Here is a 64,809-nt window from a genome sequence, read left to right as displayed (position 1 = left end):
TGGTGGTGGAGCATCGTGGTGTGGAGGTGCTGTTCCTCAGTTCTCTTTGATTCTTCGCTCTATCTCCAGGTCTCTCACTCTGTCAGTTCTCTATCACCATCCTCACACACACACCTGTCCTCACACACACACACCATCCTCACACACACACACACACACACACGCACACACACACACACACCTGTCCCCACACACACACCTGTCCTCACACACACACACCATCCTCACACACACACACACACACACACACACACACACACACACACACACACCTGTCCCCACACACACACCTGTCCTCACACACACACCATCCTCACACACACACACACACACACACCTGTCCTCACACACACACACCTGTCCTCACACACACACCTGTCCTCACACACACACACCTGTCCTCACACACACACCATCCTCACACACACACACACCTGTTCTCACACACCTGTCCTCACACACACACACCATTCTCACACACACACCATCCTCACACACACCCGTCCTCACACACACACCCGTCCTCACACACACACACCTGTCCTCACACACACACACTGTCCTCACACACACACACCTGTCCTCACACACACACACTGTCCTCACACACACACACTGTCCTCACACACACAGCTGTCCTCACACACACACACACCGTCCTCACACACACACCCGTCCTCACACACACACACTGTCCTCACACACACAGCTGTCCTCACACACACAGCTGTCCTCACACACACACACACCGTCCTCACACACACACCCGTCCTCACACACACACCGTCCTCACACACAGTTGTAATGAAGTTTTCTTTAATCAAACCTTTGGGAGATAAGGAAGATGTGAGGAGTTGCAGCTGTACTGTGTGTGTGTGTGTGTGTGTGTATGTCTGTGTGTGTGTGCGTATGTGTGTGTGTGTGTATGTGTGTGCGTATGTGTGTGTGTGTATGTGTGTGCGTTTTCTTACTTAATTTTCTTACTTCTTTTATTTCTATATTTCTATATTTATAAATATATCTATATATTTTATTTTTAATTTAAATTTAACTTAAATGTAACTTTTTAAATTTTTTTTTTATTATTATTATTTTTGCACTTTTGCACTTTATTTCATTAAGTTAAGGTTTAGTTTAAGTTTAAATTTAGATCTTTATTGTATAGCTTTGATGTGGGCAGACTGTCTAAAAAGCATTTCACTGCAAGTTATACTGTGTATTACTATGTATGTGACAAATAAATTTGAATTTGATAAAAAACAAAAGAATTAGAATTTTGTGTCTGTGTATGTGTGTGTGTGTGTGAGTGTATGTGTGTGTATGTCTGTGTGTGTGTGTATGTGTGTGCGTATGTGTGTGTGTGTATCTGTGTTTATGTCTGTGTTTGTGTGTGTGTATGTGTGCGTGTCTGTGTGTGTGCGTATGTGTGTGTGTGTATGTGTGTGCGTGTCTGTGTGTGTGTGTGTGCGTGTCTGTGTGTGTGTATGTGTGTGTGTGTATGTGTGTGTGTGTGTGTATATGTGTGTGTATGTCTGTGTGTGTATATGTGTGTGCGTATGTGTGTGCGTATATGTGTGTGTGTGTATCTGTGTGTATGTCTGTGTGTGTGTGTGTGTGTGTGTATCTGTGTGTATGTCTGTGTGTGTGTGTGTGCATGTCTGTGTGTGTGTGTGTATGTGTGTGTATTTCTGTTTGTGTGTGTGTGTGTATGTGTGTGTATGTCTGTGTGTGTGTGTGTGTGCGTGTCTGTGTGTGTGTGTATGTGTGTGTGTGTGTATGTGTGTGTATGTCTGTGTGTGTGTGTGTGCGTGTCTGTGTGTGTGTATGTGTGTGTGTATGTGTGTGTGTATGTGTATATGTGTGTGTATGTCTGTGTGTGTATATGTGTGTGTGTGTGTATCTGTGTGTATGTCTGTCTGTGTGTGTGTGTGTGTGTGTATCTGTGTGTATGTCTGTGTGTGTGTGTGTGCGTGTCTGTGTATGTGTGTATGTGTGTGTATTTCTGTTTGTGTGTGTGTGTGTGTGTATGTGTGTGTATGTGTGTGTGTGTGTATGTGTGTGTATGTCTGTGTGTGTGTGTGCGTGTCTGTGTGTGTGTGTGTATGTGTGTGTATGTCTGTGTGTGTGTGTGCGTGTCTGTGTGTGTGTATGTGTGCACACACACACACAGCAAGACAGAGCTGCTGTACATCCCGGGAACTGCTGGACCAAAAAACGATCTTGCCATCTCCTTTGATAACTGACTGGTCACTCCTTCTACAGAAGCTGGAAGCCTTGGTGTCGTCATGGGTGATCAGTTATGGTTCTCAGGCCATGTTGCAGTTCTGACTTGGTCCTGCAGATTTCTCCTGTATAACATCCGGAGAAATCCACCCTTCCTCTCTAGAGAGTCGCCCAGGTGCTTGTTCAGTCTCTCGTCACTTCAAGACTTGACCACTGCAGCTCTCTTCTGACTAGTCTCCCTCTGCGCACCATCAGACCCCTGCAACTCATCCAGAATGCAGCGGCACGGGTCGTCTTCAATGTTCCAAAATTCAGCCATGTCACTCCACTGCTGCGTTCTCTCCACTGGCTTCCAGTAGCTGCTGCCCTCATCAGATTCAGACCCTGACTCTGGTCTACAAAGCCAAGACTGGACCAGCCAGCCCCTCCGCACTTGATGGTGATGGTCAAAAGCCGGTCTGCACCAAGAGCCCTTCGAGCTTCAAGTACGGCTCGGCTCGACCCGCCATCCTTTAAGATCCACGGAAGACGAGCGTCCAGACTTTTTACTGTCCTGCCCCGAAGTGGTGGAACGAGCTTCCCCTGGGTGTCTGAACGGCAGAGTCCAACGCTCACTGTCCTCAAACCCAGACTGAAGACCCTCCTCTTCTGAGAGTACTTGGACGAATAGTTCTATGGTCACCGTATTGTATTGTGTTTAGTAATGTCTAAGATTAGAGGTATCTTTGAACTATTAGTCTATTCTAACTAGCTGAGGCTTTTCTTGAGTAAATAGCAAAGCACTTTGTAAGTCGCTCTGGAGAAGCGCGTCTGCTAAATGCCGTAAATGTAAGTGTGTGTGTGTGTGTCCTACCTGAAAGACAGAGCTTAAAACGTATTACAGTTTTGTAATATTTGATGTAATTGGTGCTATGAAATCAACAAGGACAAGGGGACCAGAAGACTGGACAGTCGGGGCATGGGAGGACAAGGGGACTAAGCAGATCCATTCCAGCAGGACTAGAAGTTGGAACTAAGAATTTCAGACCAATCAGTACAACAAGGCGGGGCTGCAAATATCTAACCAATCAGAACAAGGAGGGAAAAGCAACAAGACAAGAGAGCAGGACAACAATTCAGATCAATCAGAGATTGACAAAAAAGACAGGCCATTAATGTCCAACCGATCGGGACAAAGAGGACAAAAAAGATACAAATTCAAAAGTAAAAAACAGGTCATGGAGACAGAACTCTACCGAGGAAATGAGGAGAAGAAGATGAGACTACATATTCAGTCAATAAGGACAAGACAAAGGGACAGGGAACATCCGACCAGTGAGGACAGGAGGCGAGGGGGACAAGCAGTCAGAGTTGAGTAATAAATGATGGTCAGCGGTGGTTAATGGAGGGGGACGCTGGGAGTGTTATCAGTGCTGGTCCTGCTCCGCTGGCTCCCAGTGGGAAAATGACAGCTGGGTAATTACTGCTTATTGTTTTTGCTCTGTAGAGCTGGCCTCCAGGTTCCAGTCCAGATCTCTGAGGTGCCCTCCTCCTCCTCTCCTCCTCTCCTCCTCCTCCTCATCTCCTTCTCCTCATCTCCTCCTCCACATCTCCTCCTCTCCTCCTCCTCATCTCCTCCTCTACTCCTCATCTCCTCCTCCACATCTCCTCCTCTCCTCCTCATCTCCTCCTCCCCTTCTCCTCCTCTCATCTCCTCCTCCTCTCCTCCTCATCTCCTCCTCCACATCTCCTTCTCCTCTCCTCCTCATTTCCTCTTCTCTCTCCTCCTCATCTCCTCCCCTTCTCCTCCTCTCATCTCCTCCTCTCCTCCTCATCTCCTCCTCCACATCTCCTTCTCCTCTCCTCCTCATTTCCTCTCCTCTCTCCTCCTCATCTCCTCCCCTCCTCCTCCCCTTCTCCTCCTCTCATCTCCTTCTCCTCTCCTCCTCATTTCCTCTCCTCTCTCCTCCTCATCTCCTCCCCTTCTCCTCCTCTCATCTCCTCCTCCTCTCCTCCTCATCTCCTTCTCCTCATCTTTTCCTCCTCTCCTCCTCATCTCCTTCTTTCCTCCTCCTCATCTCCTCCTCTTCTCTTCTTCTCCTCCTCTCCCCCTCCCCTCCTCCTATTCTCCTCTTCCTCTTCTCCTCCTCTTCTCTTCTTCTCCTCCTCTCCCCCTCCCCTCCTCCTATTCTCCTCTTCCTCTTCTCCTCCTCTCCTCCTTCTCATCTCCTCCTCCTCTCCTCCACCTCATTTCCTTCTCCTAATCTCCTTTTACTCTTTTCCTGCTCATCTCCTCTTTTTTTCTTCCCCATATCTCATCCTCCTTTTTCCCTCCATATCTCCTTCTCCATCTTTCCTCATCTGCTCTTTTCCTCCTTATCTCCTCCTCCTCTTTTCTTCCTCCTCTCCTCCTCCTCTTTTCTTTTTCATCTCCTCCTCCTCTTTTTCTACTTATCTCCTCCTCCTCTTTTTCTCCTTATCTCCTCCTCCTCTTTTCTTCCTCCTCTCCTCCTTCTCTTTTCTTTTTCATCTCCTCCTCCTTTCTTCCTCCTCTCCTCCTCCTCCTCTTTTTTTCCTCCTCTCCTCCTCCTCATTTCTTTTTCATCTCCTCCTCCTCTTTTCTTCCTCCTCTCCTCCTCTTCTTTTCTTTTTCATCTCCTCCTCTTTTGCTCTTAATCTCCTCCTCTTTCTCCTGTTTTCACTTCTCTTATTTTCTTCCTTGCCGTTTCTCAGCTTTTCAATTTTCGCTCTGCTCCACTCATATCCTCCTCTCCTCCTCCTCATCTCCTCCTCCTCCTCTATTCCATCCTCTCCTCTTTCTTCTCTGATCACTTCCCTTTCCTCCTCATATTCTCATCTCCTCATCTCCTCCTCATCTCCTCCCCCTCTCCCTCCCCTCCTCTCCTCCTCTCCTCCTCTTCATCTTCTCCTCCTCACCTCCTCTCCTCCTCCTCATCTCCTTCTGCTCATCTTCTCCTCCTCATCTCCTCCTCATCTTCTTCTTCTCTCCTCATCTTCTTCTTCTCTCTTCCTTATCTCCTCCCCCTCATCTCTTCCTCTCCTCCTCATCTCTTCCTCCTCATCTCCTTCTCCTCATTTTTTCCTCCTCTCCTCCTTATCTCCTCTCTGTCTTCTCCCCCTCCCGTCCTCCTCTTCTCCTCTTCTCCTTTTCCTCTTCTCCTCCTCCTCATTTCCTCTTCTCCTCCTCCTCCTCTCCTCCACCTCATCTTCTTCTACTCTTTTCCTGCTCATCTCCTCTTCTTTTCTTCCCCATATCTTCTTCTTTTCCTTCATATTTCATCCTCCTTTTTTCCTCCATATCTCCTTCTCCATCTTTCATCATCTCCTCTTTTCTTCCTCATCTCCTCCTCCTCTTTCTTCCTCATCCCCCCGTCCTCTTTTCTTTTTCATCTCCTCCTCCTCATTTCTTCTTCATCTTCTCCTCCTCTTTTCTTCCACCTCTCCTCCTCTTTTTTTCTTTTTCATCTCCTCCTCTTTTGCTCTTAATCTCCTCTTCTTTCTCATGTTTTCACATCTCTTATTTTCTTCCTCGCTGTTTCTCAGCTCTTCAGTTTTTGCTCTGCTCCACTCATATCCTCCTCTCCTCCTCTTCTTCTTCTCCTCCTCCTCCTCTCCTCCTCTTCTTCTTCTCCTCCTCATCTCCTTCTACTCTTTTCCTGCTTCTTTTCTTTCCCATATCTTCCTCTTTTCCTCCATATCTCCTTCTCTATCTTTCCTCATCTCCTCTTTCTTCCTCATCTCCTCCTCTTTCTCATGTTTTCACATCTCTTATTTTCTTCCTCGCCATCTCTCAGCTCTTCAGTTTTCGCTCTGCTCCACTCTCAGCCTTCCCTCATTTTCCACTCTTCTCCCTTCTCCTCTATTCCATCCTCTCCTCTTTCTCCTCTGATCTCTTCTCTTTTCTTTCCTCTTCTCCTCCCCTCTGCGCCCTCATCATTGTCCACACACATCACGTGTCTCTCTCTCTCTCTCTCTCTGTCTCTCTGTCTCTCTGTCTCTCTCTCTCTCTGTCTCTCTCTCTCTCTCTCTGTCTCTCTGTCTCTCTCTCTCTCTCTCTCTCTCTCTCTCTCTCTCTCTCTCTCTCTCTCTGTCTCTCTCTCTCTCTCTCTCTCTCTCTCTGTGATGTTCTCTGTGTGGAATGATAGCGTGCTGACAGTCCGGCGCTGTGGTCACGGCGGAGTGAGTGTATGTGTGTGTGTGAGAGAGTGTGTGTATAGGGGGGAGAGACGATGAGCGGCACGCCGGCGCTGCTGCCATTCTGGAGGATGCTGGTGTGTGTGAGCCTACTGGTGCTGTTTCTGGGAGCAGGTGAGTGGAGATGATGATGATGATGATGATGATGATGATGTTGATGATAGAGGCGGCGGTGGTGGTAATGATGCTGATAATGATGGTGATGATGATGATGGTGGTGATGATGGTGACTGATTCCTCAGTGTTTAAGTTGATCAGTAAAGTGGCCGTGGTTCTGATGATGGGGAACCTGTTACGCCTGAGAGGAACTGTAGATGAACAGATGAAAAGTGTCGGTGTGGTGTTGCTGTCCATGTGCAGAAGATAAAAGAAGACAGGGAGGCTGACGAGTGTGAGGAGTGAGTGATGCACTGGCTGGTGTTTCTTTGATCCTGGTAGATTAATTGCTTGCTCTTCTGTGTGTCTTGGTCACCCGGCGCATGTCGTTGCTGCCGCTCGTTGACTGTTAGAGGCTTCAGTATTGACGTTAGCCCCCCAGCGGTCTCTGCAGTGTTGAGTCTGCAGGTCAATGCTGTAGCGTGTTCAGCTCCTCTCTCAGGGCTTCGCTCCCGGCTCCTCTAAACTAAAATCACTTCATTAGTGAGGTACAGCAGCTTCATCTCCCGAGTGCGCTTAGGGGTTCAGTCCCAGCCTGGGAGGAATCTCCTGATCTCCCCCGTCTGCAAGTTTGTGCACTTTGATCTGTTCCTTCTGACCATACGTCTGCTCGAGATGTGAGCAGAGGTTCGTGTATTAACATTAGTAAAGGAGGCATTTAGTGGATAGTCAGTTTATAACCAAGTCGGTTAATATTTTTTAAAAAGCTGATAATGAAACCTACAACTTTGCCGTAAAAAAGGTAGCACGGCCCTTTTTCTATGGTGTCCTTGAGAGCCCCAAGGCCGAATCTTTAGCAGTAGCTAGAACAGTCCCTACGTTACCCTGGTTATATATAGCAGCTATAACAGATGCCGTTCGGCCGGAAGCACAGGAGTTTATTTTACACGGGAACTTTTTTCTTTCTTGGTGTCCAATAAAAAATCAGTAGGTGTATCAGCATTAGCAGTATCGGCTACTGAACGCTATGTGCAATGGTTGTCTGAAATCCAAAATGTACCACAAACTGAACAGATGAGTGATTCTATTAATGATGACGATATTGAATGAAGGAAGATATTAATAATGAAGGCCCTTTGCCCATCAGAAACCCAAACCTCTAGTCTCAGCCCTTAATCCCAGCTCTTTAATACCAAGCTCACCCCATCTGCAGCCCTCTAACCGTACCCTGAGCCCTGTATTATTAACGACAACTCTCGGGCCACACCCTAAACTCTTTAATCCCAACCACTCTAACACCACTCAGATCCCTCTAATCCTAACCTTTCAACCCCAACCTGAGTCCTCTATGCTAAACCCTCTAACCCCAACCTTCTAACCCCAGCCTGAACCTCTAACCCCAACCTTCTAACCCCAGCCTGAACCCTCTAACCCCAACCTTCTAACCCCAGCCTGAACCTCTAACCCCAACCTTCTAACCCCAACCTTCTAACCCCAGCCTGAGCCTCTAACCCCAACCTTCTAACCCCAGCCTGAACCTCTAACCCCAACCTTCTAACCCCAGCCTGAGCCTCTAACCCCAACCTTCTAACCCCAGCCTGAGCCTCTAACCCCAACCTTCTAACCCCAGCCTGAACCTCTAACCCCAACCTTCTAACACCATCCTGAACCTCTAACCCCAACCTTCTAACCCCATCCTGAACCTCTAACCCCAACCTTCTAACCCCAGTCAGAACCTCTAACCCAAACTCCAGCCACGACTTTTTAACACAACCCCCCCATCTCAGTCCTCAAACTCCATCCTGAACTCTGTAACCCCAAGACTCCAACCATCCATCTGCTGTGTCCCTAACCTCAAAACGAACCCCCCAAACCCTCAAACCCAATCCAATGCTCCTAAATAAGGGTGTTTCTTTGTAGTTGTGCCATTACAGAACCAAGAACCAAGTTTGGGTCTTTAAAGAACCCCTTAATGGAATGTTCTTTATGAGATATTGTACCCACCCCTCAACCTTAACCAAGACTAGAGCTTTCTCTCTCTCTCTCTCTCAAAAAAAAAAACCCTAAACCCTAACCCTAATCTTAATCCTAAACTCTAAACCCAGTCCTACAGTGCGTGTACTGTTAGTGGACCCTCACTAATGAATCCTTGAGTTTAATTATGAAAGCAAAAGCGATGCCCAGCTGAGCAGTAATCACTCCTGCAGGACGTGCCCAGAGACGCCAAGCGCAGTTTAATTATCCACATTTAGAGCGAAAACAAGACTTGCTGGAGGACTGGTGGAGGACTGGTGGAGGACTGGTGGAGGATGGGGGCACACATCTGAATGAGAAGTCTCCACTGACAGCTACGGAAGTGGTGGTGGGAGCACAGTAGGTTATGGCTGTCGGACTCGGTGTCAGGGAGCGTATGCTGCATGCTTTTCTGAGCTCTATATCCAGCTCCATATATATGTACTTCAGAACGGCCCAGTGTCTCGGCTGTAATACTTCTCTGTGTGTGTGTGTGTGTGTGTGTGTGTGTGTGTGTGTGAGGCTGAAGAGAAAGGTCAGTGCTTCTGTAGCGTTCACCATGAGAAGCTTTATAACAGTGTTAAATCCTTCAGCTGGCCTCGCTCTCCATTATAAAGCCTCATTATTCATTAAGCAGCCTGTGTTTATTACACATTACTCAGGCCGACCCGCGGCTGATCAGCAGCCGTTTACACATTAATATCCCGCTCTGATGCTTTATGACTGGGTTATGTTTATTAATATAGGTTAGTAAATCACCCTCATCCATGCTTTGCGCTAGCAGCTCCATTACACACTGAGGATCCCGCTGCGAGTGTGTGTGTGTGTCATCACGAGGGTCGCATCGGTGCCACATGAAATGGGCCCATTACGATGATGATGATGATGGTGATGATGGTGTTGGTGATGATATCTCGTTGTCGTGGCCTTTTAGAGTGGTTCTTTAGTGCACGGCCGCTGATGAACACTTCAGATGATTGTCATACTGATGTTCTGAATACGAGTGTGTGTGTGTGTGTGTGTGTGTGTTCGGGTGGACGTATTTTTTCTATGTGCAAAAACTAGTTTCTTTGCAAGTCAAACACATTTAACTGCAGTAATAACATTGTGTATCGTTACGGGGTTGTTGAAAGAATAGTGTACGTCTGTAAGAGTGTTTAGGTCGTGAAGTTGCTGCTTTGGCCCGTGCTGGCCGATATGGACAAAAATGTCGTTGTTAAAATGATCCAGTATAATATTTCAGCAAATTAAATTTTAAATAAAAAGAATAAAAGATAATAATAAAAATAGAAATATCTGCTGCTTCTAATTTTGAAATTGTTTTATGAATATTATAAAATTATTTCTTGAACCTTTTTTACATTTTTAATTTAAAACAAAATGCTTGTTTTTATTCCACTGGCAGAATAATAAAAAATCTTAACACGAATGAAATAAACCAGTAGAATCAACAGTAAGTGTGTGAGTTCTCAGATGTGGTGAAAAATTCTCATATGTGGTTTAACAAGCCTATTTACCACCCTGTTATTTTATCTCAGAATGAAACACTCTGATTGTCCTTTTACTGAGATAAGCTCTGCTCTGATTGGCTGGTTTACAGAACCTAGACGGGTCACAGTAGTTGCGTAGCCTGGCCTAGCCTAGCCAATTAGCCTTCAAGAACTATGAAGTTGAGTAATTAGTAATTTACCTTCATAAAATTCAAAATTTGTCTTTACACAGTGGCATGCAAAAGTTTGGGCACCCCTGATCTAAATGTCTGTTAGCGTGAATAGTTAAGAGAGTTGCAGATCACCTGAACTCTAAACATTATGAAGTTAAATAGGAAACATTTCTGTAAATTATATTCAATAGTAACCTTTTTATCATCTGTTACAGTTAAAAAATAAATAAATTAAATAAAAGGACCTGAAGCACGGTTGGGCACCCTGCATGGTCAGTACTCAGTGGCGCCCCCTGGACAAGTATAATCGCTTGTAAACGTTTAGCTCTTGTTTGTTTCAGCTTATCGTTCAGTGCTTCAGAAACACCCTGTTTTATCTTCATCAGTTCACAGGACTGTTTACTAAACACATCAGACTTGCTTAGATGTTCTTCTGGAGCTTCCAGTGCTGAGTTGAATGGTGAGGACTCTTCCATGAAGGTCATATTAGAGCAGTCCTCCTGAGGGTCTGTTTTACCGGTCCCTCTGACGGTCCTTGCTCTTCCACCGTTCAGGTTTATAAATCTGATCGTTGTGCTTGTTTCCAGGAATACTGTGGATACCGTCGGTTTAAAGCTCCTCTAGACTTGAGGCAGTTCCACTGGGGAAGGCTTTTCCTGCCCAGGCCGAGCGTTTCTGTCCAGCAGATCGAATGACCACAGAGATGTGATGAAGCAGGATTTACTACCGTCTTTCTTCCTGCATTATACATTATAACTGCTCTTAGCATGGTGTGCTAGGCTGCATTAGAATCCATGTCTTATCCTGCAGTCCAGTTCTTCCCCTGAGCTCCTCTTCTAGCGTCTGAGTTTATAAACCAAAAACACCCACAATTCCTTTCTTTACCAGCCTCTCTTCATCCCGTAGATGATGTGCATTATTAAAAACGTTCATTTCAATTCTTAACTATATATTTATCAACACACTAAAATACCTCATAAAAATAATGCAATAATTGTTTACTTTTTTGTTTTTCATTAATTATAATTGATAAATTTTACAAAGAATGTTTCAGCTTTGCTTTTATAAGTAATAATGCAGTAATGCATTTTCTAGTTTTAAGTAATTGAGTGGTTAATTTGGCTTGTTATTATAAAACAATAATGTAGTTCTTTTTTATTGTTTTAAAAATAATAATAAAAAAAATAAAAAATATACTACTACTACTACTACTACTAATAATAATAATAATAAAGATAATATTTCACATTTAATATTCCATACTGACTTCTGTGTTTAGTAGTATCTATGTTTGGAGGGATCTGTTGGGCTCTCTGTACAAACTAGCAAAGGCTATTTTCCAGTGAAGCATTTCTGTGGCTCTGGAGAAGAACTTCTGCTAAATGTCTTCAGTGTAAATGTAAATGTCTTCAAAATAATAAGTTCATTTAATAATAAAATAAGTGACTACAGTGTTTAAGAAAAAGGTTTAGGCACATGACTGCACCCTGCATCCAGTAGAAAGTATAAAAAATTATTCTGATTCTGATAAAAAAAAACCCTCAAAGCTGATAAATCAAGTTTTTTTCTTCCTGGTGAAAACCCACGCAGTTCCTTCTCCTGTTTCAGAAATAATTCAGATAAAAACGACAGCAGGATTTTATTATCGCCGACGGCAACCGAGAAAGAGGGGGTTAATAAACACCAGCTCAGAGTGACCTCCACTGTGGTCAGCTCACTGAAATTCCCCAGCCTGCACTTCATTTCCTGTTAGTCTCCCAAAAACACACACACACACACACACACACACTCATACACTTTTGCGTGCAGTCTCCCTGTTGTGATAAATAACACCCCAGTGCTCTTATTAATGTTTGATTCAGTTGCAACTTTTGTAATTTCTCACCTAATTAACCAGCATTAGGGCTTGAAAAGGTCACACTCACACACTCTCACACACACACACACACACACACACACACACACACACACACACAGACTGTGGTATATGAGTGTATACAGAGGGAGAATGTTAGAATGGAGAAATCGTTTAGAAGATATAATCAGGACAGATTTCTGTTGATGATTTAATATATATATATATATATATACATAATATTATTATCAAATTATACTTATTATTAAATCAGGTCCAGAAAGTAACTTTTTTTAAACAAATTCCTGGGTGATTTTTTCCTTTCTGGAGCTGAATCTTTCATTTATAGTAAAATGTATGTTTGTTTTTCAGGATGAAGACTTTAGCTGTTCCTCGTGTTTATCGTACTCTTACTCTGTATTGCACATTTGCAGCAGCACCAGAATTACCATTATATAAAACCAGTGTTAAATGTGTACGCACAGATCAGAACCGATCATTAGCCGAGTACAGTACCTTCACTGAATCAGTTTTCAGCTTTAGTTTTATTGTATATTCTATTAGTACTGTTTTAGACTGTGATTTTTTCAGTGTAACATACTCTGATCATTTGTGAGAAATGTAATAATAATAATAATAATAATAATAATAATAATAATAATAATATAATTAAACTATAATACATTTATAGTTCATAATATAAACCTTGCATTTAAGATATATATATATATATATATATATATATATATATATATATATATATATATATATATATATATATATATATATATATCAATGTATATAAATGTATAAATGTATATATACTATGTATGTATATATGTATACTATTACAATAATTAATAACGTGATTGTTTTTCTAGAAAAATTATAACTATATCTTTGTGTGTGTGTGTGTGTGTGTGTGTGTTTGTAGGTGCTGCTCTGCAGATTCAGTGTTATCAGTGTGAGGAGGTCCAGCAGGATGACTGCTCTTCTCCTGAGTTTATCGTTAACTGCACCGTGAACGTTCAGGACATGTGCCAGAAAGAAGTTCTCGTCATGGAGGACGGTAAGATCAATTACTGCACCACCAGGAGGATGCTGGGTAATTGCATTACATCACTGTACTTTACAATCTTACATCATACATAATTTAACACTCTGCACTGCACTGTAAATTACACTATATATATACTACCAACTTTACACAGATACTCTACACAGCTTTACACTTTACACAGCTATTCTACCCAACTTTACACTTTACACTGCTATTCTACCCAACTTTACGCTTTACACTGCTATTCTACACAGCTTTACACAGCTATTCTACACAATATTACACTTTACACAGCTATTCTACACAGCTTTACACAGCTATTCTACACAATATTACACTTTACACAGCTATTCTACACAGCTTTACACAGCTATTCTACACAACATTACACTTTACACTGCTATTCTACACAGCTTTACACAGCTATTCTACACAACTTTACGCTTTACACTGCTATTCTACACAGCTTTACACTTTACACAGCTATTCTACACAACTTTATGCTTTACACAGCTATTCTACACAGCTTTACACAGCTATTCTACACAACATTACATTTTACACTGCTATTCTACACAGCTTTACACTTTACACAGCTATTCTACACAACTTTACGCTTTACACAGCTATTCTACACAGCTTTGCACTTTACACAGCTATTCTACACAACTTTACACTTTACAGTGTAACAGTGTGTTACATTAGTACAAGTCTGCTTCCAGTGATCTGAAGGGCATGATTACACTCCCCCTTGAAAGGTCTGTATGATATAATAATCTGTGTGTGGTGTAAAAATACTGTCAGAATAATAAAATAACAGAAACAGAAAGGTTCTTAGTCATGGGTTATACAGTGAATCCATGAATCTACTGTCTGTAGTGAATCAGTGGTGAATTTACTTTCTGTAGTGAATCAGTGAATTTACAGTCTGTAGTGAATCAGTGGTGAATTTACTTTCTGTAGTGAATCATTGAATTTACTTTCTGTAGTGAATCAGTGAATTTACTATCTGTAGTGAATCATTGAATTTACTTTCTGTAGTGAATCAGTGAATTTACTTTCTGTAGTGAATCATTGAATTTACTTTCTGTAGTGAATCAGTGAATTTACTGTCTGTAGTGAAACAGTGGTAAATTTACTGTCTGTAGTGAATCAGTGGTGAATTTACTGTCTGTAGTGAAACAGTGGTAAATTTACTGTCTATAGTGAATCAGTGGTGAAATTACTGTCTGTAGTGAATCATTGAATTTACTATCTGTAGTGAATCATTGAATTTACTATCTGTAGTGAATCATTGAATTTGCTTTCTGTAGTGAATCAGTGAATTTACTTTCTGTAGTGAATCATTGAATTTACTATCTGTAGTGAATCATTGAATTTACTTTCTGTAGTGAATCAGTGAATTTACTTTCTGTAGTGAATTATTGAATTTACTTTCTGTAGTGAATCAGTGAATTTACTGTCTGTAGTGAAACAGTGGTAAATTTACTGTCTGTAGTGAATCAGTGGTGAATTTACTGTCTGTAGTGAAACAGTGGTAAATTTACTGTCTGTAGTGAATCAGTGAATTTACTGTCTGTAGTGAAACAGTGGTAAATTTACTGTCTGTAGTGAATCAGTGGTGAATTTACTGTCTGTAGTGAAACAGTGGTAAATTTACTGTCTGTAGTGAATCAGTGAATTTACTGTCTGTAGTGAAACAGTGGTAAATTTACTGTCTGTAGTGAATCAGTGGTGAATTTACTGTCTGTAGTGAATCAGTGGTAAATTTACTGTCTGTAGTGAATCAGTGGTGAATTTACTTTCTGTAGTGAATCATTGAATTTACTATCTGTAGTGAATCATTGAATTTACTATCTGTAGTGAATCATTGAATTTACTTTCTGTAGTGAATCAGTGAATTTACTTTCTGTAGTGAATCATTGAATTTACTTTCTGTAGTGAATCAGTGAATTTACTGTCTGTAGTGAAACAGTGGTAAATTTACTGTCTGTAGTGAATCAGTGGTGAATTTACTGTCTGTAGTGAAACAGTGGTAAATTTACTGTCTGTAGTGAATCAGTGGTGAAATTACTGTCTGTAGTGAATCAGTGGTGAAATTACTGTCTGTAGTGAATCAGTGGTGAAATTACTGTCTGTAGTGAATCAGTGGTGAAATTACTGTCTGTAGTGAAACAGTGGTGAATTTACTGTCTGAATGGAGCTCAGCCTGAAAGGCCATTTACCCCTAACACACACACACACACACACACACACACACACACACACACACACACACACATACACACACACACACACACACACACACACACTGCACACATCATCTGCAGATCAGATTTACACACTAGAGTCAGTGATTATTATGTAGATCAGTGTGTTGTTCTGTGTGTGTGTGTGTGTGTGTGTGTGTGTGTGATCAATAAATGTGGAATTTAAATGAACTCTGTGGAAGTGAGTCTGTGCTAAATATTTGATTTCTTGTGTTTAAACAGTGGTGAATTTACTGTCTGTAGTGAATCAGTGGTGAATTTACTGTCTGTAGTGAATCTGTGGTGAATTTACAAATTGTGAAAATGATTTATGATTATGATGAATGATTTCATTTAGGATTTTTCCCAAAGTTATTTTTTAATGTTACAAAAACATTATATATATATATATATATATATTTTTTTTTTTTTACTGCAGTTTCCAATAGTGAATAGTGGTGTTAGTGTGTGTGTGTGTGTGTGTGTGTGTTTGTGTGTGAGTGAAATTACTCAGTTCCTCAGTGTACTGACCTTTAGCTGAGTCATAGTCCAGAACTTCTTCTTTTTCCGTTCTGTCGATCCGTTCATCCTGTCATTCCCTGATATGGTCATCTCTTGCCCTGTTTGAGTGGAGTGTGTGTGTGTGTGTTAGTGTGTGTGTGTGTGTGTGTGTGTGTGTGTGTATGTTTATGCCTCGGGCTACAGGTGACCGAATACTGGAGCTCAGCCTGAAAGGCCATTTACCCCTAACACACACACACACACACACACACACACACACACACACACACACACACACACTGCACACATCATCTGCAGATCAGATTTACACACAGTGATTATTATGCAGATCAGTGTGTTGTTCTGTGTGTGTGTGTGTGTGTGTGATCAATAAATGTGGAATTTAAATGAAATGTGGAAGTGAGTCTGTGCTGAATATTTAATTTCTTGTGTTTTAATGTGGGTTGTTTTTTGATTGATTTGTGTGCTTTATTTTAGTTCTCTTTTTCTCAGATTTATTTAATTTTTCATTTGTTTACTATCTGTTAATACTGTTTTGTTGTGTTTCATTTCATTATATTAATATTTCCCCAATTGTTGTATTATTTACTGTATGTATGTTATAGTTTTTATTTGTTATTTTAATTAATTTGATTAGGAATCATTGTACTCATTGTTGTTTGTCTTATTTTATTTATTTTGGTCTGTTTTTAATAGTTTTTTTTTTCTGTTTGTTCTTTATTGCTTGTTATGAGCAGGCTATAGCCTGTAGGGGGAGCTGTACAGGATAAAGGTGATTGTAACTCTTTAAATCAGAGCACAAGTGCAGAACCAGCTGGAGATGACAACATACAAACAACCCAATCAATCAATCAATCAATAAAGTAATCAATCAATAAATAAACTATGGACTGTTTAGTTCTCACAGCCTTTATACAGTAAATGTTTTCTTTCTCTCTCTGTGTGTGTGTGTGTGTGTGTGTGTGTGTGTGTGTGTGTGTGCAGGGATCCACTACAGAAAGTCATGTGCATCATCGGGGGCGTGTCTTATAGCATCTTCGGGGTATCAGCAGTTCTGCACAGGGAAGCTGAACTCTGTGTGTATCACCTGCTGTAACACTCCGCTGTGTAACGGCCCACGGACCAAACGCCGGCCAGCGGGGTCCAGCTCTGCACTCCTCCATCACCCCTCCATCCTCCTCTCCTCCTTACTGCTCTCTCTCTCTGTCTGTCTACACCACTCTCCCTCGCTCTGAGCCCTCTGGTCCCGCCTCCCTCTGAATCTCTACTCACAACCATAAATCAACAGCTCTGTTACACTGTATTACCCCACTTTACACCTTCACTGTCTGTCCAAATGTCTGTGGACACCCCTTTTAACAAATGCATTCAGCTACTTTAAGCTGCACCCATTGCTGACACAGGTGTGCAAATGCACACACACAGCTTGTCTAGTCCCTGTAGAGAAGAAGCACTGCCAATAGAATAGGACTCTCTGGAGCAGATCAACATCATGATCCTATTGGCTCCATGCTGCCTAATAATGCCAGGCGTGGGCTAGAGGGGTATAAAGACCCCCAGCATTGAGGAGCTGTGGAGCAGTGGAGGAACTGTGTTCTCTGGAATGGAGGAGGAGCTCCATCCAGTACTTTTGGATGGGATGAATTGGGGAGTTGAGGATGATGAGGTGGGGTAATGATCATCATCCAACATTCTAACAACTTAATGACCTTACTAAAGAGCTTGTTGCTGAATGCAATCAAACCCCTTACAGCAAGGATCCACCAAAATCTAGTAAATCTAGTCTTCTTCTCTGGGCAGTAGAGACAGTTACTCCAACAAAAGCAGAAGCTCTTTAATACCCTTGATTTCAGAAGAAGTAATGAATGAGCAGGTGTCCCAATACTTTTGTCCCTATAGTGTATGTTGCAATGTGTGACGTTACACTCTACACTGCAGTAACCTTTACTGTTGTGATTTGCTGTGTGATACTCTGGGTTTGTTAGCTTTAGTGACGCGTCTGTTTATACTCAGTTCAGCTTCATTATCATCTGCAGGCTTCATAACTCTGCACTCTGCTTCACAAAGCTTCCTACGCTCCACAGCGGGTCTCTCAGCCCTGCATTACACCATCCCCTCCCTTCCTCTGTTCTGCTGATTTTCTCTCTCTGACTGATGCTAATCACTAACAGAAGAACAGTTATCACCCCCCTTCTCTCTCTCTCTATGAGTGAGTGTCCCGCTCTCTCTCTATCTTCCTTTATCTAGCCGTGTAGAATTCTGGGTAGCAGCAGGTTTCATATCACAGGTTCACCAGTACTAAGGGCGGTAGAGGAGGAAAACCTTGAACATCAGCTGTTTTGTGTGATTCTGTGTGGTTCTGTTCTGGTTCTAGCTCTCTGCTTTAGCTCTTTATTTACTTCTGAAAAAATCAATCAGTTCATCCTACTAAAAATATCCTTCCAGTAAGAATCCACAGTTCTGCTGGAGATCAGAAGAAAGCCAGAGCTTCATTAGCTTACATACATCACACTGTATCTCCATACACTACTGTTATATATACACACACACACACACACACCGTACATTACCATTATACAAAAACACAAACCATACATTACTATTATACACACACTGTACATTACCATTATATACACACATGCAGATTACTATTATACACACACTCTGTACATTACCATTATATACACACATGCAGATTACTATTATACACACACTCTGTACATTACCATTATATACACATATGTAGATTACTATTATACACACACTGAACATTACCATTATATACACACATGCAGATTACTATTATACACACACTCTGTACATTACCATTATATACACATATGTAGATTACTATTATACACACACACTGTACATTACCATTATATACACATATGTAGATTACTATTATACACACACTGAACATTACCATTATATACACACATGTAGATTACTACAATATTATCACACTCTCCACATTTGCGTTATACACACACCATACAATACCATTATACTTTACATTATACATTATGCAATACCATTATTCACACACACACACACACACACACCATACATTACTGTTATACATACTGTAGATTACCACTGAACACACACTATACATTACCATTACACAAACACACACACTCACACTGTACATAACCATTATACAAACTGTACATTACCTTTATAACTCACATTATATTCATTACTATTAGACACACTGTATGTTACCATTACACTGTTCAGAAGCCTCACACTGTACATTACTACTACACAGGCTGTACTTTACTCATGACTACAGACCATCAGTATACAGTAGTATGAGAACATCTAGCTGACTCTCTCTCTCTCTCTCTCTCTCTCTCTCTCTCTCTCTCTCTCTCTCTCTGACTGTATTAATTGTAAATAAAGGGATTTTATTAATGAACTGTATTAATGATGATCTGATGATGATCTGATGATCTCTGTATTTTCAGGTTTATACTTTAATGTTCAGAACAGGTTGTGTTTCGACTGCTTATGGTTTGTTGGTTGTTTTGTTTTTCCTATCCCTTTCGACGTGTACATGTATTTGATTACTTTTTGTTTATTTGAAATAAATAAACAATTAAATCCATTAATAAATAAAGTGAAGCCTGACCTTTTTATAAATCTGTTAGCTGTGTGTAAACGGTCACATTAACAGAAACAGTGTTTTTGTTCATCATCCACATCTCAGATTTACTGCTGAGATGTGGAGGATATAGATAAGTGTGTGTGTGTGTGTGTGTGTGCTGAGGCGTGTATCTCTCAGACAGAAGCTCTACTGGGGGCCCTGAGGGTTTCATTAGGACTGGCTGTGGACTGTGTGTGTGTGTGTTGTATGAGGGTGGGCTTATAGAAGAAAGTTATGGTGAGAGAAAATTGCTCTGTGTGTTTGTATGTGGGTGTGTGTGTGTTTGTGTGTGTGTGTGTGTTTATGTGTTTGTTTGTGTGTGTGTGTATGTGTGTGTGTGTGTGTGTGGTATCTGTACAAAAATGATGTTCATTAACATTTATTAAACTATACTGTTATTAAAATAACAATGAACGCACCTCCAGAGCTACACTGCTGTAGGCTGAGTGGGTGGAGCTGAACTGCTGTAGGCTCTTTCTCTTTGATGTCAGCTCTTTAATGATGACAGGTGTGTAATTGTTTTGCAGTGTGGAGAGAAATGGCTCGGTGTCATCACCAGTCTAACGGCACTGCCCACCACAGGAGTGGCTCGTAAACACACTTATTGACCTGAAGACCCATGTCTGATTGCTGGTGTAAATTTCTGAGAGTGTGTGTGAGTATGTGTGTCTGAGTGTGTGTGTGTGTGTTCCAGCAGAAGAAGATACACTCTGCGTCTGAAATCGATACAGCAGCTCCGGCCGCTTTAATTGGCCGTAATTGGGCAGATCAATGCTAATCTGAGGCCGCTGTGATTCACAACACACAAAGCAAACTTCATCAGTCTGAGTGTCGATCAATGCATGGGCTCCACCCCCTGCCCTGCCCACAATCAATAGCTGCTATCTCTTTTACAGCCCGGTCACACTTATACAAGATCTGCATCATGAAATACTCAGGTACTGAATAAAAAACCTCGACCAGATGGGTTTTGTATCCTTCAGCACGCTTTTGGTTGGATATTTGACTCCTGTTGGCAGAATTAGTTGAGCTCAAATCAAATCCGTTGGTGTATTGGCACTGATCCAACCTTAAGCACAGTCCAATTATTTTCAGTAGGGTTCAGGTCAGGACTTGGAAGCCCATTCCACACCACCACTGTGTCCAAGTTTCAACCAAGTAGCAGATGATCTGAGGTTCTGGTGAAGATATCTAAATTAGTTCTTCTTTATTTTTGTGGAGTGTAGAACAGCCCTAGAGCATGATGCAATCACCACCATGCTTAACAGCTGCTACAGTGTTTTTAAAGGTTTTTCACTTTTACTCACAATGGTCACATAAATAACTTGAATCTGACAAAAGTAATATTAAATACAATTTTTTATGAAAATTTACCAATGAAAGTCAGACATTGTTTTTCAACCATGCTTCAACAGAATTATTTAAAATAACAAACTCATGAAATAGGCCTGGACAGAAATGATGGTACCCTTAACTTAATATTTTGTTGCACAACATTTTGAGGCAATCACTGCAATCAAATGATTCCTGTAACTGTCAACAAGACTTCTGCACCTCTCAGCAGGTATTTTGGCCCACTCCTCATGAGCAAACTGCTCCAGTTGTCTCAGGTTTGAAGGGTGCCTTTTCCATACAGCATGTTTCAGCTCCTTCCAAAGATGTTCAATAGGATTTAGGTCAGGGCTCATAGAAGGCCTCTTTAGAATAGTCCAATGTTTCCCTCTTAGCCATTCTTGGGTATTTTAGCTGTGTTTTGGGTCATTATCCTGTTGCAAGACCCATGACCTGCGACTGAGACCAAGCTTTCTGACACTGGGCAGCACATTTCTCTCTAGAATCTCTTGATAGTCTTGAGATTTCATTGTACCCTGAACAGATTCAAGACACCCTGTGCCAGATGCAGCAAAGCAGCCCCAGAACATAACAGAGCCTCCTCCATGTTTCACAGTAGGGACAGTGTTCTTTTCCTGATATGCTTTATTTTTCTGTGAACATAGAGCTGATGTGTCTTGGCAAAAAGTTCCATTTTTGTCTCATCTGTCCATAGGACATTCTCCCAGAAGCTTTGGGGCTTGTCACCATGTAGTTTGGCAAATTCCAGTCTGGCTTTTTTAGAATTTGTTTTCAACAATGGTGTCCTCCTTGATCATCTTCCATGAAGTCCACTTTGGCTCAAACAACGATGGATGGTATGAGCTGACACAGATGTTCCTTGAGCTTGAAGGTAACCTTTAATCTCTTCAGAAGTTTTTCTGGCCTCTTTCTGTCCAGGCCTGTTTAATGAGTTTACTTTTTAAAATAATTCTGTTGAAGCATGGTTCAAAATCAGTGTTATATTTTCATTTGTTCATTTTCATAGAATTTGTATTTATTATTAAATAAATTTTGTCAGATTGAAGTTATTTCTGTGACCGTTTTCTTTCATTAACCAAGAAGGGGTTAATAATTTTGTCTAATTTTGTCCATGTGTATATAAAGTTTAACTTTACTTTAAAGGGTTAAACTTTAGGCTTATTCCACCTTCTGGGTTTTAAGCAATTGGTTACTGCAGCCACAGCGAGCCTCATTCTGCACTGCCTCTTCTCACACGTCTGTCTGATCCTGGGAGCTGAAACAAAGTTTCTGTGCTGCTAAATATATTATTTAAGTGTGTGTTGGAGCCTCATGTCTCTGACTAGCTGTTGCTAAAGGAAGTCTCTCATCAACGCGCCTTCAAGACCCTGCCGACATGTCCAGAGCGAGTCCTGTTGCTGGCTGTGTGCCATTCACCAAAGCACACCCACCCTCCTTCCTACCTGAACTGCTGTCTTTCTGTACTTGAGTCATTCCATTAGGAGTGCTATTTAAATAAACAGCAAAAATCTGGACACTCTGCATGGTCAGCACTTAGTAACACCCCTCTGTTGACGAGTATAACTTCAAATATCAATATGATATTTCAGTTCTTGTTTTCACCCATTCTTCCCACAGAAGGTTCTAGCTTTCTTAGGTTCTTGGGTTGCATTGCTGCTCTGCTCTTTTCTTGAGGTCTATCCACAGATGCTTGATGATATTACGGCTGTGAAAGCCATGGCAGAACCTTCTTAAGGTAGTCTATTGTAGATGTTGAGGTGTGTTTAGGATCATTATCCTGCTGTAGAAGCTCCTCCTCTTTATCTTGATCTTTTTTTTTTACAGTTGGTGAGATGTTTGAGGTTTTACCTGATTTGCAGGTATTTAAATAAATCCAGTCTTCTCACCACCACAGATTTTTTCTCTGTGTCACAATCTGCAATACAAGCCCAAAGCATGATCCACCCCCCCTCACCCCCATGTTGAACACTCGGAGAAGTGTCCTTTTAATTAAGTCATTTAGTCATTTAGCCTTAGTCATTTTAGTGCAGAACAGTGATCTACCACACCCAGATCAATCTTCCTGGAGTTTTTAGAACAGAGGTTCTGATTCATCTTTCTGTCAATCCTACGAGCAGTTCTCTCTGAAAGTTGTCTTGGTCTTCCACTGTTCCAGACGTCAGTCTGACCCCCACCGTTCCTGTTAACTGCCCTTTACTCATTACATTTTGAATTTAAGAAACGGCTCCTGAAATGCTCTGATCTTCTCCTGCTTTGTGGGCAACAGTTATATTCATTTTTAGATGCTCTTTTGGTCATTTCTTTACTATTACTATTTCTAAATTTGGTTTACTGAGTAACCAACGATGCTTGAACTCGGGGGGGCTGACTGTAAGACAGCTCTGTCCTCATTACAGCAATATCTTCAGTGTGATTTATAACAATAGTGGAACTATGTTTCTATATTAAATATAAAACCATCCTCAAGAGGTTTTCCCCAAACACAGAACCTGTACCCCAGGCAAAGAGCTATTTACACCTCCTTTTGGTTCTTTGCTTCATTATGATGCAGAACCTTTTCTGAAGTATTGTTTTACGTAGCAGCGTTTTCAGTGTTATTTGGGGCTGTTTTGCTGAAGGTGTAGTTATTTCCTCTTTTTAATACCATCTATGTGTACAAACAGGAACGATAAGGAACTCAGAGACAGAAACAGCTACTGATTTTCTGAATACCTTCAATAAACCACAGGAGTGCACCATAACGCTTATATTTTAACTCAAGGTTAAGATCAATTTTAGATATAGTCACGCAAGAAAAAATACAAAAGGTTTCTCTGCCTACAAAAGTGCTGCAGACCAACTGAAAGCACAGTGGTGCACAGTAAAAAGAGTGAGGAGGAAAACAAAATTAATAGTCCACAAAGGATGTCTGAAAACACTGAAGACAGTGTGGAGGGGAAGGCAATTACGCTTACTAAAGATTCTACATGAAAATAACAACCCAGAGTTTTGTTTTCCAGCACTGACTGCCTTTCAAATACTGTTCCAATAAAGACCCAGTTCTCTGTGTTCTTTCTGTTTATTCCACCCACCCAGCATTTCAGCAGTGCCTAATGTTAAAATTAACTAATACTGTGTTGCACAACACTCTGAAATTGGTGTTCTTGTACTCCAACACTATTGAACATGTTGGGTCATTTAGTTGGGTTAGCTGAGAAACAAGTCAGATTTAACATCAAACATCATACTTAATGTTCAATTTGGCAGATTTTTCTGTTATTCCTGGTTCAGCAGCTAAGAATCTTGGTGTCATAATTTATCTTAGTTTTAGCAACATAGCTAATATTACTAGAATGGCTTTTCTACATCTTAGGAAGGCATCTTAGGCAAGCTAGGAAATTCCTTATCCTTATCGTTTCTCATTTGTTCCCAGAATTCTGAAACCCTCATCAGGGGGAGGAGCCTTGTCTTATAAAGCCCCCGAACACTGGAATAATCTTCCAGATAATGTTGGGGACTCATCTGTTTAGTTTAGCTTTTGGTAATTAATGTTTCTTAGATAAAGGCTGCAGGTCCAGGGGTTCGAGGACACAGGGAATTGTAGTACACTGAGATGCTGGAGCTGTCGTCTCGCTGCTTACACGCGATCACTCAGGTTTGTGGACGGTGGAGCAGATGGACGCTAGTGTTTCAGGGAGCTCCCGTGTCTGTGTTACCTTCTGGCCCTCTCCTTTTAATTAGGCTGTTATAGTCAGACCTGCCGGAGTCGTCAGACACACTCTGATACTGATCAACATTCTCTGATCTCTATAAAATCCTCTCAGAACTAACTCTGTCTCTCTACCTTCTCCCAGTAAATGACCGTCCACTTGGATGGAAGACTGACCACTAGGCTCCCCTGTTACTCGCATTAGACCAGCTACCCACTCACCAGACTGACTGCCATCAGTCATGTATTATATGTTATTTGTTTTAAATCTGATGTTCAGCTACAGGAAGCCAGTGAAGAGAACGCAGCAGAGGAGGGACACGACTTCGAAGACTTTAGCTGTGCCACTGCATTCTGAATCAGCTGAAGATCCTAACAGCCAGAAGACCAACCAGAAGGTACATGCAGTAGTCTACACCCTTTCTCAACTCATTCTCAAAGTATTGGATGGTGCCCCCACAGTTCCACTACTCCTCAGCTACCCTCCCCTCTAGACCACACCTGGCATTAGGCATGGTAAGTGTCCCATTCTATTGGTCAGTGCACTTCTATTGAGATTGTACAGCTGTGAGTATACACCTGTGCCAGACACCTCAAAGTAGCTGAACTGTGCTGTGCTGCCCTCTATTGACAAAAGAATCAAATCACTCCATTTAACTATGCCTCTAAATCATTTATTGATTATGTTTTATGGTATCTGGAATTAAATATGTTTAATCTATAGTGTTTTAGACATTAGACTCTCTCCCTCTGTTTGTGAAAGGAACCACCTGGTGTATGACTATGAGGAGGCATACAGGGCCTGGATGACATGTTGATAATGCATGTGCAGTTTATTAATGATTTTTAAAAATACATCATTCTGGTTTGTAAATGGTGGATACTCTCTGATCACTTTCATACAACATTATTCAGTGAGTTGTCCTTGGTGTGAATTGTAAGTTAAGGGATGAAATTATGGGTTTTGTGATGCTGCCCACCGTTCTGGGTGTGTGTGTACTCACTGCCCCTAACACATGTGTGTGTGTCAGTGTGTGTTCACTACCAGATGGGTTAAATGCGGAGGACACATTTCGCTGTACACTGTACAGTGACAAATACGTGCAAATACGTGAAATGACAATAAAACCCACTTGACTTGACTTGAATTGAATATGCTAGAAAGTAGGATGGGCTACCATTGTTTAAACCAAAAAGTGTCTCATTTTAGTCATTTTTCCAAGTCTGGATCACTAGGCCATTGTCTCTGTCCCTTTGCACATGCATTAGCAACAGGCTCATATGCCTTGTATGTCTCCTCCTTACCAAGGTAAGAGAACAGAACAGAATAGATAAGACACCTTCAACAAATCTAATATCAGTAAGCTTTGATCAAGGATACAGTTTATTTACTGTGCTGAATATTATACACAGTGTAGTGCAGTTCCCACTGTTCCCTAATTTCATTAGTAGATTTAGATTTTTTAATACAGAAGAAAGTGCTGTTTATGAAAATACTTCAGACAACAGTTGGATGATGACTTTATTGAAATTCAACGTAAGGTTTATAATTAAGTTTAGATTAATCAGGATGAAATCATTTCATTATTGGCAAGAAAATAATCAGATTAATTAGAAAATGTAAATATTGGTCTTAAGATAGTCCCGCCCCAAAAATCATAATCAGTACAGAACAACAGCCCTAAAATGAGTGTGGAAAATAAAAGGTAATTAAAGTTCATCCAGTATGAGTAATCACGTGTGAGTGTATGTGTGTGTGTGTGTGTGTGTGTGTGTGTGTGTCTGTGATGGTTATCGTTGCAAGTGCAGTGTGATGGTCAGCAGTCCTACACACACAGAGATGAACCACAGTCCTGAACCACGATGAACACCTGATCCTGAAACACACACACACACACACACACACACACACACACACACACACATTTGCATCATGTCAGTTGAATGGACTGCAGTCATTACAGTAGTGATACAGAGATGGTGTGTGTTGTAGTAAAGTGCTGAAGTTAAGCAGTGTTACGGTTCTGATAGGAGGAATATAATAACTGTTCCAGTAATAATGATGAGCAGAGAGAACAGTGTGGATCCAGTAATCTTAGTCATCAGCTTCTCAGACGGACTCTTTAGATGGACAGTGTCTTACCCTTTGATGTGGTGGCGACTGTTTGGCTGGTCTGTGTGGATGTGATGCCAGTGACGGCTGCAGAGGTGGTGGGGTCGTCTTTGCCCCAGATCAGTCCGAGGTTCAGGGTCGCCAATTCAGACTTGTACTGCTGATCCACCCAGGACCTAACCTCTGTGGAGTTCTCAAACAGCTTCAGATCAGGCAGATTCACCCCCAGTAGATCACGCACTGTGCTCACATTCAGAGCCTGAAACACACAGAGAACACACAGGCATTAATTCACTGAACTAACAAACATCAACAAACGTGTTTATGGGGGTTTCTCTCTTGGGGTGTCTGAACAGCCGACTTGCTCGCTGTCTTCAAACATAGACTGAAGATCATCTCTTTCATCACTATGTGAATAGACTAGTAAAAGTTAGCGAATGTGTGTAGAAGTCACATCATTCACATGATTATTTTTAATGATTTGAATGATTTGAATTTCCCTTTTGTTCTCTGTTTTAAAGCAGATTAGCAACTCAGAGCAAGAGCTATCAAGACTACAGTACAGCATCCACACAGTGGGGGACAATGCCAACCCTCCAATATAAAACAGGAAAGTTAATTGTTTGAATATTTTTATCCACATTGGCCCTTGAAACATAGATGTTGTGTAGAATAAAACATACTTTATTTTTATTATGTAAATAAAGTGCAATATTGAACAGGGGAATATTAAAAAGGGGAATGGGATTCCTGACTTTGTACAGTTGAAGCAGACAGTTAGCAAGCCAACACCTTCTTAACAAGTTCTTAACAAGTTCTCCCATAACAAACATCTCTCATTAAACATTCAAATGAAATGGCCCAGCTAAACCTACAGTCAAGACTGTTTGTGTTTCAAATGCCACAGTAACATTTAAAAGCCAGGTATCCTGGACTGATATTCTGCTTCAGTTGTAGTCACCGAATCACTGTTTCATACCATGAGCACATCAGGGTTCAGACTCCTAAAGGTGGTGATGTCCATGCTGATGTTCTGAGTAGCAAGATCTCGGATATCCTCCACAGGTGCTCCACCTAAACACAGAAGCAAATGAACACAGACAGCCATAAAGTCATTAATACAAGGAAAGACAACCTGGACTGTGTGTTAAACAGTCTGTTATAAATACACGTGGGACTGTTTAGTTCAATACCGGAACTTTTTTACTTCATTATAGTTTATTAATTTGTAAAATAAAATAAAACCCCCAAACAACAAAATTCCACCTTATTAAGCATCATAAGATCTCCACAATGAGTGTGTATGTGTGTATTTTACCCAAGTAAGAACCAATGAGTTGGTAGTATGTTGTAGGGTTGCTTCGCTGGCTTCTGAATGAGGATTTGGCGGTGCTGTACAGAGCTGATTTCTGATCAATGGAACATGAGGAAGTATTCACAGGGTTTGCTTTCCTGCAGAATGGAAAGAGAATGAAAACCTCAGACTGAGTGTTTATCAGACAAGCCTCAAACTCATTCTAGACAAAATATGTAAATCAGCCAGAGCACTGTAAATATGTAAACACATGGCAGTGGTTGCAGCTAACGTTAGGTGCTAAGCATGTGTCACAAGTAGTGATTACATAATTATTCATTCACTAATGATCAGGAACATATGCAGTGATATCTTCCACTGTGTTATTGTGTTATTTGGATCTGTTTACTTACTGCAGACAATCAGGAGTGATGGTCTTGAGGACACTGACGTCCAAAGAACAGAGGTTGGAGCCAATTGCATTTAGTTCAGCAGTTCCCAGAGCATTCCCCTCCACACTGAGATACTTCATAATCACTGCTTTACTCTACAACACACACACACACACACACATTTTAATGTGTTATTTGCCTGCAGCAACCGGCGCATTTGCAGAGCCTTGTTGCTGTTTTTTTTTTGCATTTTATACACTTATTGTAAAATAATAGTTTGTTCAGAAAGCATTTTATATTCTTAAACCTTGATAAATTGTATAGAGGAGTAGAGGAAAGTCATTCAGACATCATTCTTGTAGCCTATTTTGTTTATGGCCATGTTTAGGCCTGTGGATCATTGTTGGCACTGTTGGTGTTTTAATAATTTGAGTTCCATTCTTAATAAACAGTTTTTTTTAATAATAGGTCTGTGCTTCTTCCATGTTGCACTGTTCATTCACATCATTCTGAACAGATTTCACTCATTCAAACAGCTCAGAATTGTAGTTAAAAGGTCAGTTTGCTCTACTTAAATCAGGCTCGGGCTCATAATGACAGTTTATGGGGCGGGGCAGGCTCGGACAGAATGTGCATGGACTCGGGTAGGGTCGGGCTGGAGTTTTTGGGCTTGCTCAAACCTGGAGTACTATTTTAACACCAGTTAAAAACCTTATATCCACTGCAAACTACACATCTCAGACATATTACCTGATCTGATGTCCAGTTTCCCTTATTTGGGTCCATCAAAGAGGACAGTGTGTCAATTTTGGTGATGGCCCAATTGTTGATGTCACTAACAGTGGCCATGAGAGATGTGGAGCCCAGTAGTTGCACCACACTGTTTGGAAGGCCTGATGGGAACAGCTGTAACACACACACAAACACACACACACACACACACACACACACATCAACATCTCAAATCAACAAACAAAGAAATCTGTAATGTGAAACACAAACATGCAAATCATGCAAATACATGATACATGAACTGAGGCAGTGCCTCAACACTCAACAACCTCACGCACACCATATTGTTAACAATGACGATGCTCAGGAACACTGACCTGGTTTAACTTGTTCAGAATGATGGTCTGGAAGCTGGTGTCCACCATCTTATCATTGATGGCTGCCACATTGTCCCTAAGAACAGCGATCTCCAGACAGGAATCAAACTCAGAAGAGTCATAGCCAAAGGGAAATGAGGGATCTGCAATTGTAGCCTCAGTGATGTTGCCTATTGTGCATGCTGTCAGACACAGAAACAGGACAGGAACTCACTTAGAAGTGACAAAAAACATACACAGTTCCACTGATGTACTACACACTGGTTCTGACACTGGAGGTCAGGTGAAATGCTCCAGGTGGCTGGCAGAAGTGACTAGTTAGAGATGGTAAGAGCCCACTCTGGGATATCAACCTAAAAACAAGACTTTGCCAAAACAACTCAGTAGATCCAGTTAAGGTAACAATATGTTCTAAGCTTGTGAGACAGGCCAGCCGATCCTTATCATCGCCAAATTTCAGACTCATAGCAAGTCTGTTTTACAGGAATCATAAGCATTGTAGTCTAGATAGCCCAAACTGTCAACAGTCAAAACCAACCAACAATCCATCAAGTAATGAAATATGGGTGCCAATGTCATTTTCCTACTCCACCTACTCCTTCCTACTCAAACGCTGGTTGTCCCATTGGACGCTACCCATTGGAACAACCTCTCTGAGACTTTAACAGCCACTGATTGAAGTTCACTGGCAATTTCATAAAAAATGAATCATTGCTGTCTGCACAATTGACATCACCAGGAGGTAATTTAATTACACCCATAGATAACAGCTTATTAGTGGATTTCCATGGCTAGATTTCTATGGATGCAACTTCATCAAAGTGTACGTGTACAGAACAATTTCCGTCATCACACTACTGGTCATTACAAATACACAGTCCTGCCCTTTGGCACTATCCTGGACTATGCCCTATGTTATGTTTGTTTTCTACATAAAGCTGTCCAGAAGTTTCAGTCAGTCTTCACAGGTTAGTGGTTCAGGAAGATCTGAGATGTATTTTCTCCTATTTTGGAAAAGCAACCTCATAACAGATACTTAAACACAGTGAAACTTTATTAAACTCTACAGCCCTGTGTCTGAGTCAGTGTGTTTGTGTTAGTACTGTAGTGCACTGATACCTGTTCTTGCACGTATTCCAATTTTCAAATTAAAGTTGACTTCTGTAGTGAATTTCTTTAGTTTTGATGTGTCAATCTTCTGACTCCTCAAGAATGGTATAAAGGACTTCAAAAATGTTGTCTTCATACTCTTCAACACACACACATAAACAAAATTACACCACACACCCCAGCATTGAAGAATAAACTTTCAGAAAACAGTATATGATCAGAGGAGAAGGACTGGACACATTTAAAAATAATAAACAAACACAAAAGTACACATTTTTTTTTAATAATCATATTTACGTACAGAGCTAAAAGTGGCCCAGAAGTCTCGTTTCAGGTAAAGGGGAAGAATATCCAGCTGGTTCAAAGTGTTTAGATTCCAAGTTAAGCGATTACTAAAAAAAATAATAATGGCATTTTTAATTCAATAAGACAACTGAACACATGTGGACAAAATTGTTGGTACCCCTCGGCAAATAAAAAAAGAACCCACAATGGTCACAGAAATAACTTGAATCTGACAAAAGTAATAATAAATACAAATTCTATGAAAATAAACAAACGAAAACCCAACATTGATTTTGAACCATGCTTCAACAAAATTATTTTAAAAAGTAATCTTATTAAACAGGACTGGACAAAAATGATGGTACCCCTGAAAATAATGTGACCAAATGGACATGTTAAATCAGGGTATGTCCACTAACTAGCATCACAGGTGTCTACAATCTTGTAATCAGTCAGTGGGCCTATATATAGGGCTACAGGTAGTCACTGTGCTGTTTGGTGACATGGTGTGTACCACACTCAACATGGACCAGAGCAAGAGAAGGAAAGAGTTAAAGGAAATTAGAAAGAAAATTATAGACAAGCATGTTAAAGGTAAAGGTTATAAGACCATCTCCAAGCATCTTTGAGCCAAAGTGGACTTCATGGAAGACGATCAAGGAGGACACCATTGTTGAAAACAAATCATAAAAAACAGACTGAAATTTGCCAAACTACAAGCCCCAAAGCTTCTGGGAGAATGTCCTATGGACAGATGAGACAAAAATTAAACTTTTTGCCAAGGCACATCCGCTCTATGTTCACAGATGGAAAAATGAAGCATATTAAGAAAAGAACACTGTCCCTGCTGTGAAACATGGAGGGGGCTCTGTTATGTTCTGGGGCTGCTTTGCTGCATCTGGCGCAGGGTGTATCAGTGCAGGGTACAATGTAATCTCAAGACTATCAAGGGATTCTAGAGAGAAATGTGCTGCCCAGTGTCAGAAAGCTTGGTCTTAGTCGCAGGTCATGGGTCTTGCAACAGGATAATGACCCAAAACACAGCTAAAACACCCAAGAATGGCTAAGAGGGAAACATTGGACTATTCTGAAGTGGCCTTCTATGAGCCCTGACCTAAATCCTATTGAGCATCTTTGGAAGGAGCTGAAACATGCCATCTGGAAAAGGCTCCCTTCAAACCTGGGACAAATGGAGCAGTTTGCTCATGAGGAGTGGGCCAAAATACCTATTGAGAGGTGCAGAAGTCTCATTGACAGTTACAGGAATCGTTTGATTGCAGTGATTGCCTTAAAATGTTGTGCAACAAAATATTAAGTTATGGGTACCATCATTTCTGTCCAGGCCTGTTTCATGAGTTTATTTTTTTAATAATTCTGTTGAAGCATGATTGAAAAACCATGTCTGACTTTCATTGGTTAATTTTCATAGTATTTCTATTTATTATTACTATTTTTGACCATTGTGGGTTTTTCTTTCATTAACCGAGGGGTACCAACAATTCCATATAATATCCATAGAATTTAATTCTTTCTTACCCATAAGGAGTTTTGCCAGAGAACAGCAGTGTCTGTACAGCCATGATCTGAGAGTCAGAAAGGTCTCCACAGTCCTTCAGTTTCTCCAGGACAAGTGGGTCAGAGTTCTGGATGTAGGGGGGGTCCAGTGTGCAGACCATATTACCCAGAACCTCCACCTGATCCTTAGTCAGACTCCAACCAGATATACCCTACAGAAACACAGACCATGTATTAGTAAAATTATGAATATTCATAATGCTTTAATGGAACAGAAGATATAGTTGCTGGCTCAAAATAGGCAATTATCTATTATAAATGCCTTGTGGATGCTCACCTGGCATTAGTCTGACCTTCAACTGAATATGTTAAATGGAACTGAGCCCAAAGCTGAATGTGAATGATGGTCTATTGAATTTAAACCTGCACCCTAAGCCTAACTCTAACCCTAAAATTACCACAGAATTAACCCTTAACCCAAACTCTAATCTAATCTAATGTAATGTAATTAAAAACTGAAATTTGGTATATATTGGTATATGGTAGGTTTGGTATAGGGTTATATTCAACGGACAATCATTTACATTCAACTTATAGTGTAGTTACATTTAAGAGGCATTTTGTCAAATGTCAGATAAGATATATAAGGCAAGTAGATAATAAAAGAAGAGAGTTTGGGCTTTTATATGACACCTGTTTCATATGTTTTTTTAGAAGAAAATATGAAAGTAATGAATTTCTTAATGTAAGCAGTGGGCTCCAGAATCATTCATGATACATAGAGTTTAGAAGCAGGAAAAATGTTGTTGTAAAGAAGATTATTATGTGTTGCCAGCAGGTACTTGCTGGTGTTCGCATGTCTACAGTTGTGTTAGTGTAGCTGTAATGCAACATATGTTATTCTTATCCCTGTCTTTAAAAAACAGTGTATCTCCATTTAAGACTTTTTCCCATTTTGACTACAGTACATCTGGCAGTTGTTTATTACATTTTGTCATTTTTTTCCTGTAAAGTTGCCATTTTGGAGGTGTGACACACAGGATACTTTGAATATTAATGTTACACAGCATGTCTTTCCAAAACATTATGTAAGATAATCACATCATGTGTGTGCCTATGAGTGTGTAGATGTGTGCTTTACCAGACAATCCTTTGCACTCTTGAACAAGACGGCCTGTCGGTTGAGGACGCTGGAAGGAATAGAGAAATCTGCTGCACCCAGAGCCTTAAAATATTGCCTGCACTTCTCCTGTGGCACCTTGTTATAGCTACAACACACATAAACATGCATGAATAAGCAGGGAATGTGCTGGCCTATGTCTGCAGTCTGTCATGTGCTTTTGGTCAATAGTAGTGGTCCAGAGCAGCGTACAGCATGGGCTATACTATGGTCTGGATCTAACCCTAACCCTAGCCAGATCCATACAGGAAGGTGAATGACAGAACATAGAACAGACATGTCTAAAGCTTTGTGAATAAAGTATTCTTCAGACACAACCGGAGAACTCACTGAATGTGTCAACACACAGCAGTCAAGGGCCTCCCTCATGACTTCATTACTGAGGTACTGTTGGAAGGCAGCTGGACCATTAATCAGTCCAAAGAGCATTACAAGGTACTCATAATTGCCTGGCTGAGTGATGATGAAGATGTTGTCCACCTTCCCTAAACCTGACAATGTTGTAATCACTGTACATTTCCGGCTTGATAAAAATGGATGCCTTCTGCAGTGCCTTGAAAGCTGAAGTCATGAGGGGCAAGTGATGGCTAGTGGTTCTTGACTGTGATCTTACTTAATCCCCAGTAACCAATATAAGGGTGGAGGCATACATCATTCTTCTCTACAAGAAATAACTATGCATCTGCAGGGAAGGGAAAGGCACATACATCTTGGATATAGTCCTTCATGCCCTTATATTTGTGACTAGATAGGGAGGATTACAAGGGTTGGGTCAGTGGAGGGTGGTTCCAATATGCTTAATACACACCTGTAGTAGAGCAGCATGTCTGAAGGTAAATCAGTGAAGCTCAGAGTTAAGTCCTCTTTCACAAAGTTGTACATGCAGATCAGCTACAACAGAAAACATGGTGTGAATTACATCACTTTTCAAGACAAGTCGAGTCAAGACATGACAACTTTATTGCTAAAGTAGTGATGCTAAATTGATGCTAAAGCACGAACAACTTAACAACTTTAGAGTCAGATGTTGCCTCCAGAGCCATCTATTATAGCCCCTGGAATGTGAGATGGTGGTGGGTTTGTCCATTGATCCAGTTAGCAGAGCCCACATAAGATGGCAGACAAGCTGCTGCACTATAGCAGGGCTTAATCACAACAGTCCATGCCTTCATGTGGACACTCACATTGCATCTATGACAGGACAGTAGATTAATCGACAGACTAACTTACTTTTTTGCCCTAGCTGAAGAGGACAGTACATGAATAGAGCCCATCTTGACCAGCGTATAAAAATTGGTACCAGAGAAATATAAATAGGTCCATTTATTTTGGGAGCATCCAAACTGATTGATCACTGAGTAACTGAGGATCACTGTGTACCTGAGACTCTTTCAGGGTGACCTTGTTTCTGCCTGCACGTGGTCTACAGGCTGTTACCAGTTGTTTAATTTTCTGCAGAGGTAGAGACCGAGCTGATGTACAGGTAAATCCCTGCAGTATTGACTCTGACAGCCTACAGGGGGAGACAAACACAAATTTAATGACGAAGCACCTTTAATGTTTTCACCATTGACCTAGGCATACATATGGATAATGTGATGTAATGTGACAGATCATTTGCTGGACATCCTGCCCTGGCTTAAGTGGGTAATGTATGAAAAAAGCATATTTTCACCACACCATCAAAAGGTTATGATTGAAGTAGCCTGGCACCTAAGAGTTAAAATTAAGTTCATTTACATTTAGCTTAGAGTTCAGTTGCATTTAAGAGACAACAAGTTGAATGTTTGTTGAATGTGAGCATATCCAATAGACCATCCATGTAAAGTGTTACCCTTCTATTATAAGCTATCATAAGCTGTGTAAGAGTGTGTGTCTTTTACTTACTCTTCCATATTGTTACTGGCACTAACCACTGGACCAAACAACACCACAGCCTAGGAGTGGAGTTAAAAAAAAATATTAAAATATGTCATGGATTTTTATTATACACTCACTGAGCACATTATTAGGAGGAATTGAAACCCTATTTTCATGCAAATTTTCGAACCTTCTAATTGTGTGGCAGCAGTGGAATGTATAAAACCATGCAGATATCGATCTGCAGCCTCAAGAAATGTTCATATCAACCATCAGATACATGTAAAATATGATCTCAGTGCTTCAAAGTGGTGTAATGAAGTAAATGCATCCAGTGAGCAGTTTTTTCTGCAGATGGAAACATCTTGTTGAAGACAGAGGTCAACATATAATGGTCAGCCTAGTTGGAGCTGAGAGAAAGGCTACAGTAACTCAGATACTCACTCTGCACAACTTTGCAGTTTTGCAGAGATGCAAAACATAACACATCTGGACCATTTATAGCAACTAATCGTCACTTGAATTCCACAGCCTATGTGAGAATTGCTGCTGACCAGGAGCATCCCTTCAAGGCCACAATTTACCATCCAGCCTGATTAAGCACTATGATGTCACAAAGCCAAAGCCTTCGCCAAATAACCTTTTGGATTTGCTAGAAGATTTGCAGATAGAAAGTACTTCTGAAAAATCAGGAATTGTGTAGTTATGTCAGCATGGACCAGAACATCAGAGAAATGTTTGCTTGGAATCCTGCAGAAGTCATGAAGAGTTGAGGTGGTTTTGAGAGTTAACACTACCCAGTGTTGGTTTAGTGATCGCAATGCCGAGTGCTTGATTGATTGTAGAAGCACTTTGTGTGTGAGTGTGTGTTCTCTTACCTGTTCTTGTTTCCACATCTTCACATTGATGAGTGAAATATTGATGGAGGTGAGAGATGACAGGAGCACAGGTGGGATATACGCTGCCAGTGCATCTGGAACATTCTCCACCACTTTGGCCTGATCTATAGAGATGATCTGGAACACAGGAGAAGAGGATTGACTAAGTTGAGGTTTTGCAAACGTCTACATTATACTGGAGTGTCTGAATTTCTCAGTACTTTAAATGGACGAAATTCTGCAGAGTGTGTGTGTGTGTGATTACCTGCTGGACGAATGTTTCTTGTACAATCACTGGTGCCGTCAGAATGTTGTTGATGAATGTTGGATTCTGGGATACAGTCAGAAGCTCAGAGGATGAGATCTTGTTGATGGTTGCTGAAGGAACTCCTCCGATGAGTGTGCCCAGAGTCACCAGAGAAGAGGCACTGTTGATCTGTCAATAAGTATATCATTTCAGATTAATGTCCTCTGAAGCAATGCACTCAGATAAAACTTGAAAGTAATTGTTACAGTTTTGTGTGCTGTGTACACTCACATTGAAGCCTGCACTAGTGACGCTCTGGATGAGGGCATTGGTCTGACCCTGGTTCCAGCCTGTGACGGTGCTGAGTGTGGGCAGGGTGCTGTTGATAACAGTAGGGATAGCAGTGGTTATCTGACCTTCAGTCAGTCCAATACTCTGTTTTCCAAGTGTCTGGATGATGGTTGTGGATAAGGTAGGAAAGCTTGCCACCAGAGATGCTGTGACCTGAAAGAAGAGAAGGATTATAGGTAACTGGAGAAGAGCTCACTGAAATGGTAGAAGATCTGACCAAGCTATTAATTACCTCTGGATTAATTTGTGGACAGAATTTGTTGAGGCTTGCTATAATGTTGTGTATGTCTGCAGTTCCAAGAGACACAAACACAGATCCAGGAACTCCACACAGGAGCACACCTGGCAACCTACACACACAAACAAGCAATTAAATGGATAAATATATAAACACAAACAGACACATATACATATATACTAATAGACCATTTATCTAGTGTGTTATCTGAGGGGGTTGTAGTCAGGATTCTGGATGTAGTTCTGTAGTATTTAGTGTGTAGTGTGTAGTGTGTTACCTGAGGGGGTTGTAGTCAGGATTCTGGATGTAGAGCTGTGAGCTGTAGTATTTAGTGTGTAGTGTGTAGTGTGTTACCTGAGGGGGTTGTAGTCAGGATTCTGGATGTAGAGCTGTAGTATTTAGTGTGTAGTGTGTAGTGTGTTACCTGAGGGGGTTGTAATCAGGATTCTGGATGTAGAGCTGTGAGCTGTAGTATTTAGTGTGTAGTGTGTTATCTGAGGGGGTTGTAGTCAGGATTCTGGATGTAGAGCTATGAGCTGTATTATTTAGTGTGTAGTGTGTAGTGTGTTACCTGAGGGGGTTGTAGTCAGGATTCTGGATGTATAACTGTGAGCTGTAGTATTTAGTGTGTAGTGTGTTATCTGAGGGGGTTGTAGTCAGGATTCTGGATGTAGAGCTGTGAGCTGTAGTATTTAGTGTGTAGTGTGTAGTGTGTTACCTGAGGGGGTTGTAGTCAGGATTCTGGATGTAGAGCTGTGAGCTGTAGTATTTAGTGTGTAGTGTGTTACCTGAGGGGGTTGTAGTCAGGATTCTGGATGTAGAGCTGTGAGCTGTAGTATTTAGTGTGTAGTGTGTAGTGTGTTACCTGAGGGGGTTGTAATCAGGATTCTGGATGTAGAGCTGTGAGCTGTAGTATTTAGTGTGTAGTGTGTAGTGTGTTACCTGAGGGGGTTGTAGTCAGGATTCTGGATGTAGAGCTGTGTGCTGTAGTATTTAGTGTTTAGTGTGTAGTGTGTTACCTGAGAGGGTTGTAGTCAGGTTTCTGGATGTAGAGCTGTGAGCTGTAGTATTTAGTGTGTAGTGTGTAGTGTGTTACCTGAGGGGGTTGTAGTCAGGTTTCTGGATGTAGAGCTGTGAGCTGTAGTATTTGATGACGTTGGCTGGAATTCCTGTGTTGTTAAACAGCTGGATATTCTGAGAGTTTTCCAGGAACACACCGATCTACACAACACAATCAAACCTCAGTAAACTGGGAGATCAGATGTGTGTGTGTGTGTGTGTGTGTGTGTGTAGTTGTGTGTGTATAAGTGTGTGTTTGTATAAGTGTGTTTGGGTGAGTGTTACCTTGCTCTCTGATACAAAGGACTGGAGGTCAGTGAGGGTGATGAAGGTGATGAAGACTCCAATGTTGTCGGCGAACCAGGCAGTGGAGTTCAGAAGGGGATCGGAGGAGTTATAGCAGCGAGGAGATCCATCTACAAGGTTCACACATACACACACATAAACCACAGAAACACACACATGTATACACTTACTAAATGTGTAGAGTCTCCAGAGCACAGATGAACATACAGAGGGAGAGACAGAACGAGATCAACATAGCTGTGCTTACCACTGCTGTTCAGATATGTCTTTATAGAGCTGTAGACATCAGCTGGGGTGAAATCAGTGGCTGAGAAATTATAGTTCTTCCCCAGGACTGAAACCCTGATCATAAAAATAATAACAATCATTATTTTACAACAGAAAGATCATTATTAACCATGATACAACAGTTTATCACTACTCCAAACAGAGACTCACATTTTCCTGAATGACAGGCAGGAGGCGCCGCTGAGCTGAGTGGAGCTGATGAGCTGAGAGCTGAGGAAGGGCAGGTACTGAACCAGTCTGACATTAAACCACTGATCCACCTCATCCTGAGACGACACACTGAGAGCACCAGACCACACACACCCCAACGTCTGCCTGCCCACAGCTGCAGACACAACCGGCTCCTGCACAGAGATCCAGAGGGAGGAAGCAGAGGTCCAGAGAGGAATGGAGAGAGACAGAAAAGAGAGCTTTAAACATGGATTACTGCATTAAATCCATCTAAAAGGGTCAAACTGAGGGAGAAACAGCAGGACTGAATGGATAGAAAAGACTGAGAGTGAAGGTAGAGGGAGAAAGGTGAGATGAGCACAGGTGTACCGTCTGCAGATACTGGTTGGTGCTGTTGTAGTTGTTGAGGAGCGTGCAGAGATCTGACCCGTTCCTGACTGTGTTGGACCCTTTCAGAAACTCCCTCAGTTCTCCTGGAGAGATGGAGCCCAACAGCTACAGAACAGAGAGGAGATCAACACACTCACTATAGAGAGAGGGGTGTGTGGATAAACGCTCACTATTGGACTGACTGGTTTACTCATGGGCTGGTTAGGAACAGTGCTACTGAAGGACTGTAGGCTGGATTAATGACTGGCTCAGTGACTGTGTGACTGGCTGACTCTGAAACTTGCTTTTTCCTCTCAGGTTTAAAGCAGCAGTACCTCTTGCTGTCGGCTGGCTGGGATGATGGACAGAAGGCCGCTCAGGTCAGGAAATCCAAAACTGAGGAAGGAGGTCCTGAGGAAGACAAAGAAGCTCCCGCCGCTGTAGCAACGCAGACCATTCAGTTCTGTAGAGCAAAAACAGCAAATAAACAAATCAACCAAACAAAACAATGTTTCTTTTTATTTATTTATTTATTTATTTATTAGTGAGCATGAGGGAGTGTGTGTTATACCTGTGAGGAGCTGCTGGATGTTGCTGTAGATCTGAACCTGTATGTCGTTGCTGAAAGCTGATCTCAGAGAGTCCAACTTGCTGACCCTGTTACAGCACAGGAAATAGTTCATCACAGCCGTGCTACACAAAGCCCAACACACAAGACTCCACACCTCCCCCTCTCTTCCCCTCTTTATATGATCCTACATTAAACACTCAGCAACACTAGAAGTGTCTCTTACGCTGTCTGGCTGGTGTTGCAGATCCGGTTTCTGATAATGTTGAAGTACGGTGTTACATCTGCAGAGGAGAGGCTGGAGAGGAAGGGTCCGAGCCGAACATCCACCCACTGTAGAACCTCTGAATCAGACACTGCTGCAGAGGACAGACCCCCTCTCAGCAGAACGGCCTGGAGGAACGCTCCCTTCACCTCAGTGGAGTACAGGGACTCGTTTTTCTTAACACAGAGAGATTTAGAGGTAACAAGAGTTTAAAATAACATGCACTGCATATATAGGATCTCAGTTTCCTGTTTAAAGGCAGATTTACAGACTTTATTCTCCATTTCAGTTTTTTATTCATGTTTGTTTGTTTCTATCAAATCCCAGATTGCTTATGAACTTGTTCACTCAGGTTTGTTGATGGTAGGGCGGAGGGGCATTGATTTCTCTGGGAACCTTCATGTTTGCTTCTATGTGACTCTATTTTCACCCAGGCTTTTGACTAATATCACAGTCTTGAAGAGTCCTGCATGGCCCACCAGCTGAGCCCTTACACCCCACCAGTGTGCTCCAATCATCCACTCATTAGAGAGAATAATAAAACATCTACATTTAACAGAAAAAGACAGACTGAATTCATTAACTGTAAGAAATGGATGAGTTTTGAATGAGCATCTGCTGTTCATTATATCAGAAAATCTATGACAGCAATGAAGCAGAGAAGGGGTAAGTACCAGGATGTTGGGAGTGAGGATGTTGAAGAAGGAGGCAAACTGGTTTGGATTAATTGCTGCCATCACAGTGTTAACATCCTGAGGACCTCGGAGTCGAGAGGGTTCGGAGCACAGTTCTGCCAACTGGGCTGGAGTTAGAACTTCTGCTGCATTCACCTGAGAGAGAGTTACTATTAAACCAACCCCTGAACACAAGACAGTCATGCTTTTCTAATCTACTGTGTCTCAACAGAACAGTCATCAGAAGGTGCTGAGGTAAGTGTTGGGGAACTCACTCCATTGAAGTCTCTCTTCAGCCTGATGAAATCAGAGAATGAGGCCACACTTCTGAATCGGCCAAAATTCTTCACCAGCCAGTCAGAGTCATTGCTCACTGACTGCACACAGGACTGACCTAAAACCACAGGGTGTGTTACACAGACCACTAACTCATACACACAAACAAAAACACACCCAGGATAAACAATAACAGGACAGCCAGGAACCGAATCTCTGCATTAAGTCAGTGTGACTTATTTAACAAGCTAACACACATTCTTCTAAAGGTAGGACTGCTCAGTTAGAGTAACACTGCTTTACATACCTGACAGGTCAGCTCTGGAGAGGAAAGGAAGGATGAAATCTGAGACGATGGACAGTTTCTTCTCTTCCATAAGAGGGTCTTGTGAACTAAAAGCCTCCACCCTAATTTTGAAGGGACGAGATCAGAAGTGGTGATTTATTTTTTGCTTTTCCTCATAAGCATCATTTCATACATTTCAGTCTCCATACTTACACAGCCTGGTAGGACTGGCAGCTGAAGCTCTTGGAACTGAGACTGGAGAGGAAGTCTGAAGACACTGATGACAAAAATGGTCTGAGCCTGATCTGGAACCACTTGGTGATGAATGCAACATCTGTAAGCTGAGCAGCGCTAAAGTTGTTGACCTTCACCTCACCAATGGCATCAAGAACATGAGGGTCAGGCACACTGAAGTTGAGGGTCTGTGAGAGAAAGTGGGTGTTTCAATGTTCAGTATCAATCAAATGTTGAGCTGGTATTAATCTGTTACTCAGAGTTATCTACCATGTTGAAGTATGCATCCAGAGCTTCCTCCAGAGGTGCTGAAAATCTTTGGAAGAAAAGGGTCCAAGTTGCTTTGGATTCACTGATGTTGCTTGATAATTTACATGATAGAAGAGTGGTGAGATCTCTGGAAGACAGGACTGCAGCCTTGAAAGAAAGAAAAACAAGTAGAAAAAGTTGATGAAGTAGAAAAATCCCTACATTTGAGATATTTTACATCTGGCTAATGAAAGACTTACTGATGAACAGGCATAATCAGAGATAGGGAAGTTACAGAGCACTGCTGAGGTATCTCCAGACAGGAGCTGAGTCTCAAGTGGATGACTGTTGGGGAAAAAATGTAACATTAAACATCTCAAATGTCTTTGATAAAATATTAATTTGAATTTAAAAAAACAAACCTCACCTGTCCACACCTTTACAAGAAATATGTGGAGCAGTGGTAGGGGAATATATAGAGGTGGTGACAACAGCAGTGGTGGTTGTGTCAATGGTGGTGGTGTCATCAGTAGAAGAAGGTGTGGGTTCAAAAGCAGTGGTAGTGGATATAATAGCAGTGGTGGTGGTCTCAGTAGTAGTGGTGTCTGTTTCAATAGCAGTGGTTGTTGTGTCAATAGTTGTGGTGTCTGTTTCAATAGCAGTGGTTGTTGTGTCAATAGTTGTGGTGTCTGTTTCAATAGCAGTGGTGGTGGTGTCAATAGTGGTGGTGTCTGTTTCAATAGCAGTGGTTGTTGTGTCAATAGTTGTGGTGTCTGTTTCAATAGCAGTGGTGGTGGTGTCAGTTTCAATAGCAGTGGTGGTGGTGTCAATAGTGGTGGTGTCTGTTTCAATAGCAGTGGTTGTGGTGTCAATAGTGGTGGTGTCTGTTTCAATAGCAGTGGTGGTGGTGTCAATAGTGGTGGTGTCTGTTTCAATAGCAGTGGTTGAGGTGTCAATAGTCGTGGTGTCTGTTTCAATAGCAGTGGTGGTGGTGTCAATAGTTGTGGTGTCTGTTTCAATAGCAGTGGTGGTTGTGTCAATAGTGGTGGTGTCTGTTTCAATAGCAGTGGTGATGGTGTCAATAGTGGTGGTGTCTGTTTCAATAGCAGTGGTGATGGTGTCAATAGTGGTGGTGTCTGTTTCAATAGCAGTGGTTGTGGTGTCAATAGTGGTGGTGTCTGTTTCAATAGCAGTGGTGGTGGTGGTGTCAATAGTGGTGGTGTCTGTTTCAATAGCAGTGGTGGTGTCTGTTTCAATAGCAGTGGTGGTGGTGTCAATAGTGGTGGTGTCTGTTTCAATAGCAGTGGTTGTGGTGTCAATAGTGGTGGTGTCTGTTTCAATAGCAGTGGTGGTGATGGTGTCAATAGTGGTGGTGTCTGTTTTAATAGCAGTGGTGGTCGTTTCAATAGTGGTGGTGTCTGTTTCAATAGCAGTGGTTGTGGTGTCAATAGTGGTGGTGTCTGTTTCAATAGCAGTGGTGGTGGTGTCAATAGTCGTGGTGTCTGTTTCAATAGCAGTGGTGGTCGTTTCAATAGTGGTGGTGTCTGTTTCAATAGCAGTGGTGGTGGTGTCAATAGTGGTGGTGTCTGTTTCAATAGCAGTGGTGGTGGTGTCAATAGTCGTGGTGTCTGTTTCAATAGCAGTGGTGGTGGTGGTGTCAATAGTGGTGGTGTCTGTTTCAATAGCAGTGGTGGTGGTGTCAATAGTCGTGGTGTCTGTTTCAATAGCAGTGGTGGTGGTGTCAATAGTTGTGGTGTCTGTTTCAATAGCAGTGGTGGTGGTGTCAATAGTGGTGGTGTCTGTTTCAATAGCAGTGGTTGTGGTGTCAATAGTGGTGGTGTCTGTTTCAATAGCAGTGGTGGTGGTGGTGTCAATAGTGGTGGTGTCTGTTTCAATAGCAGTGGTTGTGGTGTCAATAGTGGTGGTGTCTGTTTCAATAGCAGTGGTGGTGTCTGTTTCAATAGTGGTGGTGTCTGTTTCAATAGCAGTGGTGGTGTCAGTAGTGGTGGTGTCTGTTTCAATAGCAGTGGTGGTGGTGGTGGTGTGAATAGTTGTGGTGTCTGTTTCAATAGCAGTGGTGGTGGTGGTGTCAATAATGGTGGTGTCTGTTTCAATAGCAGTGGTGGTGGTGGTGGTGTGAATAGTTGTGGTGTCTGTTTCAATAGCAGTGGTGGTGGTGTCAATAATGGTGGTGTCTGTTTCAATAGCAGTGGTGGTGGTGTCAATAGTGGTGGTGTCTGTTTCAATAGCAGTGGTGGTGTGAATAGTTGTGGTGTCTGTTTCAATAGCAGTGGTGGTGGTGGTGTCAATAGTGGTGGTGTCTGTTTCAATAGCAGTGGTGGTGGTGTCAATAGTGGTGGTGTCTGTTTCAATAGCAGTGGTGATGGTTTCAATAGTGGTGGTGTCTGTTTCAATAGCAGTGGTGGTGGTGTCAATAGTGGTGGTGTCTGTTTCAATAGCAGTGGTGGTGGTTTTAATAGTGGTGGTGTCTGTTTCAATAGCAGTGGTGGTGGTGGTGTCAATAGTGGTGGTGTCTGTTTCAATAGCAGTGGTGGTGGTCGTGTCAATAGTGGTGGTGTCTGTTTCAATAGCAGTGGTGGTGGCCGTGTCAATAGTGGTGGTGTCTGTTTCAATAGCAGTGGTGGTGGTGTCAATAGTGGTGGTGTCTGTTTCAATAGCAGTGGTGGTAGTGTCAATAGTGGTGGTGTCTGTTTCAATAGCAGTGGTGGTGGTGTCAATTGTGGTGGTGTCTGTTTCAATAGCAGTGGTGGTGGTGTCAATAGTGGTGGTGTCTGTTTCAATAGCAGTGGTGGTAGTGTCAATAGTGGTGGTGTCTGTTTCAATAGCAGTGGTGGTGGTGTCAATAGTGGTGGTGTCTGTTTCAATAGCAGTGGTGGTGGTGTCAATAGTGGTGGTGTCTGTTTCAATAGCAGTGGTGGTGGTGTCAATAGTTGTGGTGTCTGTTTCAATAGCAGTGCTGGTGGTTTTAATAGTGGTGGTGTCTGTTTCAGTAGCAGTGGTGGTGGTGGTGTCAATATTGGTGGTGTCTGTTTCAATAGCAGTGGTGGTGGTGTCAATAGTGGTGGTGTCTGTTTCAATAGCAGTGGTGGTGGTCGTGTCAATAGTGGTGTTGTCTGTTTCAATAGCAGTGATGGTGGTGTCCATAGTGGTGGTATCTGTTTCAATAGCAGTGGTGGTAGTGTCAATAGTGGTGGTGTCTGTTTCAATAGCAGTAGTGGTGGTGTCAATAGTTGTGGTGTCTGTTTCAATAGCAGTGGTGGTGGTGGTGTCAATAGTGGTGGTGTCTGTTTCAATAGCAGTGGTGGTGGTGTCAATAGTTGTGGTGTCTGTTTCAATAGCAGTGGTGGTGGTGTCAATAGTGGTGGTGTCTGTTTCAATAGCAGTGGTGGTGGTGTCAATAGTGGTGGTGTCTGTTTCAATAGCAGTGGTGGTGGGGTCAATAGTGGTGGTGTCTGTTTCAATAGCAGTAGTGGTGGTTTCAATAGTGGTGGTGTCTGTTTCAATAGCAGTGGTGGTGGTGTCAATAGTGGTGGTGTCTGTTTCAATAGCAGTGGTGGTGGTGTCAATAGTGGTGGTGTCTGTTTCAATAGCAGTGGTGGTGGTGGTGGTGTGAATAGTTGTGGTGTCTGTTTCAATAGAAGTGGTGGTGGTGGTGTCAATAGTGGTGGTGTCTGTTTCAATAGCAGTGGTGGTGGTGTCAATAGTGGTGGTGTCTGTTTCAATAGCAGTGGTGGTGGTTTCAATAGTGGTGGTGTCTGTTTCAATAGCAGTGGTGGTGGTGTCAATAGTGGTGATGTCTGTTTCAATAGCAGTGGTGGTGGTGTCAATAGTGGTGGTGTCTGTTTCAATAGCAGTGGTGGTGGTGTCAATAGTTGTGGTGTCTGTTTCAATAGCAGTGCTGGTGGTTTCAATAGTGGTGGTGTCTGTTTCAATAGCAGTGGTGGTGGTGTCAATAGTGGTGGTGTCTGTTTCAATAGCAGTGGTGGTGGTGTCAATATTGGTGGTGTCTGTTTCAATAGCAGTGGTGGTGGTGTCAATAGTTGTGGTGTCTGTTTCAATAGCAGTGGTGGTGGTGGTGTCAATAGTGGTGGTGTCTGTTTCAATAGCAGTGGTGGTGGTGTCAATATTGGTGGTGTCTGTTTCAATAGCAGTGGTGGTGGTGGTGGTGTCAATAGTGGTGGTGTCTGTTTCAATAGCAGTGGTGGTGGTGGTGTCAATAGTGGTGGTGTCTGTTTCAATAGCAGTGGTGGTGGTGTCAATAGTTGTGGTGTCTGTTTCAATAGCAGTGGTGGTGGTGGTGTCAATAGTGGTGGTGTCTGTTTCAATAGCAGTGGTGGTGGTGTCAATAGCTGTGGTGTCTGTTTCAATAGCAGTGGTGGTGGTGTCAATAGTGGTGGTGTCTGTTTCAATAGCAGTGGTGGTGGTGGTGGTGTGAATAGTTGTGGTGTCTGTTTCAATAGAAGTGGTGGTGGTGGTGTCAATAGTGGTGGTGTCTGTTTCAATAGCAGTGGTGGTGGTGTCAATAGTGGTGGTGTCTGTTTCAATAGCAGTGCTGGTGGTGTCAATAGTGGTGGTGTCTGTTTCAATAGCAGTGGTGGTGGTTTCAATAGTGGTGGTGTCTGTTTCAAGAGCAGTGGTGGTGGTGTCAATAGTGGTGGTGTGTGTTTCAATAGCAGTGGTGGTGGTGTCAATAGTTGTGGTGTCTGTTTCAATAGCAGTGGTGGTGGTGTCAATAGTTGTGGTGTCTGTTTCAGTAGCAGTGCTGGTGGTTTCAATAGTGGTGGTGTCTTTTTCAATAGCAGTGGTGGTGGTGGTGGTGTCAATAGTTGTGGTGTCTGTTTCAATAGCAGTGGTGGTGGTGGTGTCAATAGTTGTGGTGTCTGTTTCAATCGCAGTGGTGGTGGTGGTGTCAAAAGTGGTGGTGTCTGTTTCAATAGCAGTGGTGGTGGTGGTGTCAATAGTGGTGGTGTCTGTTTCAATAGCAGTGGTGGTGGTGGTGTCAATAGTGGTGGTGTCTGTTTCAATAGCAGTGGTAGTCGTGTCAATAGTGGTGGTGTCTGTTTCAATAGCAGTGGTGGTGGTGGTGTCAATAGTGGTGGTGTCTGTTTCAATAGCAGTGGTAGTGGTGTCAATAGTGGTGGTTTCTGTTTCAGTAGCAGTGTTGGTGGTGGTGTCAATAGTGGTGGTGTCTGTTTCAATAGCAGTGGTGGTGGTGTCAATAGTGGTGGTTTCTGTTTCAATAGAAGTGGTGGTGGTGTCAATAGTGGTGGTGTCTGTTTCAATAGCAGTGGTGGTGTCAGTAGTGGTGGTGTCTGTTTCAATAGCAGTGGTGGTGGTGGTGGTGTGAATAGTTGTGGTGTCTGTTTCAATAGCAGTGGTGGTGGTGTCAATAGTGGTGGTGTCTGTTTCAATAGCAGTGGTGGTGGTGGTGGTGTGAATAGTTGTGGTGTCTGTTTCAATAGCAGTGGTGGTGGTGTCAATAGTTGTGGTGTCTGTTTCAATAGCAGTGGTGGTGGTCGTCTCAATAGTGGTGGTGTCTGTTTCAATAGAAGTGGTGGTGGTGGTGTCAATAGTGGTGGTGTCTGTTTCAATAGCAGTTGTGGTGGTGTCAATAGTGGTGGTTTCTGTTTCAATAGAAGTGGTGGTGGTGTCAATAGTGGTGGTGTCTGTTTCAATAGCAGTGGTGGTGGTGGTGTCAATAGTGGTGATGTCTGTTTCAATAGCAGTGGTGGTGTCTGTTTCAATAGCAGTGGTGGTGTCAGTAGTGGTGGTGTCTGTTTCAATAGCAGTGGTGGTGGTGGTGTCAATAGTGGTGGTGTCTGTTTCAATAGCAGTGGTGGTGGTGTCAATAGTGGTGGTGTCTGTTTCAATAGCAGTGGTGGTGATGGTGGTGTGAATAGTTGTGGTGTCTGTTTCAATAGCAGTGGTGGTGGTCGTGTCAAAAGTGGTGGTGTCTGTTTCAATAGCAGTGGTGGTGGTGTGAAAAGTTGTGGAGTCTGTTTCAATAGCAGTGGTGGTGGTCGTGTCAATAGTGGTGGTGTCTGTTTCAATAGCAGTGGTGGTGGTGGTGGTGTGAATAGTTGTGGTGTCTGTTTCAATAGCAGTGGTGGTGGTGTCAATAGTTGTGGTGTCTGTTTCAATCGCAGTGGTGGTGGTCGTGTCAATAGTGGTGGTGTCTGTTTCAATAGAAGTGGTGGTGGTGGTGTCAATAGTGGTGGTGTCTGTTTCAATAGCAGTGGTGGTGGTGTCAATAGTGGTGGTTTCTGTTTCAATAGAAGTGGTGGTGGTGTCAATAGTGGTGGTGTCTGTTTCAAAAGCAGTGGTGGTGGTGTCAATAGTGGTGGTGTCTGTTTCAATAGCAGTGGTTGTGGTGTCAATAGTGGTGGTGTCTGTTTCAATAGCAGTGGTGGTGGTGGTGGTGTGAAAAGTTGTGGTGTCTGTTTCAATAGCAGTGGTGGTGGTGTCAATAGTGGTGGTGTCTGTTTCAATAGCAGTGGTGGTGGTGGTGGTGTGAATAGCTGTGGTGTCTGTTTCAATAGCAGTGGTGGTGGTGTCAATAGTTGTGGTGTCTGTTTCAATCGCAGTGGTGGTGGTCGTGTCAATAGTGGTGGTGTCTGTTTCAATAGAAGTGGTGGTGGTGGTGTCAATAGTGGTGGTGTCTGTTTCAATAGCAGTGGTGGTGGTGTCAATAGTGGTGGTTTCTGTTTCAATAGAAGTGGTGGTGGTGTCAATAGTGGTGGTGTCTGTTTCAATAGCAGTGGTGGTGGTGTCAATAGTGGTGGTGTCTGTTTCAATAGCAGTGGTTGTGGTGTCAATAGTGGTGGTGTCTGTTTCAATAGCAGTGGTGGTGGTGTCAATAGTGGTGGTGTCTGTTTCAATAGCAGTGGTGGTGGTGTCAATAGTGGTGGTGTCTGTTTCAATAGCAGTGGTTGTGGTGTCAATAGTGGTGGTGTCTGTTTCAATAGCAGTGGTGGTGGTGTCAATAGTGGTGGTGTCTGTTTCAATAGCAGTGGTGGTCGTGTCAATAGTGGTGGTGTCTGTTTCAATAGCAGTGGTGGTGGTGGTGTCAAAAGTGGTGGTGTCTGTTTCAATAGCAGTGGTGGTGGTGGTGGTGTCAATAGTTGTGGTGTCTGTTTCAATAGCAGTGGTGGTGGTGGTGTCAATAGTTGTGGTGTCTGTTTCAATAGCAGTGGTGGTGGTGGTGTCAATAGTGGTGGTGTCTGTTTCAATAGCAGTGGTGGTGGTGGTGTCAATAGTGGTGGTGTCTGTTTCAATAGCAGTGGTGGTGGTGGTGTCAATAGTGGTGGTGTCTGTTTCAATAGCAGTGGTAGTCGTGTCAATAGTGGTGGTGTCTGTTTCAATAGCAGTGGTGGTGGTGGTGTCAATAGTGGTGGTGTCTGTTTCAATAGCAGTGGTAGTCGTGTCAATAGTGGTGGTGTCTGTTTCAGTAGCAGTGGTGGTGGTGGTGTCAATAGTGGTGGTGTCTGTTTCAATAGCAGTGGTGGTGGTGTCAATAGTGGTGGTTTCTGTTTCAATAGAAGTGGTGGTGGTGTCAATAGTGGTGGTGTCTCTTTCAATAGCAGTGGTGGTGTCTGTTTCAATAGCGGTGGTGGTGTCAGTAGTGGTGGTGTCTGTTTCAATAGCAGTGGTGGTGGTGGTGGTGTGAATAGTTGTGGTGTCTGTTTCAATAGCAGTGGTGGTGGTGTCAATAGTGGTGGTGTCTGTTTCAATAGCAGTGGTGGTGGTGGTGGTGTGAATAGTTGTGGTGTCTGTTTCAATAGCAATGGTGGTGGTCGTGTCAATAGTGGTGGTGTCTGTTTCAATAGCAGTGGTGGTGGTGGTGGTGTGAATAGTTGTGGTGTCTGTTTCAATAGCAGTGGTGGTGGTGTCAATAGTTGTGGTGTCTGTTTCAATAGCAGTGATGGTGGTCGTGTCAATAGTGGTGGTGTCTGTTTCAATAGAAGTGGTGGTGGTGGTGTCAATAGTGGTGGTGTCTGTTTCAATAGCAGTTGTGGTGGTGTCAATAGTGGTGGTTTCTGTTTCAATAGAAGTGGTGGTGGTGTCAAAAGTGGTGGTGTCTGTTTCAATAGCAGTGGTGGTGGTGGTGTCAATAGTGGTGGTGTCTGTTTCAATAGCAGTGGTGGTGTCTGATTCAATAGCAGTGGTGGTGTCAGTAGTGGTGGTGTCTGTTTCAATAGCAGTGGTTGTGGTGTCAATGGTAGTGGTGTCTGTTTCAATAGCAGTGGTGGTGGTGGTGTCAATAGTGGTGGTATCTGTTTCAATAGCAGTGGTGGTGGTGTCAATAGTGGTGGTGTCTGTTTCAATAGCAGTGGTGGTGGTGTCAATAGTGGTGGTGTCTGTTTCAATAGCAGTGGTGGTGGTGTCAATAGTGGTGGTTTCTGTTTCAATAGAAGTGGTGGTGGTGTCAATAGTGGTGGTGTCTCTTTCAATAGCAGTGGTGGTGTCTGTTTCAATAGCAGTGGTGGTGTCAGTAGTGGTGGTGTCTGTTTCAATAGCAGTGGTGGTGGTGGTGGTGTGAATAGTTGTGGTGTCTGTTTCAATAGCAGTGGTGGTGGTGTCAATAGTGGTGGTGTCTGTTTCAATAGCAGTGGTGGTGGTGGTGGTGTGAATAGTTGTGGTGTCTGTTTCAATAGCAATGGTGGTGGTCGTGTCAATAGTGGTGGTGTCTGTTTCAATAGCAGTGGTGGTGGTGGTGGTGTGAATAGTTGTGGTGTCTGTTTCAATAGCAGTGGTGTTGGTGGTGTCAATAGTTGTGGTGTCTGTTTCAATAGCAGTGGTGGTGGTGGTGTCAATAGTGGTGGTGTCTGTTTCAATAGCAGTGGTGGTGGTGGTGTCAATAGTGGTGGTGTCTGTTTCAATAGCAGTGGTGGTGGTGTCAATAGTGGTGGTGTCTGTTTCAATAGCAGTGGTTGTGGTGTCAATAGTGGTGGTGTCTGTTTCAATAGCAGTGGTGGTGGTGTCAATAGTGGTGGTGTCTGTTTCAATAGCAGTGGTGGTCGTGTCAATAGTGGTGGTGTCTGTTTCAATAGCAGTGGTGGTGGTGGTGTCAAAAGTGGTGGTGTCTGTTTCAATAGCAGTGGTGGTGGTGGTGGTGTCAATAGTTGTGGTGTCTGTTTCAATAGCAGTGGTGGTGGTGGTGTCAATAGTTGTGGTGTCTGTTTCAATAGCAGTGGTGGTGGTGGTGTCAATAGTGGTGGTGTCTGTTTCAATAGCAGTGGTGGTGGTGGTGTCAATAGTGGTGGTGTCTGTTTCAATAGCAGTGGTGGTGGTGGTGTCAATAGTGGTGGTGTCTGTTTCAATAGCAGTGGTAGTCGTGTCAATAGTGGTGGTGTCTGTTTCAATAGCAGTGGTGGTGGTGGTGTCAATAGTGGTGGTGTCTGTTTCAATAGCAGTGGTAGTCGTGTCAATAGTGGTGGTGTCTGTTTCAGTAGCAGTGGTGGTGGTGGTGTCAATAGTGGTGGTGTCTGTTTCAATAGCAGTGGTGGTGGTGTCAATAGTGGTGGTTTCTGTTTCAATAGAAGTGGTGGTGGTGTCAATAGTGGTGGTGTCTCTTTCAATAGCAGTGGTGGTGTCTGTTTCAATAGCAGTGGTGGTGTCAGTAGTGGTGGTGTCTGTTTCAATAGCAGTGGTGGTGGTGGTGGTGTGAATAGTTGTGGTGTCTGTTTCAATAGCAGTGGTGGTGGTGTCAATAGTGGTGGTGTCTGTTTCAATAGCAGTGGTGGTGGTGGTGGTGTGAATAGTTGTGGTGTCTGTTTCAATAGCAATGGTGGTGGTCGTGTCAATAGTGGTGGTGTCTGTTTCAATAGCAGTGGTGGTGGTGGTGGTGTGAATAGTTGTGGTGTCTGTTTCAATAGCAGTGGTGGTGGTGTCAATAGTTGTGGTGTCTGTTTCAATAGCAGTGATGGTGGTCGTGTCAATAGTGGTGGTGTCTGTTTCAATAGAAGTGGTGGTGGTGGTGTCAATAGTGGTGGTGTCTGTTTCAATAGCAGTTGTGGTGGTGTCAATAGTGGTGGTTTCTGTTTCAATAGAAGTGGTGGTGGTGTCAAAAGTGGTGGTGTCTGTTTCAATAGCAGTGGTGGTGGTGGTGTCAATAGTGGTGGTGTCTGTTTCAATAGCAGTGGTGGTGTCTGATTCAATAGCAGTGGTGGTGTCAGTAGTGGTGGTGTCTGTTTCAATAGCAGTGGTTGTGGTGTCAATAGTGGTGGTGTCTGTTTCAATAGCAGTGGTGGTGGTGTCAATAGTGGTGGTGTCTGTTTCAATAGCAGTGGTGGTGGTGTCAATAGTGGTGGTGTCTGTTTCAATAGCAGTGGTGGTGGTGTCAATAGTGGTGGTTTCTGTTTCAATAGAAGTGGTGGTGGTGTCAATAGTGGTGGTGTCTCTTTCAATAGCAGTGGTGGTGTCTGTTTCAATAGCAGTGGTGGTGTCAGTAGTGGTGGTGTCTGTTTCAATAGCAGTGGTGGTGGTGGTGGTGTGAATAGTTGTGGTGTCTGTTTCAATAGCAGTGGTGGTGGTGTCAATAGTGGTGGTGTCTGTTTCAATAGCAGTGGTGGTGGTGGTGGTGTGAATAGTTGTGGTGTCTGTTTCAATAGCAATGGTGGTGGTCGTGTCAATAGTGGTGGTGTCTGTTTCAATAGCAGTGGTGGTGGTGGTGGTGTGAATAGTTGTGGTGTCTGTTTCAATAGCAGTGGTGTTGGTGGTGTCAATAGTTGTGGTGTCTGTTTCAATAGCAGTGGTGGTGGTGGTGTCAATAGTGGTGGTGTCTGTTTCAATAGCAGTGGTGGTGGTGGTGTCAATAGTGGTGGTGTCCGTTTCAATAGCAGTGGTGGTGGTGGTGTCAATAGTGGTGGTGTCTGTTTCAATAGCAGTGGTAGTGGTGGTGTCAATAGTGGTGGTGTCTGTTTCAATAGCAGTGGTGGTGGTGGTGTCAATAGTGGTGGTGTCTGTTTCAATAGCAGTGGTGGTGGTGGTGTCAATAGTTGTGGTGTCTGTTTCAATAGCAGTGGTGGTGGTGGTGTCAATAGTGGTGGTGTCTGTTTCAATCGCAGTGGTGGTGGTGGTGTCAATAGTGGTGGTGTCTGTTTCAATAGCAGTGGTGGTGGTGGTGTCAATAGTGGTGGTGTCTGTTTCAATAGCAGTGGTAGTCGTGTCAATAGTGGTGGTGTCTGTTTCAGTAGCAGTGGTGGTGGTGGTGGTGTCAATAGTGGTGGTTTCTGTTTCAATGGAAGTGGTGGTGGTGTCAATAGTGGTGGTGTCTGTTTCAATAGCAGTGGTGTTGTCAGTAGTGGTGGTGTCTGTTTCAATAGCAGTGCTGGTGGTGTCAATAGTGGTGGTGTCTGTTTCAATAGCAGTGGTGGTGGTGTGAATAGTTGTGGTGTCTGTTTCAATAGCAGTGGTGGTGGTGTCAATAGTGGTGGTGTCTGTTTCAATAGCAGTGGTGGTGGTCGTGTCAAAAGTGGTGGTGTCTGTTTCAATAGCAGTGGTGGTGGTGGTGGTGTGAATAGTTGTGGTGTCTGTTTCAATAGCAGTGGTGGTGGTGTCAATAGTGGTGGTGTCTGTTTCAATAGCAGTGGTGGTGGTGGTGGTGTGAATAGTTGTGGTGTCTGTTTCAATAGCAGTGGTGGTGGTCGTGTCAATAGTGGTGGTGTCTGTTTCAATAGCAGTGGTGGTGGTGGTGGTGTGAATAGTTGTGGTGTCTGTTTCAATAGCAGTGGTGGTGGTGTCAATAGTTGTGGTGTCTGTTTCAATCGCAGTGGTGGTGGTCGTGTCAATAGTGGTGGTGTCTGTTTCAATAGAAGTGGTGGTGGTGGTGTCAATAGTGGTGGCGTCTGTTTCAATAGCAGTGGTGGTGGTGTCAATAGTGGTGGTTTCTGTTTCAATAGAAGTGGTGGTGGTGTCAATAGTGGTGGTGTCTGTTTCAATAGCAGTGGTGGTGGTAGTGTCAATAGTGGTGGTGTCTGTTTCAATAGCAGTGGTGGTGGTGTCAATAGTGGTGGTGTCTGTTTCAATAGCAGTGGTGGTGGTGTCAATAGTGGTGGTGTCTGTTTCAATAGCAGTGGTGGTGGTGTCAATAGTGGTGGTGTCTGTTTCAATAGCAGTGGTGGTGGTCGTGTCAATAGTGGTGGTGTCTGTTTCAATAGCAGTGGTGGTGGTGTCAATAGTGGTGGTGTCTGTTTCAATAGCAGTGGTGGTGGTGTCAATAGTGGTGGTGTCTGTTTCAATAGCAGTGGTTGTTGTGTCAATAGTTGTGGTGTCTGTTTCAATAGCAGTGGTGGTGGTCGTGTCAATAGTGGTGGTGTCTGTTTCAATAGCAGTGGTGGTGGTGGTGTCAATAGTGGTGGTGTCTGTTTCAATAGCAGTGGTTGTTGTGTCAATAGTTGTGGTGTCTGTTTCAATAGCAGTGGTGGTGTCAGTAGTGGTGGTGTCTGTTTCAATAGCAGTGGTGGTGGTCGTGTCAATAGTGGTGGTGTCTGTTTCAATAGCAGTGGTGGTGGTGGTGTCAATAGTTGTGGTGTCTGTTACAATAGCAGTGGTGGTGGTGGTGTCAATAGTGGTGGTGTCTGTTTCAATAGCAGTGGTGGTGGTGTCAATAGTGGTGGTGTCTGTTTCAATAGCAGTGGTGGTGGTGGTGTCAATAGTGGTGGTGTCTGTTTCAATAGCAGTGGTGGTGGTGTCAATAGTGGTGGTTTCTGTTTCAATGGAAGTGGTGGTGGTGTCAATAGTGGTGGTGTCTGTTTCAATAGCAGTGGTGGTGTCAGTAGTGGTGGTGTCTGTTTCAATAGCAGTGGTGGTGGTCGTGTCAAAAGTGGTGGTGTCTGTTTCAATAGCAGTGGTGGTGGTGGTGGTGTGAATAGTTGTGGTGTCTGTTTCAATAGCAGTGGTGGTGGTCGTGTCAATAGTGGTGGTGTCTGTTTCAATAGCAGTGGCGGTGGTCGTGTCAATAGTGGTGGTGTCTCTTTCAATAGCAGTGGTGGTGGTGGTGTCAATAGTGGTGGTGTCTGTTTCAATAGCAGTGGTTGTTGTGTCAATAGTTGTGGTGTCTGTTTCAATAGCAGTGGTGGTGGTCGTGTCAATAGTGGTGGTGTCTGTTTCAATAGCAGTGGCGGTGGTCGTGTCAATAGTGGTGGTGTCTCTTTCAATAGCAGTGGTGGTGGTGGTGTCAATAGTGGTGGTGTCTGTTTCAATAGCAGTGGTTGTTGTGTCAATAGTTGTGGTGTCTGTTTCAATAGCAGTGGTGGTGTCAGTAGTGGTGGTGTCTGTTTCAATAGCAGTGGTGGTGGTGGTGGTGTGAATAGTTGTGGTGTCTGTTTCAATAGCAGTGGTGGTGGTCGTGTCAATAGTGGTGGTGTCTGTTTCAATAGCAGTGGTGGTGGTGGTGTCAATAGTTGTGGTGTCTGTTACAATAGCAGTGGTGGTGGTGGTGTCAATAGTGGTGGTGTCTGTTTCAATAGCAGTGGTGGTGGTGTCAATAGTGGTGGTGTCTGTTTCAATAGCAGTGGTGGTGGTGGTGTCAATAGTGGTGGTGTCTGTTTCAATAGCAGTGGTGGTGGTGTCAATAGTGGTGGTTTCTGTTTCAATGGAAGTGGTGGTGGTGTCAATAGTGGTGGTGTCTGTTTCAATAGCAGTGGTGGTGTCAGTAGTGGTGGTGTCTGTTTCAATAGCAGTGGTGGTGGTGTGAATAGTTGTGGTGTCTGTTTCAATAGCAGTGGTGGTGGTCGTGTCAAAAGTGGTGGTGTCTGTTTCAATAGCAGTGGTGGTGGTGGTGGTGTGAAAAGTTGTGGTGTCTGTTTCAATAGCAGTGGTGGTGGTGTCAATAGTGGTGGTGTCTGTTTCAATAGCAGTGGTGGTGGTGGTGGTGTGAATAGTTGTGGTGTCTGTTTCAATAGCAGTGGTGGTGGTCGTGTCAATAGTGGTGGTGTCTGTTTCAATAGCAGTGGTGGTGGTGGTGGTGTGAATAGTTGTGGTGTCTGTTTCAATAGCAGTGGTGGTGGTGTCAATAGTTGTGGTGTCTGTTTCAATCGCAGTGGTGGTGGTCGTGTCAATAGTGGTGGTGTCTGTTTCAATAGAAGTGGTGGTGGTGGTGTCAATAGTGGTGGTGTCTGTTTCAATAGCAGTGGTGGTGGTGTCAATAGTGGTGGTTTCTGTTTCAATAGAAGTGGTGGTGGTGTCAATCGTGGTGGTGTCTGTTTCAATAGCAGTGGTGGTGGTGTCAATCGTGGTGGTGTCTGTTTCAATAGCAGTGGTGGTGGTGTCAATAGTGGTGGTGTCTGTTTCAATAGCAGTGGTGGTGGTGTCAATAGTGGTGGTGTCTGTTTCAATAGCAGTGGTTGTGGTGTCAATAGTGGTGGTGTCTGTTTCAATAGCAGTGGTGGTGGTGTCAATAGTGGTGGTGTCTGTTTCAATAGCAGTGGTGGTCGTGTCAATAGTGGTGGTGTCTGTTTCAATAGCAGTGGTGGTGGTGGTGTCAATAGTGGTGGTGTCTGTTTCAATAGCAGTGGTGGTGGTGGTGGTGTCAATAGTTGTGGTGTCTGTTTCAATAGCAGTGGTGGTGGTGGTGTCAATAGTGGTGGTGTCTGTTTCAATAGCAGTGGTAGTCGTGTCAATAGTGGTGGTGTCTGTTTCAATAGCAGTGGTGGTGGTGGTGTCAATAGTGGTGGTGTCTGTTTCAATAGCAGTGGTAGTCGTGTCAATAGTGGTGGTGTCTTTTTCAGTAGCAGTGGTGGTGGTGGTGTCAATAGTGGTGGTGTCTGTTTCAATAGCAGTGGTGGTGGTGTCAATAGTGGTGGTTTCTGTTTCAATAGAAGTGGTGGTGGTGTCAATAGTGGTGGTGTCTGTTTCAATAGCAGTGGTGGTGTCTGTTTCAATAGCAGTGGTGGTGTCAGTAGTGGTGGTGTCTGTTTCAATAGCAGTGGTGGTGGTTTCAATAGTGGTGGTGTCTGTTTCAATAGCAGTGGTGGTGGTGGTGGTGTGAATAGTTGTGGTGTCTGTTTCAATAGCAGTGGTGGTGGTGTCAATAGTGGTGGTGTCTGTTTCAATAGCAGTGGTGGTGGTGGTGGTGTGAATAGTTGTGGTGTCGTTTTCAATAGCAGTGGTGGTGGTCGTGTCAATAGTGGTGGTGTCTGTTTCAATAGCAGTGGTGGTGGTGGTGGTGTGAATAGTTGTGGTGTCTGTTTCAATAGCAGTGGTGGTGGTGTCAATAGTTGTGGTGTCTGTTTCAATAGCAGTGGTGGTGGTCGTGTCAATAGTGGTGGTGTCTGTTTCAATAGAAGTGGTGGTGGTGGTGTCAATAGTGGTGGTGTCTGTTTCAATAGCAGTTGTGGTGGTGTCAATAGTGGTGGTTTCTGTTTCAATAGAAGTGGTGGTGGTGTCAATAGTGGTGGTGTCTGTTTCAATAGCAGTGGTGGTGGTGGTGTCAATAGTGGTGGTGTCTGTTTCAATAGCAGTGGTGGTGTCTGTTTCAATAGCAGTGGTGGTGTCAGTAGTGGTGGTGTCTGTTTCAATAGCAGTGGTTGTGGTGTAAATGGTAGTGGTGTCTGTTTCAATAGCAGTGGTGGTGGTGGTGTCAATAGTGGTGGTGTCTGTTTCAATAGCAGTGGTGGTGGTGGTGTCAATAGTGGTGGTATCTGTTTCAATAGCAGTGGTGGTGGTGTCAATAGTGGTGGTGTCTGTTTCAATAGCAGTGGTGGTGGTGTCAATAGTTGTGGTGTCTGTTTCAATAGCAGTGGTGGTGGTGGTGTCAATAGTTGTGGTGTCTGTTTCAATAGCAGTGGTGGTGGTGGTGTCAATAGTGGTGGTGTCTGTTTCAATAGCAGTGGTGGTGGTGGTGTCAATAGTGGTGGTGTCTGTTTCAATAGCAGTGGTGGTGGTGGTGTCAATAGTGGTGGTGTCTGTTTCAATAGCAGTGGTAGTGGTGGTGTCAATAGTTGTGGTGTCTGTTTCAATAGCAGTGGTGGTGGTGGTGTCAATAGTGGTGGTGTCTGTTTCAATAGCAGTGGTGGTGGTGGTGTCAATAGTTGTGGTGTCTGTTTCAATAGCAGTGGTGGTGGTGGTGTCAATAGTGGTGGTGTCTGTTTCAATAGCAGTGGTGGTGGTGGTGTCAATAGTGGTGGTGTCTGTATCAATAGCAGTGGTGGTGGTGGTGTCAATAGTGGTGGTGTCTGTTTCAATCGCAGTGGTGGTGGTGGTGTCAATAGTGGTGGTGTCTGTTTCAATAGCAGTGGTGGTGGTGGTGTCAATAGTGGTGGTGTCTGTTTCAATAGCAGTGGTAGTCGTGTCAATAGTGGTGGTGTCTGTTTCAGTAGCAGTGGTGGTGGTGGTGGTGTCAATAGTGGTGGTGTCTGTTTCAATAGCAGTGGTGGTGGTGTCAATAGTGGTGGTTTCTGTTTCAATGGAAGTGGTGGTGGTGTCAATAGTGGTGGTGTCTGTTTCAATAGCAGTGGTGGTGTCAGTAGTGGTGGTGTCTGTTTCAATAGCAGTGGTGGTGGTGTGAATAGTTGTGGTGTCTGTTTCAATAGCAGTGGTGGTGGTCGTGTCAAAAGTGGTGGTGTCTGTTTCAATAGCAGTGGTGGTGGTGGTGGTGTGAATAGTTGTGGTGTCTGTTTCAATAGCAGTGGTGGTGGTGTCAATAGTGGTGGTGTCTGTTTCAATAGCAGTGGTGGTGGTGGTGGTGTGAATAGTTGTGGTGTCTGTTTCAATAGCAGTGGTGGTGGTCGTGTCAATAGTGGTGGTGTCTGTTTCAATCGCAGTGGTGGTGGTCATGTCAATAGTGGTGGTGTCTGTTTCAATAGAAGTGGTGGTGGTGGTGTCAATAGTGGTGGTGTCTGTTTCAATAGCAGTGGTGGTGGTGTCAATAGTGGTGGTTTCTGTTTCAATAGAAGTGGTGGTGGTGTCAATAGTGGTGGTGTCTGTTTCAATAGCAGTGGTGGTGTCAATAGTGGTGGTGTCTGTTTCAATAGCAGTGGTGGTGGTGTCAATAGTGGTGGTGTCTGTTTCAATAGCAGTGGTGGTGTCTGTTTCAATAGCAATGGTGGTGGTGTCAACAGTGATGGTGTCTGTTTTAATAGCAGTGGTGGTGTCTGTTTCAATAGCAGTGGTGGTGGTGGTGTCAATAGTGGTGGTGTCTGTTTTAATAGCAGTGGTGGTGGTGTCAATAGTGGTGGTGTCTGTTTCAATAGCAGTGGTTGTGGTGTCAATAGTGGTGGTGTCTGTTTCAATAGCAGTGGTGGTGGTGTCAATAGTGGTGGTGTCTGTTTCAATAGCAGTGGTGGTGGTGTCAATAGTGGTGGTGTCTGTTTCAATAGCAGTGGTGGTGGTGTCAATAGTGGTGGTGTTTGTTTCAATAGCAGTGGTGGTGGTGTCAATAGTGGTGGTGTCTGTTTCAATAGCAGTGGTGGTGGTGTCAATAGTGGTGGTGTCTGTTTCAATAGCAGTGGTGGTGGTCGTGTCAATAGTGGTGGTGTCTGTTTCAATAGCAGTGGTGGTGGTGTCAATAGTGGTGGTGTCTGTTTCAATAGCAGTGGTTGTGGTGTCAATAGTGGTGGTGTCTGTTTCAATAGCAGTGGTGGTGGTGTCAATAGTGGTGGTGTCTGTTTCAATAGCAGTGGTGGTGGTGTCAATAGTGGTGGTGTCTGTTTCAATAGCAGTGGTGGTGGTGTCAATAGTTGTGGTGTCTGTTTCAATAGCAGTGGTGGTGGTGTCAATAGTGGTGGTGTCTGTTTCAATAGCAGTGGTGGTGGTGTCAATAGTGGTGGTGTCTGTTTCAATAGCAGTGGTTGTGGTGTCAATAGTGGTGGTGTCTGTTTCAATAGTGGTGGTGGTGTCAATAGTGGTGGTGTCTGTTTCAATAGTGGTGGTGGTGTCAATAGTGGTGGTGTCTGTTTCAATAGTAGTGGTGGTGGTGGTGTCAATAGTGGTGGTGTCTGTTTCAATAGCAGTGGTGGTGGTGTCAATAGTGGTGGTGTCTGTTTCAATAGCAGTGGTGGTGGTGTCAATAGTGGTGGTGTCTGTTTCAATAGCAGTGGTGGTGATGGTGTCAATAGTGGTGGTGTCTGTTTCAATAGCAGTGGTGGTGGTGTCAATAGTGGTGGTGTCTGTTTCAATAGCTGTGGTGGTGATGGTGTCAATAGTGGTGGTGTCTGTTTCAATAGCAGTGGTGGTGTCAATAGTAGTGGTGTCTGTTTCAATAGCAGTGGTGGTGGTGTCAATAGTGGTGGTGTCTGTTTCAATAGCAGTAGTGGTGGTGTCTGTTTCAATAGTGGTGGCGGTGTCAATAGTTGTGGTGTCTGTTTCAATAGCAGTGGTGGTGGTGTCAATAGTGGTGGTGTCTGTTTCAATAGCAGTGGTGGTGTCAATAGTGGTGGTGTCTGTTTCCATAGCAGTGCTGGTGGTGTCAATAGTGGTGGTGTCTGTTTCAATAGCAGTGGTGGTGGTGGTGTCAATAGTTGTGGTGTCTGTTTCAATAGCAGTGGTGGTGGTGGTGTCAATAGTGGTGGTGTCTGTTTCAACAGCAGTGGTGGTGGTGTCAATAGTGGTGGTGTCTGTTTCAATAGCAGTGGTGGTGGTGTCAATAGTGGTGGTGTCTGATTCAATAGCAGTGGTGGTGGTGGTGTCAATAGTGGTGGTGTCTGTTTCAATAGCAGTGGTGGTGGTGTCAATAGTGGTGGTGTCTGTTTCAATAGCAGTGGTGGTGGTGTCAGTAGTGGTGGTGTCTGTTTCAATAGCAGTGGTGGTGGTGTCAATAGTTGTGGTGTCTGTTACAATAGCAGTGGTGGTGGTGTCAATAGTGGTGGTGTCTGTTTCAATAGCAGTGGTGGTGGTGTCAATAGTGGTGGTGTCTGTTTCAATAGCAGTGGTGGTGGTGGTGTCAATAGTGGTGGTGTCTGTTTCAATAGCAGTGGTGGTGGTGTCAATAGTGGTGGTGTCTGTTTCAATAGCAGTGGTGGTGATGGTGTCAATAGTGGTGGTGTCTGTTTCAATAGCAGTGGTGGTGTCAATAGTAGTGGTGTCTGTTTCAATAGCAGTGGTGGTGGTGTCTGTTTCAATAGTGGTGGTGTCTGTTTCAATAGCAGTGGTGGTGGTGTCAATAGTTGTGGTGTCTGTTTCAATAGCAGTGGTGGTGATGGTGTCAATAGTGGTGGTGTCTGTTTCAATAGCAGTGGTGGTGTCAATAGTGGTGGTGTCTGTTTCCATAGCAGTGGTGGTGGTGGTGTCAATAGTGGTGGTGTCTGTTTCAATAGCAGTGGTGGTGTCTGTTTCAATAGCAGTGGTGGTGGTGGTGTCAATAGTGGTGGTGTCTGTTTCAATAGCAGTGGTGGTGGTGGTGTCAATAGTGGTGGTGTCTGTTTCAATAGCAGTGGTGGTGTCAATAGTGGTGGTGTCTGTTTCAATAGCAGTGGTGGTGGTGTCAATAGTGGTGGTGTCTGTTTCAATAGCAGTGCTGGTGGTGTCAATAGTGGTGGTGTCTGATTCAATAGCAGTGGTGGTGGTGGTGTCAATAGTGGTGGTGTCTGTTTCAATATCAGTGATGGTGGTGTCAATAGTGGTGGTGTCTGTTTCAATAGCAGTGGTGGTGGTGTCAATAGTGGTGGTGTCTGTTTCAATTGCAGTGGTGGTGGTGTCAATAGTTGTGGTGTCTGATTCAATAGCAGTGGTGGTGGTGTCAATAGTGGTGGTGTCTGTTTCAATAGCAGTGATGGTGGTGTCAATAGTGGTGGTGTCTGTTTCAATAGCAGTGGTGGTGGTGGTGTCAATTGTGGTGGTGTCTGTTTCAATAGCAGTGGTGGTGTCAGTAGTGGTGGTGTCTGTTTCAATAGCAGTGGTGGTGGTTTCAATAGTGGTGGTGTCTGTTTCAATAGCAGTGGTGGTGGTGGTGGTGTGAATAGTGGTGGTGTCTGTTTCAATAGCAGTGGTGGTGGTGTCAATAGTTGTGGTGTCTGTTTCAATAGCAGTGGTGGTGGTGTCAATAGTGGTGGTGTCTGTTTCAATAGCAGTGGTGGTGGTGTCAATAGTGGTGGTGTCTGTTTCAGTAGCAGTGGTGGTGGTGTCAATAGTGGTGGTGTCTGTTTCAATAGCAGTGGTGGTGGTGTCAATAGTGGTGGTGTCTGTTTCAATAGCAGTGGTGGTGGTGTCAATAGTGGTGGTGTCTGATTCAATAGCAGTGGTGGTGGTGTCGACTGCAGTGGTGGTGTCATTAGGAGTGGTGGTGTCACTAGGAGTGGTGTTTTCAGTAGGAGTGGTGTAGTCAGTAGGAGTGGTGGTGGTGTCAGTAGGAGTGGTGGTGGTGTCACTTGGTGTAAGGGTGGTGTCAGTGTCGGTAATGAAACTGCTGGTGATCGGAGCAGATGTAGAGCTGGTGATGTCGTTTATACCCCGAACCAGGCCGATATTCAGGGTGTTCAGTTCAGACTGTTTCTGCTGAGACTCCCAGTCCTGAACTACTGTAGAGTCCTGAAACAGCTTCAGATCTGCAATGTTCACCCCCATCAGATCCTGCACTTCACTCACACTCAGGTTCTGGAACACAAACACTTTCGGCTCAAAACTCCCATATCAGGAGATTTTATTTCCGATTCAATTTTAGTAAAAAAAAAATTTCATACCATGATAACATCAGTGTTCAGACTGAGAAAGGTGCTGATGTCCATGCTGATGTTCTGAGTAGAGAGAGCTCTTATATCTTCCAGTGGAGCTCCACCTATACACACACACAAACCAGTAACATGATTAACCCTAAAAGGTAGGGTTAGGGTTAGGGTTAGGAGAAGGGTTACATTCAACAGACAATCATTTACATTCAGCTTAGAGTTCAGTTGCAATTAAGATACATTAAGTGTTATTAAGGGTTTTAGCCACATCTGGGCTCAGTATTGGCTCAGCTATTGAAAGTCTTGGTCTTGACACAAACTCACCTCTAATGGCCTAGAGTACAACACTAGTAAAGGTATATCACTATGTGTGTGTGTTTATAGATGTGTGTGTTACCCAGGTAAGTTCTCATGAGTAGGTAGAATGCTATGGGGTTGCTGCGCTTGCTGCTGTATGAGGATTTGGCGACGTTGTACAGAGCTGATTTCTGAGCAATAGAGCATGAGGATATACTCAAAGGATCTGCGGTTCTGCACAAAGACAAACAAACACTGCATGAGTTCTCCACCTAAACAACATGGACTAGACCACACTCCGTATACAGCGTACTGGCATACCCAGCTAAATCCTGTGCTTTTGGTATGTATATCTGCAGGTATCTTTAAGTGAGTGCATGCTTGTGTACTTACTCCAGACTAGCAGCAGCGATGTTCTCGAGGACACTGACGTCCAAAGAACAGACATTGGGTCCAATTGCATTTAGTTCAGTGGTTCCCAGAGTGTTTCCCTCCACACTGAGATACTTCATAATCACTGCTTTACTCTACAACACACACACATTCACAGATGATGCAAACAGAGTGTATGAGAAACACACATTTCAGATACTTCCTCCATGCTACTAGCACCACCTTGTGTTTTTTGTGAAGTCAGTCAGCAAATATCGTCAGCTGATATTATTGGTTATATTTTAGTCCACAGTAAAATACTTAAATTGCAGTACTTCACATAAACATTCTTAGACACATTACCTGCTCTGAAGTCCACTCTCCATTATATGCGTCCATCAAAAAGGACAGTGTGTCAGTTGTGGTGATGCTCCACTTGTTGATGTCACTAATATTGGCTACACGGGATGTGGAGCCCAGTAGCTGTACTACTCTCTCTGGAAGGCCGGATGGGTACAGCTAAAAACACACAAACATATAATCAGTTCAAACACCTGATAAAACAATGTGGACATCATCTACAATACCAGGAGATGTTCCAGTAACACACATATTTACTGACCTGGTTCAGTTTGTCCAGAATGACCATCTGCATGCTGGTGTCCACCACTTTGTCAGTGACAGCTGCCAGGTTATCACTCAGGACTGTGATGTCCAGACACAAGTCAAACTGGGTGGAGTCGTAGTCATAAGGAAATGATTCATCCTCGATCGTCACGGATGTGATGTTGCCAAATGTACACTCTGAAGAACCCATAACATAATTAATAATCTAATAAAATAATTATGCATGTGTTATACACACCCATACACTAAAAACACATGACCACAGCATAGTTACACAGCTAATTCTGGATACCTGCAGAACGTCTGTATCTTCCAAATGTGGACGCTAGGTGTAGACTTCTCAGCTTTCTCTTTGGGGTCTTCTTCATCCTCAGGAATGGCAAGAATGACCTGAGATATATTTTCCTTATGGACTGAAACACACACAGAAATATTTAAAAAATATTTAAAAATACACCAACCCATCTCATTAACATATGCTATGGCAATAAACAAGCATATATAATATATAAATACATATATATAAAAGAAAATGAAAGAAACATACAAAACTAAATTTTTTCCAGAAATCTTGTTTGAAGTAGAGGGGTAGGGTTCCCAGCTTCTGCAGAGTTTTCAGATTCCATGCTGTGGGATAACTGAGGAGAAACAAGGCCAGTGAACCACATGGCAATTTACATAATGCATTTAGACCCTACATCTTTTTTACGAGGGTCAGACTCTACACTCAGCACTGATCCCAACAGAACACATACACACACAATTCAACTCTACACACTTACAGACAATTTCCACTCCCATGAGCAATTAAGGGTCAATGTGCAATTATCTGTAAATAATCTGGTAATAATATAGTGTTTCAGACTTTTATTATTTACATATATCCTGGTTATTGATCTACCTCTTTTTGTAAACTGAGTGTTGCTATCTCTGCGTATGTCTTATATACTCTCTGCAAACTGGAATTAATCAGACTATCACACCTCTTTGAACGGCACCATACTGAG

At 43.2% G+C, this 64,809-nt stretch overlaps 1 protein-coding gene across 1 annotated transcript; it reads left to right on the top strand.

Annotated features, from left to right (window-relative positions):
- Positions 1 to 6,335: 6,335 nt before the first annotated feature.
- LOC140535793 (ly6/PLAUR domain-containing protein 1-like) lies at positions 6,336 to 19,430 on the top strand. The gene is made up of 3 exons (XM_072657299.1): positions 6,336 to 6,531; positions 12,979 to 13,113; positions 16,860 to 19,430. Exons 1-3 carry the CDS (start codon positions 6,453 to 6,455, stop codon positions 17,108 to 17,110), a joined length of 465 nt encoding a protein of 154 aa, XP_072513400.1. The 5' UTR covers positions 6,336 to 6,452; the 3' UTR covers positions 17,111 to 19,430.
- Positions 19,431 to 64,809: the final 45,379 nt, after the last annotated feature.

This window comes from Salminus brasiliensis, chromosome 15 (assembly GCF_030463535.1).
Source record: "Salminus brasiliensis chromosome 15, fSalBra1.hap2, whole genome shotgun sequence".
Lineage (NCBI taxonomy): Eukaryota > Metazoa > Chordata > Actinopteri > Characiformes > Bryconidae > Salminus > Salminus brasiliensis.
Note: the sequence above shows the minus strand (reverse complement) of the source record. Positions and strands in the feature narration are given on the sequence as shown.

Excerpts from the sequence above, each read along its gene's own strand:
- LOC140535793 (XM_072657299.1), top strand. The coding sequence starts at position 6,453 with ATGAGCGGCACGCCGGCGCTGCTGCCATTCTGGAGGATGCTGGTGTGT. Across the intron at positions 6,532-12,978 it reads GGTGCTGTTTCTGGGAGCAG|GTGCTGCTCTGCAGATTCAG; the intron begins GTGAGTGGAGAT and ends GTGTGTTTGTAG. Across the intron at positions 13,114-16,859 it reads AGTTCTCGTCATGGAGGACG|GGATCCACTACAGAAAGTCA; the intron begins GTAAGATCAATT and ends GTGTGTGTGCAG.